The 72,089-nt window shown below is 38.1% G+C and overlaps 1 protein-coding gene across 4 annotated transcripts; it reads left to right on the top strand.

The window, feature by feature from the left end:
• Nucleotides 1-11,908: 11,908 nt before the first annotated feature.
• ENAH (ENAH, actin regulator) lies at nt 11,909-65,390 on the top strand. Of its 4 annotated transcripts, XM_026060458.1 has the most exons (15): nt 11,909-12,070; nt 13,579-13,756; nt 24,912-24,923; nt 25,290-25,374; nt 42,023-42,342; nt 43,529-44,329; nt 46,196-46,500; nt 46,769-46,902; nt 47,283-47,337; nt 47,471-47,519; nt 51,759-51,825; nt 53,769-53,831; nt 58,315-58,393; nt 60,984-61,041; nt 62,366-65,390. In XM_026060458.1, exons 1-15 carry the CDS (start codon nt 11,939-11,941, stop codon nt 62,401-62,403), a joined length of 2,376 nt encoding a protein of 791 aa, XP_025916243.1. In that variant the 5' UTR covers nt 11,909-11,938; the 3' UTR covers nt 62,404-65,390. The 4 variants fall into 4 exon arrangements, with proteins under 4 accessions (XP_025916243.1, XP_025916240.1, XP_025916241.1 ...); XM_026060455.1 differs by lacking the exon at nt 24,912-24,923; XM_026060456.1 differs by lacking the exon at nt 53,769-53,831.
• Nucleotides 65,391-72,089: the final 6,699 nt, after the last annotated feature.

The following is a 72,089-nucleotide window of genomic DNA, read 5'->3' as shown; positions in this document are numbered from 1 at the left end:
TGAACAGTAGCTTTACTGTCCAGCATATCAATCTATCCCAGTTTGGGGATAGTCATCTGCGGGCTTGCTGAGGTTGCATTCCATCCCGTTGGCCTGGTCTTTATTAAAGACATTAAACAGTTTCAGCTCCAATGTTTACCCCAAGAAATGCTTCACCTATTAGACATCAAGCTGCTTACCTGATAGTCTGGCCAATTTTTCGTCTACTTTGTAGTCTATGCATTCAATCCGTGGCTCTTCAATTTAACTTTGAGTACTGTGGGAGACTGTGCCAAAAGCATTGCTAAAGTCAAGTTAAATGATGCCTGTCTTCCTCCAGTCTGTAAAGCAGGTCATCGCACCATAGATATCAGTCCAGTTGGTCAGATATGGTTTGCCATTGGTAAATCCTTGTTAGCTGCCCCTAGCCACCTTCTTGACTTCCAGATGGTTGGGCGTGGTTTCTAGGAGTATTTGCCCTATAACCTAACAGAGGTTAAGCTGGCTGGCCTGTGGTTCCCTGGATCTTTGTTCTCACCCTGCTTGAAGATGGTCATGACATCTGCCTTTTTCCCATTGTCAGAAACTTCTCTTAATCACCATGACCTTTTAAAGATGTTAGAGTGGCCTCACAGTGTCACCTGCTCTTTACCTCCACCCTTGCAGGTGCATGCCATTCAATTTGGACTTCTGTATCCCCAATTTGCCCATATGGTCCCTAAGTAAATCCTCCTCTATTGTGGGTGATTCTCCGCTCCCCCAGACTCTGCCACTAGGCATGTGGACCGGGGAAGCCTAGGTGAAACTTCTTAGTGGAGACTGAGGTGAAGAAGGCTGAGGTAAATGTAGCCTCTGTGCCCTTTGTTGCTGAATACTCTACCTCGTTTTAGAGTGGACCCACTTTTTCCTTGATTAAATCTTGTTAATGTCCACTCCGTTTTTAAAAACAAGTGCTTGATTAAATTTTGCCTAAAAAATAAATAAAAACACATTTTGTAAATTTTAGAATGATCCTTTTTACAAGACTTTCTTGTAATAAGATGTGAATTACATACTCATATATTAACGCTGGGGCTATAATGTCTCAATCAAAGACTAGCCATGTTCCCTTTACGTAGATCTCTATACTAGAGGCATCCATTAGATTAACCAAGTAATGTAAAATTGCTACTGTTTCATCATTCCAGGAGGAGCTGGGCATTCATTATCTGTAAGTAAAATAAGTTACATGATCCACAGCAGTGGTAATGTAAAGACAGATTCTGTTGCAGTGTGTATGTTCAAGAACTCAGATTGCCCTGGGAATCTAGACTCTGAAAGCTGTGATTTACACCATGTGTTGAAAGCTTGAGAAATAACATATTAAGGTCACTTTTTGTTAAAATATCTATAGACAATAGGAAATGCATGTTAAGTGGGTTTTCATGGGAAATCATCAACTGTCAGTCTAGTTACTGAAGATGATGTTGATTTTCTTGCCCACCTGAAGGTTTCCCACTGTATGATGGACTCAGCTTCATGCAATTGAAGCAAGGAAAACACACACCATCAAAAATAATTATGTATAGGAAGGAAGTAATGCGTCTGGCTAGGTTTCGGCCCTGGTCTTTAAGATCCTTAAATTAAAAGATTTGAACTGTAAAATCTGTCATTATTGTTTCTATTCGGTAAAGGTATTGATTGGGTGCCTGTTAACTTCCTTCAATTACAGTGTCCTCTGGTGCTTACAAAGAGGTTCGTACACAGACTGCGCTCTGGAGAGGGTTTTTTTTTTCCCCCAATTAGCTTTGTCAAAAAGTATGCAGATGCTGATTGTTCAGGATGTTATGACTGTGTGTGTGTATCAAATATATATATTTGATGAAAATCTGTCTTGAGATGGACGAAAGGTCGTGCTAGCATTCTTCTGCTCCATCTCCATTTGTCCTGAGCAAACTTGCTGTGTTGGCAGTATTATTTGTCCTCTTGGGGCAGAACCTCTGGCTTGCCGTGCCACTGCCTCGAATCTGCTTTGAGGAAACTTAATTTAGTTAAATGACTGCACAGATCCTGCATAACCTTTTAGTATAATTAAAGTAGGAAATGCCCTTCAGAAATATGTTTGACGAATGAGTGAAAAAATTGATTTGATTGTAACAATACAATATTTCTCAGGAAAAATATCTGGATAATTTACCAAAAATGCCATGTCTAAGAGAACATCCTGTGTAAGAGGATAAAAGAAAATAAGAATACGGATGGATGCATTGAGGAAGTGTAAACCGAATTATCCTGTTTCATGGTTCTATCTGTCTAAACTTATGTTTTTTATTTTACCAGTATAAAAAAAAATGGCTAGAAAGATTCTTTCCCTCTCCCCACTGCAAATCCATTGTAATGAAATATCCAGCCAATGTTTAGGTCGGATGTTTTTCAAAGCATCTGTTCAAAACCTTTAGTAAAACATTTTCATGGTTCTTTGTAGGCTGAAATGTAGAAAATTCTAGAAAAAACTAGAAAAGTGTTGCACTTGTAACTTTGCCGGTTGCTTCATTGAAATCTTACACCAAAGGCAGATGATGAAGGCTTATTAACACAGTATTTCTGTGAAGTTATCACTTGGTTTACGTACAAGGCCAGAACCAAATCTATTGAATAAACTTCTAATACGCTCAAGCTCTTATTCCTCCATCTCATAATTTTGAATTTTAAGTAAGCATGGTAGTATTTTCAGATTGAAGTTTGGACAAACTTTATAATGTCTGATAGCTCAAAGTAAATTCTTCACTGCAATTTAAAACCTCACCTTCTGTTTTAAGAATCTTTAAGCATTTTAAATGTCGAGAATGAGCATGCTTTTGGAACATAAATAATATATTCCAGTGCTACATTTTTTTTCAATTCAAATGATTTATAAGGAAAATCTTGAACCTGAAGTAAAAACTGTAGCAAAACTGTTCTTCTGTTTTTTAAACAGACACGAAAAAACAGATAAATGTCTGCATACTGCAGTAATACAGACAAGCAAAGTTTTTTTTWWAAAAAAAAAAACAAAAACTAGTAGGTAACCTATGGAAAATGAAGCTCTGCAAGTCCTGAGTTGGATCACGTTTTCTAGAATATAGTTTTGAGCATCTCAGGTTTTATGCATTTATCAATGCATACTGTGTATGATAAAAGTTAAAGATTTGTTCTTCTGCTTTTAAAAACAAGACAGCAAATGGTCATTCCTTTTGGCTACTGAAATGCGTATATTTTTTAATCTCTGTTGTGTATTAAACAGTTGTAATTTCTGTTACAGTTTGAAAACTGATGCCTTTTTTGGGGAATTGAACAATCTTTTGAGTTTGAGAAGTGACTTGTTACRCTAGTTAAACAGTTCCTTACCTGAAACATTTCATTGACATGACCACCTTTTTCATAAGCTGATTATAGTGACTTTAAATGGCTTTTTACAGAGAGACCATATATTAACACTTACTTGAACATACTGAATGCCCCATGAAATCAAAATATGCGTCTAAAATTAATATGCATTTTTCATAGCCTTTTCTATTTTCATATACCGGAATGACAGTGCAAGAATACCCTTGTGAAATTCCATAGAGTAGCAGGGTAGTGCAGTGAAGTACGCGTGTGCTTAAAACGCGCTTGGTACGTGGCTCGCGTGACCAGCCCGTGTGGCGTGCYCCACACACTGGGGGCTGGGGCCCTGCCTCAAGATGGGCAGGGACCTGGAAGGTGTCCTCAGTCCTGAAGGCTACTGAAGGCAGCCCTCATCAGAGGGGTTCCAGGTAAAGTCGGTACGAAGCAGGCGTACAAGGGGTCATTCTAAACCACTGGAAGACTTTGCTTGCAATACGTTCCTTTTAGGAAAAAAAACTTGCTTTGAACTGAACAGTAGGTTTGTTCAGTCTCATGTGAAAGTCAAATTGCCTTCTGCTACTTCTGTATGTAAAATCCCAAACATACTACTGCTTATGTGAAGAAATTTGCTGTCTTCAAATTATTTGTTTTGTTGCCCTGCAAATAAGACAAGTCTTATAGCTAACTATCCTTTCAGTGTGCTTCCAATGTGCAGACTAGAGCTTTAAAAATAATATTTGTTTTACAGAAATAGATGAATCCCCTGGCTTTCTTTATGCTATTTCTACCACCACCTCCTTCTCCCCCCAGTATATGTGCTTTGGACGTGAAACCTTTGTTTTTAAACTTTGTTTAATCTGTCCTTAGTGGATAAATAGTCATTTTTGGAGTGTATATGTGCTAGTTCTCCTAAATTCATCTTTCATTTGAGATGAAAATTGGAAGATTGACTTCATGGTATTTATGAATATAAGTTTGGGGTGGAGATTATAATGTAATATAATCAATGTAAATAATAAAATTAATTTCATGCTAGTGAAAAACACAGGGCTTTCAGTCTGCTATTGTTAATTGCCACCAATTCTTTGTTCTTATTAAGGTTCATCTCCATAACCTAACAATTTCTCGGTTTGACTGTCATCATATTTTCTCTTGTATTTCCCTAATTCCAGTTTGAGTTGGAATAGATGAAGGATAAGCACTTACATGGACTTTTGAGTAATTTGATGTATTATTTTGTGTTAAAATGGACCATGAAAAAATACCAGTTAATATTTAAACTCAATGTTTTTTGAATTTCACAGTACTCTTCCTTTATTCAAACCTCTTTCATACCGCTTTGTGTTCTTTTTGTCCTTCTTTGTGGTTTCTGTAGCTAGAACACTTTCTCTGTTCCAATTTTTCAGGTGTCTGTTCCAGGTTATTTCATGCTTTCTCTAAGTGTTATTGTCCATTTGAAGAATAACTTGTAGTGAAATTTTAATTTAGTTTTTAAAACTTCCTTTAGAATATTATTCTAGATTTTGAGCATTTCAGTCTGACTCTAGCATGTGTTTTCAAACTTAAATAGCATTTGTTAAAAAGAGTAAGACATGAATTTTTATGTGAATCAGCATATGGCAGACCCAGAGACAATATTGAACTGCCAACTCAAAATGTGACTGTATGTCCATTTTATAAAATACTGAGTACGGTATGTGCAACAACATTTAAAATCCTGAGGTTGTAAGTTAGTAATTCCATGTGAAAAATACAGACCTTCATTTGAGATGAAGCTGTTATTCTGAGTAACAACTTTTTTCTGTCCTGCAATGATTTCCTTCATCGTTTTGATATCTCCCTGCTGCCATGGAATTGAGTGCTGCCAGGAGTGCAAAACCGTGAAAGAACAACAGTTTTCTAGCAAGAAGGGAAATTTATTCTGTAAATTACACTGTTGCTACAAGAGCAAACAGCTCTTAAGTTAATGTTAAACAGCTTTATACATGTAATGAAAAGCAATTTTCTTTCAATGGAAAGTGTTCATTGAACAAAGAAAGTTTAGCTTCAATAAACTGTATACTAACTAAAATTCCTGACTGAGCTGTTGCAGAACACTGTGCTGAAAGCCAGGTACCACTCCTTTTGCTCCCAGCATTGGATTCTGCTCCTCTTGCTCCTCAACAGTAGTAGTTTTATTTCTAGCAGGGACTTTCGCATCCAGATTTCCCTCTGGTTTCTGATGTTACAGCTAGTCTGTGTTCCATGTAATTAATGAGAAGAAGACATGGTGGGGAGATGAATGAATCTCTGTGATCAATGAGGAGTTTTCTAGGCAAAGGCGAGTACCAACTTCTTAGAAGAGGTATGTCGGAGAAATAATTTAGAGCTACTTCCTCCAAGTTCACCTTGCATTTGAATGCCAACTCTTGTTTCAGTGTGACCTGCTGTGAGAAATCAACAATCACACTTGTCCTCATGTCACAGTTTCAGAAGAATAGTTTGCATGATTTTCTTAGTCATCATATACATCAGATGGTCTCAAATTAGTCTTAGTGCACAAACTAAATAGAAAGTAGATGCTGTATTAGCTGAAGCATTGGATGTGGGCAGGCCACATCGTTTGAAGTTGGATGCAAGTAACAGCATGACACATGCTGCGCAAAGTGCCAAATGTTTCCATACAGTATCATCATTTAGCTAGACTCTGGTAACGCAGACAAAGTTGAAGTCCCTATCTTTCAACTGATAAATTAGAGAAAAGTATTTTGTTGTAAGAACTAGTATGTTAATCCTTGCTGAGCCCAAATGGATTATGTTGTTTCATGCTGTCCGGTTGGTGTTGTATATTCCAGTCTAGTTGGCAAGCAGAGACAAAGCTGTTATGCTCAACTCCCTCCGAGATCTGCTTTTGGCAGCGCTAAAGAGAAGCTCCAAAAAGGGGTAGAACTGGAGCAGTGGAGTGTGAGTTAAATTTTAAGTGACCTAAAGTTCTCCCCATCCCCCCCTCAAAACCCTCCAAACGCAGCAACAGCAAACCCAAACCCTTCCCCTACTTCCAAACAAAAGAATTAATCTACACAACTGATCAGGTTCAGTCCGATTCTCAGTAGACCATAGTGTGTGCAGCTTATTTGAGGATGCTGGAAACCTTTTACATTAAGATGTTAGCAAATAGCTTAACTATTGAGTTAAGCCAAATGAGCTGGAGGATATCAAGTGATGTGTTTATATAAACTTGCTAGCTTTGTCTCTGAAGTGTCTGTTTTGGTTAATAGAAAGTAGTGATATAGTAGCAAGTGTGTTTTTTATAGTGAAGTGGAGAACCCATGTTTTAATTGTGATATATCAATAGAGTTTCAGGGACAAGCAGAGAAAGTTGTGTCACAAAACGCCACCAAAATGACATAAAACTTGGTATCTGAACCAGGATTCTGCTGCTTTGTGGAAAATGTGTGTTTTAAGACGTTAGTATTAGAAATGTTTAGAGTTTCTTTCTAGCATTGTGCCACGCAGTTTGAAAATCCAAAGCAGGCATATGATGAATCTCAGTCTCTCTTCCCGCTCCTTCCTGCGCCTCAAAGACTACACATTTAAGAACATCTTGTTAGGTTTCTGTAAATTGAGAAAGTATCAGCCATTGGTACTTTCTGTTCCAAATAACCTGAATCACCAGAAGAAGCAGTAGCATCATGTATCTTCAAAAATCCTAATTGTTAGATCACAGGCAGCAATACAAAGGGTTGAGAATGTATGCGATCTTAGGTTTTCCTTGCTCTTGTTAGTCTATTTGAGTTATCTTCTCCATGGCTGCAGTCCTGCAGTTTTCCTCTTGGGTTTGATTGTCTAAGTCATTTTATCCTTTTTTAGTAGAGGGATCTATCCTTTAATAGAAAAAAAAGAAGCATCCACTTAATAAATAAATAAATAAATAAAGCTTAGGATGGCAGATTGTGTAGTGGTGTCGCTGTGCATTGAGCCTAAGCACTGGGGATGTGAAAGAATGAACACATTCCATTTGAGCTAAAGAATTATGTCTGTTAGGGTTGAGTTTGCCAGGGTGTTTGAGCTTTCAGTATGATCTCATCACTGGAGGAGGAAAGTACAGTCTCCCATATGAATAATCTTATGCTTATGATTCATTACTACTATGTTGTTTTTTTTCTGTGGGCCTTTTAAGTGCCAGACTCCTCTCTTCTCCCCCCCCCCCCAAAAAAAAAAAAAAAAAAAAATCTGTCTTTGGCCTTGTAAGGCTGGTGGTCTTATCCAGAATAGTGACTGACTTTAACACTTGGAGTCTTACATCTACATCTAAAGAACTCCTCCTAACATATATTTATTCAGCTATTTGTCAAGCTTTAAATTTGGGGCAGAGAACTTTTATTCTTTGCTTCGTGAAATTTGGAAAGTGCTGTTTTGCATAAGCCTTCCTTTTTCTGAATCTTCCCTTTTCTGGATTTAGCTTCATCTACTAGCTTTGGTTAGTTTACTTAGGAATAGATCATCTCTAATTTTTTCTTAGTATTTAGTTTGTTTCTGTAGTTCCCCAGCCTACCCCCCCTAAATAAGTTGGCAATCAGTTCTTTGGATGGCTGTGTGTTTTGGCAGTAGGGTTTGAGGTTGGAGATGGATCCCTTTACCCTCTATCCTCCCTGACCCCCACTGAGCTCTTGTATTGGGAAAGCGCGGACTAATCCAAGCATAATGGTTCCTGGAATTTTTATACCGGTACAGTACACCAGCAAAAGGAAAAACTGCAGATGGGCAAGTAAACTTTGTGGGATGTTTTTGAAGGCCTAATAGCATGGGAAAGAGATGAACAATCTTTTTCTTATCTGTTGCAACATGACTGTTAATACTATAGAGTATTTCTTTTTCTTCCTCAATAATGCTAAAGTAATCTGTCTGAAAAAGTGCATTTGGTGATCAGACCAAAGTGGATGTTAAGTAAGCAGCCTTCTAACATCCTCCTGGCTGCTGCTGCAGTCTGAGGGACATGAGCATAAGAAGCTGGGGACAGTGAAGAGTTCACTTCTGAACACTGAGGTCAGTGAAGACCCGTCTCCTGTGGAAGTACGGCAAGGAAATGTATTAAACCAGGAGAGCGAGGAACAGTGATGAAAGACTGTTCTGATTTGGCTGGCTTTGAACTGATGGTTAAGTTTATGTACAGCAGAGGAAGGCAGAGGGTGCTGGGCCAGCTACTAGTAACAGTCTGTGTGTTAAATTTGGCATTTTTCCTAGGAAAAAGTGGATCAAGAAAAGAAGACTGAACCTTGGTGTGTGATTTCTTTTTTGTTTGTTTGGGTTTTTTTTTTTGTTTTTTTGGGGTTTTTTGTTAAGCCTATCAATGAAATAGTCATGAGTTAACAACATTGTGTGGTAGTGTGGTATAGCCCTTCAAGTGTAGTGGAGTTGAGGTGTGCATCTTTTAATATTAAAATATTTTAATATTAAATATTTTAACTAATTATTTAATAATATTTTTCAATATTAAATATTTATCGAATAATTATTTAATAATAATTATTTTAATGTCGAATATTTTTATTATATTTTAATATTAAAAAAGAAAACACAAAACTTTGAGACTTGCAATTAGACATTATAAAATAACTATTCAAAATTATAATTAGTATATTAATATAAAAATAACATGCTCTATTTAAATATTTATCCAGTTAGCATTTGAGAGCAGTCCTAAAGATTCTTGTTTTTACTAAAATTCATGCCTTCACGCTTTTTTTCAAAATAAGTAATCATTTTAGAGTGCAGGAGTTTTGCCAAGAGAAAGAAATTGCGTTCATCTTCCCAGCATTAGTAACATGGGATTATTGAACCCTCGAAAAAGGCTAACAGACTGTGAGAGTTTAATTTATTTCTGATAATCATAGTTTAATTTTTCTAACACACTACTGTATTCTGGTAAACAGTGATATGTGGTGGGGACTTTTAGCAGGAGCGAAGTATGTCACCTTCAAATTGGTACCCTTATATGAAAATTACGTATTTGGAACATTAAAATTTTAGTTTTAGGATTTGTATGAGATAAGGGCAAAAGTGTAATGATTGAATAGGTCAACTGGAAATTGTATTTGTCATTTTCTGAAGTATTTAAATCATCTTGTATCTTTAGATGAGTAAGAATAATCCAATGCTGTTAAGAAAATGCTTTTATTTTAAATGGGGCATGAAATATTTGAGGTCTAGACTTTTGTCTAGTAGTTCCAGTTATAAGGCATAAAGAGTCTATGAAATGCAACCAAAAATAGTTTAACGCTGGTTAAAGAAAAGCTTGAAATGGTACACAAGGTCAGCTTGTTTGTGCTTACAAATCATGCCCCTTGAACACCAAATAGTTGTAAAATTTGTATTTTTTTTTCTTGTTGTTAAATAAGAACTTGCGAAAATGAGCTTTTATCAATGCTTTAGCCTGTCGAAGGACTGCGGCAAGACGGAGAATAAGAGTGCTCCGAATAAGGACCTCTGAATTTGATCATCTGTTCTACTGGTTAAGTCTTCTGATCACTGTGCCGTTAGCCGGTCATTCTCCAGTTTTACCGTCATTGTAATTGTAGCATATTAGCTTGCACTCATATTTTCAATTTTTAATAGAGCTCTAAATTACTTTTTTAATCACACTGCCATGTGATTGTGAATCTCAGATGAAGTCATTTTAGGCAAGAACTCTACAAACCTCATGGCTCTGCTTCCAAATCAGTATCTAGGTCCTCTCACCTATGATTTAGCGTGCCTGTGCTGAATCTGAATTCAGACACAGCAAAACCCTGTTTCGGGTTCAGACATTTTCCAAGTTTTGTGTAATCCTGTTACACTTTTTAGAAAGCCACTAGTGCTTGGGCATGTTCTGTCCTGTGTGAATGGTACAGACCGTTTCTAGGCTTGGGCTCATGCAAGGTGGTTGTGCTCCAAAATACTCTAAGCAGAGAAAGATGGTATGTTCCAGTGTGTGTTTGCAGGGCTCTCCTCTCTGATGGGGAACCTTTGTATCAACCTGTGGCATGTTTTTTAATGGGACTGTGAAACACCTAAAATTTGCAGCTTACTATTTTCAGAAGAGCTAGGGCCTTTGCATCTAACCTGTCTCCTTGGATTAGATATGGTCTTTGGGGTCTTAATTGTAGACAGGAAGATATGTATATTATAACTTTATGATACCTATATTGAACTAATTTCTGGTTAGGAATAAGAAGGGATAATTAGAGGTAGTAGTTCCATTCTGATATGGTTGCTAAATAGGTGATGAGACTAGAATATGTGTGACTTCTGAATAGAGAATCTGTTTCCTGATCTGATCTTCGATCTCTTGCTTCCATAGGAGGCATGATCTATCTTCTCTCTTCTCCCCTAGCCTTGAAAGTCATTCTAGTGCTGAGTGCTTCTCTGGCTATTACAGTGCCATGGAAAGTCTGATAGAAACTGATGCTATGTTCTGTCAAGAACCTCGGTACTGAAAGTTAATAAAAACAACTGGATACACTGCTGTATTTTCTTCTGCTGGGAGATGGAAATAGCTTGGGAAACTCATCCCAATCTTAAAAAAAAAAAAAAAAAAAGGCTGTGAAGAAAATCTTCTTCCTCCACCTTTGTATGTTATGAATAAATTTTTCATTACTTACACTTTTTTAATGAATTACAAAAGCAGTCTCTTCATCCCTCTTTCCAGTTCTCCAAATGTCAGGCCACATTCCTCGCAAGCCAGGCATCTCATGTGCCTTCTCTAATGTTGCATCTGTTGGAGTGGTTGGTATGTTCAGAGAACTTTACTCACTGATAAGAAACCATTCCTTTCTATTTTTATTTTCTGTCTGCATCTGGACATTTCCAGTAAAGACAACTTGTGTAGTCCCACCTTCTTCCCCTCCTAATAGTGTGTTTCTGGTATGTTCTGCTTTCTTGGATTTCTTATATGATGACATTCCTGATATGCTTCCTTTTAACTTGAGACTGTACTTTACCCTCCAGGTGACTGCCAYAGGTTAACTGATGATAGCAGCAAAGTCTCTTGATGAAACTGAGGCTTATAGTAATCAATAGAATCTTTTCTGAGGGAGATCATGTAACTCTAGATGCAAACCGATGTAAAATATGTCAGAAACGAAAAGCATTTCATTTATGAGCAGATAAACTTTTTCTGTGCTGAGCTTTATTGCTGAATATGTGGTGTGCATTCTCCTATAGATGTTGAAAGGAGCAAGGGCCTTGGTATCCTCATTTTTTGTTGAATAAATTGCCCCTGGAAAATGTAAATTGTATAAAGCCAGTGCAACTCTAGATTCTTTGTTCTATAGTCTTTGCAGAAAATTTTATATATAGTTTTAGAGTTTAACTAAAATTCACGGTTGGTGGTGAGGGGAATCACAATCTCTTCATTAAAAGTTACGTCTGTTTTGACAAAACTTTTCAGAACAAACATCTATAAGCGAAATGCCAAAGTGCTTGCAATTTTGTGTTTATGAAAGGTGAATTTCCCGGAAGGTGACTTTAACATTTCAAATAAATAAAAGAAAATTAACCAAAATACAATCATTTGTTATAAGTAATTTTATGTTCTAATCTAAAATACTTCAATTTTAACAGTGAGCAGAGTATCTGCCAAGCACGGGCTGCAGTAATGGTCTATGATGACGCCAATAAGAAATGGGTACCAGCTGGTGGATCAACTGGATTCAGCAGAGTTCATATATATCATCACACAGGCAACAACACATTTAGAGTAGTGGGCAGGAAGATTCAGGATCATCAGGTAAGTGAGTCTCTGAAAGTTTTTTAATAGGAAACTTAAGCTATCTTACTGATTGTTTTTAACATTAAATATGTTTTCAGTAAAGTAATAGGAACTGTAAGTAGTTAATTTACTTTTCTTTTTTAAATTGAACTAGCAAAACTGTATTATGGCTTTTTTTTCCCCATAAACTGCTAATCACTTCACAAACCTTCAGAGGACATTCCTTGTGCACTCTTTACCATTCTTTCCTACAGACAGATATATAGGCTAGAGGAGGAAAGACGATAGACAGTGTACGTACAATTCAGCTGACCCTCCTTAAGCCAAAGTCTCAACCTAAGAACTTTTATTCTACGCTACTCTGTGCTATTGGCTGCAATCTGCATAAGTACCAACTTCTCTCTCTCTTGAACATCTTCTCTACCATCTTTAAGATGCCAACAGTCTTCTCTAGTTCTTCCTATATTATGAAAGGTTGGATGCATGATTTTTATGAATGAACTTTCGGCATTTTGTAATACTGATGATCTACCACTTTGAGAGGCTGGAAAGGGAGCAACAATGATTGTGTCTTAATTTCCTTGATGAAAAATTTAATAGATCTTGATTAAATGGCAAACTCAGTACTTTATCTTGAAATATGCTCTGTCTTGTGATAGCTGGCGTGGTGTTAGAGATCTACACTTGTTTAAGTAAACTTATAACTCCATCTCCCTCTCCCAAATTTCTTTTGGTCTGTTCTTGTGTGTTGTGTTCGTGGGTGTTTTTTTTGTTTTTTATTTTTTTTTATCAGGCACCTGAAGCATAATTGATAATCTCCCATGTGATCTGTCACTAACTCCTTATTCAAAGTAATGTACAGTGTCCCCCCCCCCCCCGTTATTCCGTGGAAAAAGGTGAGAGGATATAGTTATCCAAGGTGCAGTGAGATCCTCTTAGTGGAGAGCTTTTAATAAATGATTGTCCGACTACCTAGAGTTCCTCACCTTTTGTCTGAGGTATAACAGTTTTGCAAGATGCCGATACCTTGTGATGCACAGTAGAGGTCCACGTAAACTGCTACTGAAAGCACTGTATCAGCCAAGGGGTGCAGCAGCTGCAGTGGCAAGGTAATAATTCGGTAAAACAAAATAATTCTAATGAGTATTCTCTGCTGTTAATGGAAAATTAAGACAGTTCCTGAAATCTAACTACGTATTCATCTTCGGTATATTCACCTCATAAGTACTTTGCTACTAGAAGTCAGAAATATTAATATTATTAAATTGCTGTTGTGAAACTTTACTGCATCATTTGAGATGAGACTGTTTAAACTACGAAGTTCAGAAGTATTTCATTTTTCCCCTTGTCTATTCTCATAACTGATTTTGTGCAGTATTGGAATTAAAACAGCTATTTGCTTGAACATTGTGATCTTGTAGGTTGTGAGAATGAAGTGAACCCACACAACTAAGGTGAAATGGGTGATGAAACAGTAGTTTTAAACATAATTAATATTCCCTTTTGTTCGTTTGTTTTTATCATAGGTGGTAATAAATTGTGCCATTCCAAAAGGGCTGAAGTACAATCAAGCTACACAGACCTTCCACCAGTGGCGCGATGCTAGACAGGTGTACGGTCTGAATTTTGGCAGCAAAGAAGATGCCAATGTGTTCGCAAGTGCCATGATGCATGCCTTAGAAGTATTAAATTCACAGGAAGCTGGTAAGGATATTTTAATTTTTTTGGAAGACTGTTTAAATGTAAAGATGAAAAATTGTAAATGTTTGTGCAAAAAAGTGAGGTAGTTCAGACTTGTTTCTAATGATGCTGTATCTTCAGCCTCTAGCCACTTAAATTATTAGGCCATTTTGTCTAACTAATTGCTGCTGCTCAGCTGTGACTTTCAACTGACTGCCATCCATGTAATTACAGTTCCTACAGGCAAATCTATTTTCATTTTTTCTTCCTTTCATCTGTTGTAGGTAGAAACTTCCTGACTTTTGCTTTTAAAATGCACATGCGCACCCATGACCAAGAAATGCCTAACACTTAATCAGGGTACTTTGCAGGATTTCTAGACAGATCTTTTGGGCAAAGTGTTCTTAATGTATGTTGGTATTTTTTCTTCTCAATGAGTAGTGTTTGTTATGAAAACAACAGATAAAATGAAAAGGTTTTTTTTTTTCCTCCCCAAATTTTAGAATTTAGAACCCTTTTTTTGGCAGTAGTTTTCTAACTTGGAGACCTTGGAGCCAGGAGTTGTATTCAAATGATCACATAGGATTTAGACAACAGATATTTCATTCTCCATTTCGTTTGTGCTCTTTTAGATAACAAGCAAGATAACATACAATACTCAAATCGTTGGTGGAGAACTTGGTGGCTTTCAGTCCTCAGGTGGTGTCCATAACGTACTGCAGATGGGCATTAGCCCAAATTGATCAGCATAATGCTGTGACACACAGACGGGGAGTTTTTAACTTGCACAACTTCCAATAAACTTTTGTCTTCCTGTAACCAAATAGAATTCTTTTGTCCTCATTAAACTTTAAAAATTGCCCCTGTAACAGGAGATGCCAATTTTATTTCCCTTATGTAGAAGGGAGCCTGTGGATGACCTTACTAGAGGTGACTCTACAACAGCAAAGGGTGATTTTTATCAAGTCTCTCTTCATTCTGATGCTTGCTTCAGGACTTAATTTTTGAAAATAAGCTATCTAGAAAATGAAGGGTGATACATTCTGCAATGCTTATGCTGTTACGCAGTGCAGAGGGCCAAAAAATAAAAGATAGTTAAAAGAATAAGGTGTCTTTGCCAGTTAAAATAATCCAGTTGAGTATCCCATTCTCCCATTTCCCAGTTGGGTGTTTTCTCCTCTAAACCCCTCAATTCTTCTTTCCCTAAGGGTTACTTGACTGTAAACATTTCACGTACTCCAGGTGTTTATTATCTCAGGAGCCAGCACTTGAGAACACACTAAGCATTGATTTCTAATCATTTCATGTAAAATCTGACTAAGTCTGATTTATGGTAATCACCCCAGTCTCGGAGCTTTATGTAGTTTCCCATTACCTCTGTGTGTGTATAGTGTGTGTAATATACACACAAAATATATACATATGTATATAGTATGTATTATGTGTGTATGTGTATAAATGTGTATAAATATTTTTTTCTCTTCATCTAATTTTATTCCCTCTTCTCCTATCATTAAAATTCAGCTACTACAAACACTGAAATGACATGTACGGACATGATGGTGCTCATGTTTTAATTAGTGTGCCTGTTTTTCATTTCACTGATGATTATCAATGATTATGCTTTACACAAAGTATACTTGAACTAACCAAGTACATTTTTTATGCTCTTTTGCAGTAGAAATTCTAGTGAACTAAGACTTCACTTCAACTTGCAAAGATTCGTTATTTAGACTTGGACAAAATTAAAACCATTTTATGGGGATTTTTTTGAATGTAATTTTAAGAATACCAAAAAGTCATAAAAACACAGTAGCCCAGTCAGTGTAATTCCACAAGAGCAAACAACTCAAGATGAAAATAACTCCATTTTTATTGCATCACTTAAGTAATTTCTTAAGTAGGTGGAGAGTTGGAGAGAGGGAAAGATGAGCTTTACAATGTGTCTAAAATCGTTAAATACAATGATTTTAGACACATTGCAAAGCTCATCTTTCCCTCTCTAGTCCTTTGTTTGCCCCAGACGATGAATTTGTCCAGGTCACTCTGCTAGAAGACTTTTCATTGGTGCCTGAAGTGGTATTTCAGTTTGCTTCTCTGCTTCCTTCAATTTAACACCAGTTAAACCCTGATGTTTGTTGTTTTGGTCTGACTTGACTTTTTTTTTTTTTTTCCCCTTTAAGTTCAAAGATGGATTTTTGTGTAGTTCATGAAATGGAAGCCGAGTGTGAGCATAATAACATGTCCCAGTTACTGGCTAGAGTGCCATAGAATCACAGAATTGCTGAGGTTGGAAGGGACCTCTGGAGATCATCTAGTCCAAACCCCCTGCTCAGGCAGGGTCACCTAGAGCACATTGCACAGGATTGCATCCAGGCGTGTTTCGACTATCTCCAGAGAAGGAGACTCCACAACCTCTCTGGGCAACCTGTTCCAGTGCTCTGTCACCCTCACAGTGAAAAAGTATTTCCTCATGTTCAGATGGAACTGTCTGTGTTTCAGTTTGTGCCCGTTGCCTCGCGTCCTGTCACTGGGCACCACTGAAAAGAGTCTGGCCCCATCCTCTCGACATCCTCCCTTCAGATACTTGTACACGTTGATAAGATCTCCTCTCAGCCTTCTCTTCTCCAAGCTAAACAGGCCCAGCTCTTTCAGCAGCCTTTCCTCATAAGAGAGATGCTCCAATCCCCTAATCATCTTTGTAGCCCTTCGCTGGACTTGCTCCAGTAGTGCCACATCCTTCTTGTACTGGGAAGCCCAGAACTGGACACAGGACTCCAGATGTGGCCTCACCAGRGCTGAGCAGAGGGGGAGGATCACCTCCCTCGACCTGCTGGCAACACTCTTCCTGATGCCTCATTCTGTTTAGTCGTCTCGTGTAGGGATTTCTGTACTCTCCAGCTACACAAAGTACATAGGAGCTTGATGTGCAGGGCCCTTCAAAAATGCTTTTTTCTAGCACCTCTGACATCACTGAATATTTAAGTCAACAGGTCACTGCCTCAGAAGGTCTAATATTAGCTGTTCATTTTAGGAAGTGTGCTGAAACTGCCCTGTGCTAAACCCGTCAGTTTCTAAAAACAAATTTGTCTTTTGAAAAAAGGTCTGTTAAAAGTCCTAGGGGAGTGTATGTTACCGTAGGAATTTGTGCTAATATGTGAAGATCAATACATTATATGTTGATCATTGTTTCTTCTGATTTATCTGCTAGATTTTTTTAAAAATTACAAATATATGCAGTCTCATGTGGTGTTCTGATGATACTGCTTCAGAAATCCACATTTAAAGAGGGTAACTTCTCTGTAATAATCTATGTAAACTGCTATGTTTCTTGGCCTGTCTAAAACAGCATTTAAAATCTCCACCTCTAGTCAAACAGAAATCCAATATAGCTAACTTCACTTGTGATTCAAAAATTGCTTACAACTGAAGTTGAAGATTCTTCCAGTATCCTTGTTTTCTGCTACATTTTCTCATTTTGGTAATTTTTTTTATTAGTTTGCTTATTTTAATAGTTGGTTTTTATTCATAAAAGGAAAAACAGTTTTAATCTTAGCTTAGCATACTGTTCCGAAATTTATAAAGCAGTAGATGAATTTAAAACTTTGTGTCAAGGTTCACAGAAATCTAAATGACTTCTGAGGAATATTAAAGATTATTTTGTTGACATTGTTTTGGTTTAAAGGTCAGGTGTTACAGCTCTTATGTATTCCGCACACACACACTAGTGAAGTCCCCATCTCTTGCATGTATTTGGAAAATGGCATTGATTTCCACTTGCAGTTGGGATCTTCATCTGTTCTGTACTGCCCTAATTTGACATTGTTTAATTAGGATCTCCCTCTAGTGGATCTACACAAGCAAAAGCAAAGATGTTTGACGTAGGTATCCACTGAGTATACAGTGCCAGGCTTTTTGTCATTCTAATACGTTTAGAATGCGGAGTAAAGTGTTTGAGTTGTAGCGGAACAAAGGCTTTAATGTGACTGGCAGCTTTCCTTTTAAAAAAAAAGTACATATTTGTCCCAAAGGCCTCTGAAGTGATGTCTGCCTTGTCAGTGAAATTGCTGGAAGTACGCTGTATGTTTAAAACCAGTTTTCTCCCTCCCTAGGTGATTTACAGTGCTGTGACATTACGCGATTATCATAATTTCTCTTCTTCTTGAACTCAGTTTATTTAAATCAATATAGAAGTCAAAGGGTTTTCACTTGGTTCTGGTTTGAATGATTGCACTAGCAGTTAGCTGTTCAGCTAGACCCTATTTTACTGCTAGCTGGTTGAGCAGATCATAGACTGCTGGCAAATCCAGAACAGAAGAGACTTCATTCAGGACTCTACTTTAGTCATGAATTTTAAGGTTAAGCAGACTACTAAAGCTACAGATTTCTGCTCCATACTGTTTAGATGTGTTGCCAAACTTGTTTTTGGCACTCACTTTGGAAAATTTTGACAGACTTTCTCATTTCATTAAATAATAGTCTGAGATGGTCAGAAGTTACTGCCCCTTAATCAGATGACAAGAATGTGTCCCCACTTTGAGAGCTCATTTGAAGATAATATCCGACTTTGTCTTGTTCAGTGTGGTCTGGATATTCAGTAATTGGTCTTAATGGTCTAGAGTAAAGATGACTGCTTTCTCTGAAGGTTTTTGCATCACATTACAGGGAAAACTTTCTTATCTGCATTAGGTCGAGTTCAGCATGACAATCACAGTGATGCTGGAATGAGAGAGAGAAACCTCCATGAAGGGAAATTAGATAGTTGAGAGAATTTTCTCTAATGCTGAAGAAAGTGGATTTTTCCCTTAAAGGAGAAAGGGCAAATAAGGGAAGCGTGTGCTGGGAGATGGGAGGAAGAAAGGGTTATTGTATTGCATGCGCAAAACAAACCTTGTGGTGCAGCTGGAATGATCGAATGTTTTGTCTGACGTCTGTCTGCAGTCCCAGGAAAGCCTTGCTAAGAGAATAAGAAAACAAGTCCGAGATTTTTAAATTTGTAATTTGCACTTAGGGAGGTTCTTTGAGTTGTTGATTGCAGAAGGTGAAAGCATCGAAAGAATAACTGAAAGATCTCATACAACTGTAACGAAGCCTGTTTTGATTCTTTCTAATATAATTACATGCATGGAGGGTTCATGTTGATATTTAACATGTCTTCAACAACTGTACGTTTGTTGTTAAAATGGTTTTGGGATGTTCTGGATAGAAAGATGAGGACAGGAACAGCTTAGAATGAAGCAAACAAAACGCTTTGCTAATACTCAGATGACACTTTAATTCTCAGGAAAATGGGGGGCAGGAAAAAGAAGCTTAGGTTTTTATTTCTAGGTCCTGTTTATTTTGTTAATCTAATCTTGGAAGCAAACTTGAGGTTTATTTTCTTTGATATTGTTAGGAATGCTTGAGGTTAGGCTGTTCAGTTGTTAAATAATCACGTCTTTGAGAAAAGGTGCCTGCTTTATCCAGAGATTTAGGAAGTATGTTGATGTGCAGTCCTTTCTCTTACAGTGAAGATAGCTCATTAAATCCTTGCTGTTAGGGGAATGCCCTTATTCATATCATAGACTGAATAATTTAGTATCTTTGCAAAATGCAAACTGCAGTGAAACCTGGAGTTGCCTGATCAGGTTATGTGTAGAGACTATATGAGACTGAAATGAGAACTCTACATAGAAAAGGGTGAGGGAGTCTCAACTGCTTCTCCTCGTCCTGTTGTACTTCACATCACGCTTACAGTTTGTTTTGAGGGGAAAACTGATCCTGCTGCAAGGAGGTAATGCTGGTGTACCTGTACTCTGACAGCCGTCTGGAGGAGACTGGCAGCGCTCCCTGCCAGAATGGTAATGATGGGGTGTAGTGTTACTTGTGCTGTTGGGATAATATCTCAATTTTCTCTTGTAAGGTTTCTTCTTGTTGTTGTTTGAAATGTGTGATTGAGTAAAGAAAAACTCTGTAGTTACTAGATTCTGCAATAGCTGTTTCTTTCCAACTAGTCCTGATCTATGTGCCAAAATACTAATCTAAAAGAAGCTTCAACTGTTTATAGGACAAAATATTTCTGCTTGATTTTAATTTCATGCAAGTTTTCTGAAAGCGTCATTAATTTTAATAGGCATATGGAGGATTGCTAAGCTTTCAGTTATACTCACTTCTAAGTATTGCCTGTGTGGTGTTTCTGATTTATGTCATTCTAAAGATTAGTGTTGTAGCAAGTGAAAGTTTTAAAGTTTGGGTGAGTGAGTCAAAGAATTTCATTAAAGTTTGACATTTGGCCTAACTGCAGAGCAGCCACAGAAGTGTAATATATTAATTTTGTGGGTAAAGTTTTGTTTAATAAACAATGGGGCATGTTAATACATTTTGCTCTTGAGGGTTCATACTGTTGTCTTAAAAATATTTCCAGTGGAAGTTGCAGCTATATTAAATCTTCTGGCTTTGTAAACAGGGTATCGTCATACAACCATGAGCATAACTACAGAAATATTAAGGCAGATATGCTATAAAGGCTCACTTTTTAATACTGAAAAGTGACAGTTCTCTATAATACTGCTATTCACAAACTTTGATAGAATTGGGGGGGGAGGGTAACAGAAGTCTTGTGGTAGATGATGTTGATTATATTTAACTTTTGATACTTGCTTTTTATCGAGAGACCTTAATACATACTCTTCTGTAGAAACTTTGTCTCGGTTTCCCCTTTAGGGAAAGGGTTGGTAGAGTGGGAAGCTGTGTGCTTGCTCAAGGTCACCCCACAAGCTAGTGCCTGAGCCAAGTGTGGAACCCCAGCACTGTTCCCTGGGCTGTGCTCTGTTGGCTGTGCTGGCATTGGTAGCAGGCTTGCTTCTACTCAAATTCAAATGCATTTTAATGAATGTTTTTGTTATTCTTGGGCCCTTATTTTTATTAAGTTGATCAGCTAAAAGTATTGCATGCTACTTGTGAAGTGAAATGAAAAGTCTTTACTTTCAGAACAAAATGCAACATTGTTACCATTCTACTAAAATAAATGGGTGATGAGTATACTGACTCAACTGGCAGTACTTAAAAAAAAAAAAAAAAAAANAAAAAAAAAAAAAAAAAAAAGGTACATATGAGGAAGTGAATGTTAAGAGGAATGAGAAGTATTAGCTGGAAGATGATCAGCTGGAAGAGAAGTACTAGAATAGTTTTGTCGCTCCTTAATGCCCTTCCTAGTTTTGCTAGGTCATGCTTATATACCCATAACCCAGGTCCAGGTCTGGATGAGCGGTACCAGTTTGCTTCTCCTGAAGGCTGGCTAGCAAGCCTCCCCAGGCTTTCTGTTCTGTAATGTAATGTTCTAGAGCAGGTCAGCTTCCGAGCAGGAGATTTTTGCCTATTATTTCTTAGTATAGCTCTCTGAAAAAGAGTCTGGTTTCCTTTTATTTAGAATTTTTAAAAGCTTATTAATATATATGTTTTTAAAAAAGTAAGTTATTCTTACATTCTACATCAGAAATGCTGTTTGCTGTTGTTTTGTTGACTGGAATGTATTCTTAGTAGATGTGCTTGAGCAGTCCTTTATAATCGTTAGAAAAGTTTTTCTTTATTACTCTTGAACAAAGTATCTCAGGCCTTGCTTTTTTTTTCACTACACAAAATCCTACCTATAACTTGCTGTGCAAAAAAATCAGCTAGATGGAAGATCTATTTCTGTGAAATTTTGATAATGTCTTTAGCCTGCAAATTCTGAGGTCCTCTATTTAAAGAACTTTTTTGCAAGTCTGAGCTCTTGATTCTGATTTAAAGACAAAGCATGGTGATGTTTTAATTTCTCAGAATACTATTCTGTGCTAGCTTTGTAACAGCTGGATACTCTTATCTGTATAGCTCATGTGCCTATATAAATCAATTTGCTGTTTGCTTTCAGTCATTCACACTTTGAATATAAGACTCTGCAATTGGAGTGCTGCTTAGCTTTGATACTAATTTAGTCAGAAATGAAACGGGATTATTAAATACTGAGTTGCTTATAAACTGTTTCTCTAGGGGGAGGGGAATTGAGAGCTTCACCTCTCAAGCTGGATTTCTCAAAAGTGATATAGTTGACAAAGTTTGTCTAAAGTTATTAAATGTTTTCTTTTTGAAAAAGTGTCTTCTGTGTTTTAATGCTGTACTTTGAACAGTGCAATAACTGTAGGAGTATTCTTGTTTGTTTGCTTTCTCAAACCATAGGAAATAGTGTTATGAGGAAAACTTTTGGCAGTCTGACTGCTAGTGGCTCCCAAAAGACACTTCACTGGTCATTACATTACCAGCTCCCAAGCAAGCCTGTCAAGCTAAATGAAAATATACATTGTAGGTGGTTGTATAACTCATAGTATATATATTGTTTCCGTCTTGAACAGTAGATACTCTGGGTTTTTTAGGGTCTTTATCTCATAGGAATGTGATGTCTTCAGTGTCAGGCAGGTGCCATGTCAACACTGCTAATATAAGCCAGGTGACATTGAAAGAAGAGAGGGGGAAGAGTTTGGTGTGAAACTCCAAAGCAGACAATGTATTGCAGAGAGTGAAGCAACTAATGAACTGAAGGGCATGGAGGGAGGAGAAGCCATGTGTTTTCTCTCTCCAGCTGCTAATTATACTTTCATAAGGTATGTAACTGGGATCAATGAATACAGCTCTCGAATGGAGAGAGCTGTAGAGTTATGCCAATTTGTGGTGAAAATGAACATCAGGAACTTGATAAACTACAGCTCTAGTTGTGGTTTAAAAATGTGATGTTGGGGATACTTAATTTGGCTCAGGCAGCCTCCAGCAGCCTGTTGCTGTTCTGTGCTACACCAGAATAGTTGTCTGTGTGGCTGCATGAAGAACCAGAACAAATGCTTGATCTAGCTGGTGAAGTCACTTCTTGCGAGGTTTTTCCCTGAGGTATTTTAAATAGATTGGTTTCCAGTCCAGCTCTTACTATATAATTGCTTGAACTATCATAGAAGAAGGTCATGCAAAGTAAGAATAAGCCGAAAAGCAGGAATGGCTGCTGAAGAAATTAATATCCCATTCTCCGTCTCTCAGGGTACAACATGGAGTACACAGTCTGTACTTTCCTTAGAAAAAGAAAGATGCTAGCTTTTTCTTAAACAAAACCTAGAATAATAGACCGTTCAGCCTCGTCTCTTACTTGGCTTGCAATGTTCTCTGAAGATAAAAATGATCTTTAGATAGATCAGACTTTTTTCCAGGTAGTATCTGTGAAAACTTATTTTGGAGCTTGATGTTTCTTTAGTATCTTGAGGTGTTCACAAGGCTCTAAGAATGCTTGGGACTGTGACGGGCTGACTTGAACAGCCAGGGCAAGTGAAGCTGCTTCATTAGTTTTTGGGAGGATCCATTCTACAAATTGGCTCGGTATATTTAAATGAGGACTGAGTTATATTTAAATGAGGACTGGGGTTAGCAGCAGGAAGAGAATGGGAACATTGGCTGAAGGGCTGTAGAGTGGCAGTTCAAACTGAGCTGCTGCCGAATGGTATCCTGAGATCTCCTGATAGTATCTTGTTCAAAAAGGCTGTTCATTACTCCTCCAGATTAAATGGGGGAAAGTTTAAAGTTTTCGTTTCTACTGTGATTTTTCAGTACAAAAGGGTTCTAGTTGGTAAATGGCCATAGTATGTCCACAAGATTATTTTTGGTTCTTCATGCTTAGATTAAATGTGCTTCATGGTGAGAAATGGGAGATCTGAGGGAATGGAGAGTGTTGGACAAGGCAAACAATACTGGTATGTAGCACCGTTAAGTAGGGACAGGTCTGCTCCTAGACTGTGGCTGATTCTGAATGCCCACGAAAGGCTGCCACGTGGTTCGGGCAGCGAAGAGGCAGCCTGCTTCCCTGGCTGCTTGGGAGCTGCAGTTGTTGCCTAATGGCTGTAAAAGCTTCACACCTGCCATGGAAAGAGAAGAGAAAGGAGTTGTTTATGACCTCCAAAGTTAGAACAATTTTCCAGATGAGCTACTGCTCATGACGGATTTTTCTATTTACTGATAACTTTAGTATTTACTATGATCACAGTTAAATCTTTACATTAAAAATATAAACTTATCAGTTGGTATCTCTTGGAGATATTACAAGCAAAAGTACGTCCAGAGCAGCATAACTTGTTTGGACGTGAGGACCTAATGCTTACAGAAGAGAACACACAAGAAAGGCATAACCCTTGTAATGCACTTTCTGCTTTTCTTCTATTAGAAGTAAGTTCTTATGTTACTTTCTAACTGCAGGGTAGGGTAGAAAGTCAGTATATGCTCTTATGATTTTCAGGAATCATTGTCTCTTTGACCATAGTGGAAACAAATACTATGCCATTTTGAGTAAATTAATATTTTTATATAAGCTTTAAACAGGGCACTAATGTTTGCTGAATCTGAGGCAGGTATCTGCCCTCGATGCCTCAATATCTCACATACAGTCTTTTCGTGGTTTTGGATGACTTTCACAAGTTCAGGCAACAAGCATCTACATTTTGATATTTGAGATGGGTGAGATCTCATTACAACTCTTCCACACTCGAACTAGTTTGATGGAATGTAGACAAGAAACTATTGTTTTGCTTTGGCTTTGGGACCTTTTCAGGCCTGGATACAGTTTTCTTGTGTTTTAACTTCTTTGTCTTTGCTCATAAATTCCAGAATCTTACATGTAGCTGTAGTCTAAATTTCCTTTTTTACTGCCCAGTTTTACATACAACAAACTATTCACAATGTACAGTATTCCATTCCAGATTTCTCTGTCCTTCACTTCTGTTAATTCTTTTTAAATAATTTCTCTTGTGTAAAAAGATTGGTGAGTAAAATAGAAATGTCTTTTTATTTTTAGAAGAAAGATCCAGCATATTCAATTATTTGGAAGATGTATAGTACAGAATTGCTCATCAGTAAAAAGTCAAAGATTAATTTGCATGTCCTTCTCTTTTACATCTCTGGTGTTGAGCAGAACGCACCCTTTCTGCATGTTTTGTTCCTTATTTGTTAGATGCCTCGTTCCTTTGTGGGATAAGCAAGTAATGTGTTCAAAGACATTCTTTAATACAAGTTGACAAGCTAAAATCTTGTAGTAAATTTTGGCCTGACTTGTGGAAACAGACTCTATCTTCCTACTCTTGGTATGGTGATAAGCTTCTGATATATATTTTTTTCTCCTGTTCTTTTCCATTTCCAGTGTTCTATTTAGGTGAGTGTTTTAATTTTTCGAGCCTTTTCTGTTCCTTGAAGAGTATTTGTTCATTGTTTTAAGAAAATCTCAAACGGGGAGTGCTTTTCAAAGCCTTTTTTTTTTTTTGTCCTGTCCTATGTAAAATTATTTTGCGTTTCTGTGAAACCTTTTCATTCATGTGAAGTAAATCCATTTTGCAAATATGTAAGGTAACATTTGCTGCAGTTTTTATTTGCTGTATTATGTTGTTGAGCTTTTTTGGCTTAAAAAGCAGAAATGGACAGTTTCTATAACATCATGTGACAGCTATTCTGTTTCCTTGGTTTTGTGCTTTTCTGCAAAGTAAATGTTCAAGTGGTTAATTTATGGTCTGTCTTCTTTCAGGTCCAACATTGCCTCGACAAAATTCACAGCTTCCCTCTCAAGTACAAAATGGTCCATCACAAGAAGAATTGGAAATCCAGAGAAGGTATGGTGCTGTAAGTGAACAGCTATTCACTTAAATGTAGTAACTCTTCATTAAATGATGACAAACTAAATTTCAAGGACTTGCATGTACTCTCTTGCACTAGGACAGTATTTGTATATTTGAAGTTTTCATTATTGCAGCTTTCCTGTGCAAAAACTTTGATTGTAAACTCTTGATCTGCACCCATTTGAACAATGCAGGGCTTCTTGCTATCAGCCAGTCATGAGAGCTGAAGATCAGATGAAAAGATTTGAAGATTTCAGTTCTGTTATTTTCAACCAGACTAACTGGTTTCCAGTTGCTCTGTTGCACCTTCAGTTTGACAGCTGCTTATAAAGAAGGAAGACAGAGCAGCAAGCRAGGAGGGAACTTTCTTCTCACCTTCAAAAGTAGAGAACTGAATTTTCAAGGGGAATGACAATTTTTATTACTGAATGTGGGTGCTCTAGATGAAAACAATGTACAGGGAAAATTTGTTCTCCTTTACATTATATTAGTCCTTTTAGCAAAAAAGTGCTCCATTTTCAGAATAAAAACTCATATAACCTTTAGTAGTTTAACTTTCAGTTGTAGCAATTTTGGTTATGTACATGTGGCCCTCAGGGAGCAATCCCACTTCCCCTGAGCAGTTGTCCCCCAATGGCTTTGACAGAGATCCAGCTTGATTTCTTTAGCGCACTGTGTGCTCTGCTGTTCTGGTACAAGGGTGCCACAGGAGCATGCTTGATCTCATCAAAAGGCCTTCATATAAGCCACTKAGAGCTATACGACTTTTTTGTGGCACTCCTCCAGGCTAAGCTCCATCTGTGGGTGTTTTTTGTGTGTGTTTTCATATATATACACGTACACACACGCACACACACGCACACACACGTGCGCACGTATGCACGCGCATGCATGCGCACGCACGTACACGCACGCACATACACACATGTACACACATGCACATATATGCACGCACATGTGTGCACGCACATGTGCACGCGCACGTACACCCATGCGCACGCACATGTACACACATACGTGTATGCACACGTACATGTATGCACATGTACACGTACATGTACACATACACATGTACACACACGTGTGTATACACACACGTGGGTACACGTAGGTAAACATAGGTACACGTACACACGTGCACACACACGTACACGTGCACGCGCACACGTACACGTGCGCACGTGCGCATGTACACACGTACACGTGTGCATGTACATATACACATGTACACACACAGGTACACATGTACATGTACACACGTACACACGTACACATGTACACACAGGTACACATGTACACATGTACACACAGGTACACATGTACACACGTACGCACACACGCACGCATGTACGCACACACGCACGCATGTACGCACACACGCACGCACGCACACACGTACGCACGCACACACGTACGCACGCACACACGTACGCACGCACACACACGTACACACGTACGCACGCACACACACGTACACACGTACGCGCACACACATACACATGTGTACACACGTACGCACACACACACACATGTGTACACACGTACGCACACACACATACACATGTACACACACGTACGTACACACACACGTACACATGTACACACACACGTACGTACACACACGTACGTGCACACACGTGCACACGTGCACACGTGCACACACGTGCACGTGCACGTGCACGTACACACGTACACACGTACACACGTACACACGTACACGTAMCTGTGTACACATACACATACACATATATGTACACACATGTACACACGTACACGTACACACACGTACGTACACGTACACACACGTACGTACACGTACACACACGTACGTACACGTACACACACGTACGTACACGTACACACACGTACGTACACGTACACACACGTACGTACACGTACGTGTACGTACACGTACACGTACGTACACGTACACGTACGTACACGTACACGTACGTACACGTACACGTACGTACACGTACACGTACACGTACACGTACACGTACACGTACACGTACGTACACGTACACGTACACGTACACGTACGTACACGTACACGTACACGTACACGTACGTACACGTACGTACACGTACACGTGTACACGTACGTACACGTACACACGTACACACGTACACACGTACACACGTACACACGTACACGTACACGTACACACACGTACACGTACACGTACACGTACACGTACACACACGTACACATACATATACACACACATACACACGTACACGTACACACACGTACACGAACACATGTGCGTACGCACGCGTACGCACACGTACACACGTACACATGTACAAACGTACACACACAGGTACACACGTGCACACATGCACACACACGTGCACACGTACACACGTACACACACACGTACATGTACACGTACACACACATGCACACGTGCACACACACGTGCACATGTACACACGTACACACACACGTACATGTACACGTACACACACGTACACACACGTACACATGCACGTACACGCACACGTACACGCACACGTACACACGCGCACATGTACATGCACACATGTACATGCACACGCGTATACATGTATACACACATACACGTGTACACATGTACACACATACACACATGTACACATGTACACGTGTACACACGTACACACGTGCACACACGTACACGTGTACACATGTACACGTGTACACACATACACATGTACACACACGTCCACATGTACACGTGTACACACCTACACACACGTACACATACACACACGTACACACACGTATGCGTGTGTGTACACGTACGTATGTGTGTACGTGTGTGTACGCGTGTACGTATGCGTGTGTGTACGCTTGTACATACACGTGTGCATGCGTGCGTACACCTGTGCCTGTGTGCGTACACGCGTGTGTACATGCGTGCGTACACGTGTATGCACACACGCACGTGTGCGTACATGTGTACACGCATGTGTGCGTACGTACACGCACGTCTGCACGCACGCACGTACACACGTGCGCACACACGTGCGCACACACGTTTACACACGTTTACACACACACGTGTACACATGCACGTATGTATATGCACACGCATGTGTACACACGCACGCATGTGTACGCACACGCACGTGTACACACATGTGTACACGTACGCATGTGTGTACGTGCGCAAGTGCGTACGTGTGCACATATGCACACACGTRCACACACATGCACACACACGTGCATGCACACACGCGCACACACATATACCCACGCACACACGCGCACACACATATACGCACACACACATACGCACTCACACGCACACACATATATACACGCACACACATATACGTGCACATGTGCTTGCGCACACACGCATAGACATGCGCACATGTGCGCGCACACGCATGCACACGCGCACGCACACACGCGCGCACGCGCGCATGCATGCACATGCACGCACACACATACACGCACACACATATGCACACGCACACATATATGCACATGCACACATATGCACACGCGCACGCACACRCGCACACATGCATACACGCACACATGCATATACATGCACGCACACACGCATAGACACGTGTGTACGCACACACACGCATATACGCGCACACAAGCATGTACGCGCACACATGCACACGCGCACACACACATATACGCACACGCACGCGTGCACACACACACGCACGCACACAAGCATATATGCACAACGCGCACACGCACACACTCACGCCCACACACATATACGCACACATGCGTGCGCATGTGCACACGCACACGCACATGCACACACGCACACACACATGCACACACGCACATACGCACACGCACATGCATACACGCACACATGCACACGCACACACACGCACACACGCATGCACACACACGCACACATACATGCACACGCACATGTACATGCACACGTACACACACGTACATGCACATGTACACGCACGTACATGCACACGTACACGCACGTGTATACGCACGCATACACACGCACGCATACATGCACGCATCCACACACGCACGCATACACGCACGCACGCATACACGCACGCATACACACACGCATACATGCACACATACACACACACATGCGCACGCACACGTATACACACACGCACACTAAAAAGTATAAGGGGGAATGGTGTAGGTGAAGTGTCTAGGGTATGGGTGTATGAAACTGCGCAGTTGTCTAGGATAGCGGTAGAGAACTGAGCTGAAGGAAAAGAGCAAGATCTTGGGTTGTCTCAACCATACTGCCTGTGCAAGCTTCCCATCAAAATGCTCCCAAGAGATTAGCTGTTCCCTTCCAGAAGGGATGCTGGGAGCAATTTAGGTCACACACAGCACAGATGCAGGGAACAAGATTCTTGAATGAATATGAAGTGGTCCAGATTTATAGTGCAAACGCACTTAATGGTTGTCAGTGGAAACTGGAAAAATATTTTAATATACTGGGTCTAATTGACAATGACATTAAATTTTTTTGCTATTTTACATTTAACCTATTTATGCAGTAGTGAGACAGGTTGATCATTTGAAAATAATTCATAAAACATATTTGATAAATCAGCAATACATGTTGAACAAAGTATTAACATCAGAATTAGTCATGTGAAATACTTTTCAAAGAAACACTGTAGATATCTCTTCAGAAAAAAGTGCTGCCCCATATTAAGAGCTGTGAAAGTCTCTTTTGGAATCCTTTACACATAGAGGACACATTATCTGATGGCATTCTTTTGGCTTCACTTCTCACTTGATCAGTGTGCTCTACTTGTTTGCATCTAATGTAATGTACTCTTTGAACTCTGGTCCTGTTCTTGATCTATTTTTCCTTTTTTCTTAAAAAAAAAAGGGGGGGGAGGGGACACACTGGAATTAGCATTTACTCATGTTGGTCGCTGGATTGTCTGGGGAAAGAATGTTGCACTTGTGCCATAGTGCCTAGGCAGAACCTGTAGTTTTGATAAAAATGTCAAATGCTTCTCCAGTCTTTTTATTATTATAACTCTATTGTTTACAATGCAGTTCAGTTAGCTGTATGCCAGAACTTTTGTGTTTTTAGCAACTGTCTTTCAACTTCTAGACTGCCATATCATGATGAAAATAATAATCTTACTACTATAATTTAGGGAGTAGTAAATAGTTGGGAAGAAAGAGGTTTATGTATGTTTATATTACTTTTAATATATCTACAAATAAATGACATTTCCAGTCTCAATAAAAGGTAAAGGCAGTTGGGGCAGAAACAACCTGTGGGGAGCATAATAAGACTAGGGAATGCAAGAGGAGGGAATAAAGGCTGTTGGTGGTGTGCAGGACCATGGAGGGATTTGTGATGCATCAATAAAAAGACAGGCTTTGCTAATGTCTACTGATGTGAAGTTTTCCTTCACTCTCACAACTGGTGTTCAAGGGTCTTGGAGAAATTGGAACTGAAGAATTGAGTTAGCTTGTTATCAACAAAAGTGTCTTATTTTGGTTCAAAGATTTTTCTCTCTCTTTTAGAAAAGATTTAGATGCTTTACAATCTGAATAGAAGTGTAAATGTAAAAATAGTTACTTTGTTCATTTTACTGCTGAGCCTATTAGCTGTCCGTTTACATTGTTTACAGTGCATTGAATGACAGTCTATAAAGCCACTAGGACCGGAAGTACAATTCAAAACACTGAGTTTCTTATAAGGCAATGTTTATGAATCAGGTGGTCAATGAAATCATTTAGTCTGGCCAGTTGACAACTTTGTTACCTTTTTTTCATGAAACCTTAATACATGGTATGTGCTTTCCTTATCAAACTAACTGTGGAGTACTTGAAGATTACTGTTATATTTAAATGAGTACAAATTAAGGAAAATTTCAGTTATCAGCCTTAAAACATAAGGAAAAAATGCACTACTTCAGCTTTTGATTTTGATCCTCAGAAACTAAGTGTTTTTATAGTACATAGATTATTTTTCATTTTGTCAGTGGTAGTCAGGCAGTGTTTTTAAATTCCACTTATTGTTCATGAGCAACTTCAGATGACATATGTATTTGCTAATAACTTTGGAGTTACTTAATGTTAAATACCATTTTAAAATATATGATTAGTTCATGGCATGCCTCTGTGTGCTACTCGTGCATGTAAATTTACCTTCTCTTCCAGCCACGTTAAATATGTTGTCAGGAATATGAGTCACTGAGTTGGTATCTAATATGACACTCAGGAATTTATTGAGTTAAAGTTTATAAATAACTTCAAAATCATCACCGCTTCATAAATAAAGAGACCAAGAACCCCACAAACAGAGAAAGTGTAGATTGTAAGGAATAATGAAAGTGTATAAGCCTCCTGCTGTCCTTCAGGGACGTAATGGACCAAAAGTTGACCGACTTCTGTCGTAAGTACTCAATGTTAGAAGACCTCAAAACTCAATAGTAGATTTTTTTTTCTTTTCTTTTTCCCTCCCCTCATTGTTAAATGCTTCAAGTTTGCTTACATGGATTGGGTTGAAACTTGTAGTAGAATGAATAAGACGTGGTGTGTGGCTAGGCTAGAAAACAGTACTGCAATATGGCGTAGTTCTCATAACATCTTTTGGGAGGCTTCTTAGTTTTAGTTAGTGCTAGTTCAGAGGCTGAGAAGGGTAGCAGTCTTTTAATCTTTAAAATAAAATGCATTCCTTTAAGCCTTTCAATAAATGATAAAAAGTATTTTTGCTGAGTTTCTGCTTATCTTAAATTATAACTACCTTCCAAGAATTTATTTTTTTTTCAATAGCTTAGTATATATTTCATATAATTCCTGAGCTGTTTTAAAACTATTTGTGGAAATAGTGAAAGAAAAATAAAAATCCTATCCTGCAATTCAATAGCAATTTTGTTACAGTGTACAGGAAAGTTTGCCCATTATTTTCTYTCTCTGGTAGCCTGCTTTCTTCTGATTTACCAGAGCCTGTGACCTTTCCCTAGTCAATAGCCAGCCATGCTGTTTCCGATTCTCCTTTGCTTTTGAAATTGTGCTGTTTATCTGAGGACTTATTTTGAGGAAGTAGTATTTCTTTAAAGGTGTATGAATTGATTAAATTGTAACTAAGCAAATAAGTATAATCTGAGGTGGGCATGTGAATATACAGTAGTTAGCTTTTTTGGTTAGGATGTAGCAGTGGTCAGTAGAATCCTGTAATATGATTGTATTATGTGCTGTGGATATTACAAACTCTACATGAAGTTTACATCCCAGAGATACGGTTTAGATGGAATCAAAGGGGTGTGTGTGTTTTTTGTTTTGTTTTTCATGCCCAATCTAGGGGTTTCCATCAGGCCAGAGTTAAACCAGCATAATTTAGGTTTCAGGTTGAGCTTGCCGAGGTAGTTTCGGCAGATAGCCCATAGCCATTTGAAACTCCAGTCTTCCTGGTTTCCACCTTGCGTAATAAAATGTGTGGCAAAACATCTCCTTTTGGGAAAAAGGAGGAAAGGGAAAAGGCCCATCGGTATTGCATATATTTTTTTTCTTCCGTTTAGAGTTTCTGGATAACAAAGAGTTATGGTATGATAATGTGTTTTTCTAAGTTTTGGGTTTGTGCCTCTTCTTTCATTTCCTTTTCATGCATGGCTACTTTATATTTGCAGTAAAGATTTCTTTAGTTCTGTCAAGTCTGGCTTTCAGGGACTTAATAACTGGCTTTATGTAGAGGTAATGGGTTCATTGTGTTTACAATACAGAATAACTGTAGATGTTGGGTAACAAATGCTTAGCAGATTGAGAAGAGGTGGGACTGCATTCTGTCTTCAGTTAAGCAATCTTTTCATTACATTTGCAAAACTGCTGCCTCGACTGCTGCAATCTAATGATGTGTGTGTTGCTTGAAGGATGGTTTTGACAAGCATCTTAGCTGCCATTTTTTGAAAATATCTCTTTGAAATCTTACCCTTTCTAGAGAATTTTCAGTTCTGTGTATTTTTCTGTTTAATACAAAATTGGGATCAGAAACAGTTCTACGTTTTTCAAGATTTTTGATTATTGTAGTTCCATTTCATGGAATTAGTTCTGTCCCTACTGTACTTACTAGAATAGCACTGAGAGGGGCTTGTCCACAAAGGCAGATTTTTTCTAATACTGGGATTCTTAATTTTGTTAAAATCTGAAGAGCACAGATGACTTTCTGCAGTCTTGTTTCTGCCAGATAAGTTCAGGTGTTGCCTTGTTGATTTGCATAAGAGGTTAAAAAGATCAAGGCCAAGAGACCCAAAAGAAAAAATGCCTAGATGTTTCCTCTGCACCCATCGGCTTTGTGTTAATATTCCAAGGCAAAAGCCGGGCAGCGTTGAATTTGGAATGGAGGCCTGGAAGTAGTGTCATGGTCAGCTCTAGGCCTCTGGTAGCTATACCGTTAAATATACAATTATGCACATACACTTATGATGCTCTTTCTTAAGTCCAGGTACATTTCTTAACAGTGCTGYAATCTTCTACAATTTTTCTTAGCCTAAAAGTAATTTCTAGGCAATTTATTCAGGTTGGTATTTGTACATTCATTGTCTAGTTTTAGTAGCTCCTCTTCATCTAGTCTTGTTCATAGACAACAATTGTTTCTACTCTGAATCTATATTAGTATGTTGAACAAGGCAAATTTTTTTCAAGTCAGAGGTTATGCATTTCTCTAATCATACTAATGGTTATTCTCTGCGCCTATTCCAGCTTAAAAATACAACTCAAAACATCCAAAACAAGAAAAATATGTAATATTTCTACCTGAGGTTTGATCAAAGAGCATTAATAGATCCCTTTCTTTATTGGAAATCCTGTATGTTAATAACCTTCAGGTTTATAGTTGCCTTTTCATGTCTTTATTGCAGTGGTTAGTTACCAGTTTTTGATTGACTGATAAAACCTAGTTTGTTCTCTTATTCTCCTATTTCCAACTAATGCGCTTTGAGCTTGTAACATAAAAGCTTGTTGTTAGTCCTTAAATCCCTTTTGATCAAGGAAATGAAAGCCTATTAGTTTGACCTTGGTAATGTGAAAAGCTTTAGAACTACTTTTGAAGAAAAGAATAATTAATCATGTGAGATAAAATGCAGCACAGTAGTCTGTGGCCAGATAATGTTTTCTTGTAAGAAAGAAGAGAGGTAGTTGATCCAGTGTTGCTGGACCTTTAGGGAGGAATTTGAGAGATACCAMGCGGGAAGTTACTGGTTAAGGGGGAAGAGAAGAGGATTAGTATGGAAGTGCAAGGATAATAAGGACAGGCAGCTCTTCCTGGATTGGATTGGAACCAGTCAGATCTTACTTGGTGTTTTGCTGAACAAAATAGATAGCAGAGGAGCCTGGCTGATGATGCACATTGAGATATGTCAATACAAAGGTGAATTTATGGAGGAAGAATTGGATGTCATTGCAGATTTGGACAATAAAAATGGAATGCGAAATAATGTACATCTGAGACCCTGTTTTAGACATTTTTAAGGGGGGGGGGAAACTGTAAACCAAATACTAGTGTTTCAGATGTCTTAATACTAGTGTATAGGAAAATCAGATTGACAGTGGCGGTGTTGCATACAGTGGTGATCAACTTCAGGGCAAAGCTTCTTAAACTTAGGAAATGACTATCGGATAATGACCTCTAGATTTATTTAGTGTTTTAAAATCAGGATACAAGCCTACAACTAAAATGCCTTCTTAATTTTGCTTTAAATTAAGTGTAAAGTGTTCTTTGATACAAACTCTTAAAATACATCATTGAAACAGCCTCATCTCTCACTACTGTTTAAAGAACTAGAGGTCCACCACTGCTGAAAATCAGAAATAATTGTCAGTTCCAGGAACATGAGTATAAACTCGCTACATGAACATCCTGGCTTTGAGCAGGCAAACTTTGCAGTATCCATGGCCGAGCAATAGATCTTCCGAGTGTCCGTTCGTTGCTTGCTTTAGCATTCTGCATGGCCCTGGCTGGGTTCCTCTGGAACAGTGTACAGCACACTTGAGTAAGAGTTGCCCAGACCGCCTGGCACTTGGAAAAACTATAAACCAACCACCCAATGCCTTAAAAGCCATAGCTAACTTGCTGGGAGTTTGTTTAGTGAGGGTGTATAACAGGAGTTCAGTCTAGATTGGGAACAGTGAGGTTTACCTGAGAGAGGTTAGGCAGATGGGCAGAGGTGGCTGGGGAAGAGGTCAGGATCGCGGCTGCTGTGCCAAGGTCCGCTGTTAGCGCACCGCGGTGCGGTTGGTTTGGCAGAGGCTCGCTGTGTTTACGGTGGAAACTTGCAGGCTGTGTTGATGTGATCTAGAGCATCTTTTTTCTTTGTAAATGAGTTGTGTGAAATTTGGGGGTGAGGTGTGTTCATTCCACAGTACATAAGCTTTAACGTGTAGACCTTGAGATACATAGTCAGTGGCTTCTCTTGACCATACTGGAGAGTGAGCTCTGGGGGCAAATGCTGAATTTTGGAATGCTGAATAAGTATTTAATATTAAATATGGAAAAGCAAATTTAATGTTCAGTTTTTATTATTCAGATAAGTGCTGCGGCCATTCTAATTTGCAAGAAGAAACACCTTTTGCTTTTGCAGATTTGTGTAAAAGAAGATTAGAGGCTTAAGCTATTAAAACTCAAAACTAGCAGCTTAGTTCAAAATAATCAACGTGTTAAAGCACTTGCTTCTTGATCCCTTTCTATGATTAGTTGTAATAAGGATGAAATTGGCTTATCTGTATCTAGTCAGCATTGATGTTCGTAGATTGTATGCAGTTATTTTTAGTTGCTAGGTAGGTGCTTTTCTGTAGACTGCAGAAGGCTTCGGTTAGCAACTGAGGTCACTTAGGCATGTGGTGGTAGCGGCGTCCAGCTCAGCGCAGCCTTGGGGAGCCTGTTTGCAGCCAGCTGCTTTATTTGCTGTGGTGACTCAGCGGTGGGAGGAAGAGAACAATCATGTGAGAGTGTTCTAGCAGACACTGCCTGGATTAGATAACGGCATCCCTGCCCGTGTGCTTGGGCTTTCGGCATTTCAGAATAAAACTCCAACGTTGCTGTCTCTTGTGCAGTGCTCCGTGTATTGAGGCAGGGCTAGAGGAGCCAGTGCGGGAGCTCAGAGTCCTGAAAGCGCAGGCAGGCTGAGGCGCCAGGGCTGAGCGCTGCTGACATCCTCAGAGTGCTAGGCATTGCAGTGCAACTTTTTACATCTATAAATGTATTTGATGTTTAACAGCCAGATCACCAACATGTTTTGAGCAACTGCATTGCTTTGATGAATCTAAGTTTTGGTCGTTATTTATGGTTGGTATTGCATACTGTTTTTGAAATCTGACGTAATAGCATTCTTCCTAGATTTCTTGTTTATGTTGGGTTATAAAATTTACACTTTTCAAAACTAGGCAGGCCCAGAGTGTAAGATGCATACGTGGTTGAATACTTCTGTATGATCACATTGGGATTCTTATGCAGATTGTCTTAACGCTGACTTTCAGAATAGTTAAATACAGCATACAGTACTGCAATGTTTTAAAGTTAGTGATATAGTCGACCTTGATTTTTGCCTTTTGGGTGTCATCCTTGTGCTGCTACTCTCCTTCCCCTTACCCCCTCCCTTTTTTTTTGGTTTTACAATAGGTAATTGCACAAGCAAGAAACTGTTCTTAAAAAATGAAAAACAGTCATCTGGGGCATAGACCTGGACACCCCCCCCCAACAGAACTTATTTCATGATTTTTAATTCACACAACATTTTTAAATGCATCAGGCTATGTTTTGGGGGGGTCCCTCTTTCAATACTTTCATTTTATTAGTAATTTTTATTTGTTTTCCTTTTTGTTGTTGTTGTAGCTTTAAGCAGCCCAAATGGAGACGGTATTGCTGTTCACCCTCCTGAGTGATTTAATGGCCAGTTTTGACACTAGGAGTTATTCAGACAAGGAAGATTGGAATATGAAATTATTGCTGTGTTCGTAAATTATCACTAACAGCTGTCAAATACTGTGTATTATCTGTATGCAGTTGACCTGTTCTCTCAGTGTTACGATTACTTTAATCAGGTCTGCTCCTCAAGGTATTTTGCTTTCTGCGGACTTTGTCTTGGATCCTTGTTTTCTACAGTGAGTTTTAAAATTTTAAATACTTCAAAACAGTTTCTGTTCATCTTTGAATGTCTGTCAACTCGGTGCCTGTTGAATTTGGGTGTAATACAAAGATACTTCTTTGTCTGTAGTGTTCTTGGAAATACCTCTGCTTTTAATGTCCCAGGCTTCACGATAAGAAGCCCTTCAGGTTCATGGCTGAATCCTGTTATTCAGATTGATATATGGTCTTCTCAGCACAGTTTATGATCTTTTTAGTAAAAATTTTAATAGCTCAATCTCATGTTCAAGAGCAGAACAAGCCAGTGGTAGAATCATGAAGATTTATGTGAATGTACAGAAAACCTGCTGTGTGAGGAAACCAGGTGAGCTGGCAGAGCGGACAGCTATTTGCCTTCACAAACAGTTTCAGCAGTGGATTTGTTAACCGCAGGTGCTTTTTTTTTCCTCTTGGTGCCCTTGTGACAACAGCTCTGAGTTTTGACAGGGTGCGAATCACTTAGTGCTCAGGCATGCTTCCTCTGGTGGAAAGTGTTTCCACAAAGTGAGATGCTTTCAGTAACGCTTCTGGCAGATGACCAAGACATTGACTCAAATGTGGAAAGTGCTCCCAGCAAAGTCTGCTCTCTGCTAGAGAGGGCTCAGATGACTCCTGTCAGTCGTTCACCTCTAGGAGTAGAAGCGAAAACAACCTATTTTTGTCAAAAATTCAGATCTCAAGATAGTGGATAATATTTCTTTGGAACAGCTGCCTAGTTGCCATGTGTGATGATACGTTAAATGTAGCAATGCTACTTACTAAAGGAATGACAGAAAGTGGTCGAAGTGTATGTACATGAGGTATTGGCTCATTTTATATAAAATAAAAGCTGAGATAGTAGCACTACTTACTTAATTTGTGTTCCCTGGTATTTTTTTTGTTTTATTTTTTATTATTTATAATATTATCAATATAATATATATAATATAATATTATAATATAATATTATTATTTTGTTTCCCAGTACAAACCAAGAAGGTTGTGGATGTACCTGGGTAAATTAACAGCAGTTCTGTTTTGCAGTTTTCATTTAGGAAATATTCTAAACACTCCCCCCCCCCAGTGATATTTCAAGAATGTAGTTCCACCCCTGATTCTTAGTTTCCCAAAGAACTGCAGGATTAATGCTGCTAGGGGATCAAAGTTGCAAATTAGTGTTATAAATATGCTTCTCTGATTCTCTGACCATGCCTCCTCATATCTCCTTAACTGGACAAAAGTATACTGGCGAGAAAAAAAGGGGAAGTACTTGCTTTAAATAAACTTAAAAAGCTGTTAGAATATTTTAAAAAAAAACCCAACAACCTAAAAACTAAAATACATCTAAAATTGAATTCCCCGAAGATACTTTTGTTATGAAGCTAATTAAGATCCAAAAAAAAAAAAAAATCCTGAGTAGGATGCATGATAAAGCTGGTAGCTATTTTGGCATTCACAAGCTAGTTCGTTGAATCTAAAACAAGGTGTAGTTACATACGTTGCATATGACTGACGTGCTGTTCAGTTTTATAGCACAGTCTCAACTATTCAATGTAAATTATCTCTTAATTTCTAATAATTCACGCTTTGAAAATAATTTGAATCACTTTGCCTCAGTATAATTAGCATTTCACTATGGGATAGTGTTCGGGGACATTTGTAGCACTTCAGCTTCGTCTAAAGATGTGTCCTGCTAGCTAATTTATGAGTAGGTAAAGTATTCTATTTAATAGTGAAATAGCCAGTCAGATTCGACCATTACTGCAGTAAAAATAACCTTGCCAAAGATTCTTCCTAGAAACAGAGAACAGAATACCTTTCTAGTCAAGAGGGTGGTTGGAATAACAGTATTTGATAATTTGTCAGGTAATAAGAACAAGTTCTATTTTGCAATTGGAAGCATGATCGGAGTTATGTACTTGACAATTTCAATTACAAAATCAAATGGTGATTTCTGTCATCTAGTCTACTCATTGCTAATAGTCCAGTTATCCAGTAACTATCAAATAGTTATTCATTGTAATGTTTTAGTAAATGATATTGTACTATGTTTACTGCTGAGAAGTATAGACCACTTTGTCTTGTATAGACCACTTTGTCTTGTCTTAAAGGCAGGAAAGAATTTTTCTTTAAACTGTGCCTTTGGCTGCATTTTGGGACCTATAAACTTAAACACAGTTTAGATGGTATGCAAACTATTATTTTTTTATAAAAATATAGCACAGAATACAAGAACTTTTCTTGAAACTCTAGGAGTTTTCCAGGCTTCTAGCTTCTTCCAGACTTGTTCTAAACTTGCCTTGTCCACACAAGTTTGTACTTCAACATATGCATGTCAAGTGCAATGTTTAGCTTGTAGCAGCTAATAATCTTTATGGAGACAAAATTAGACAAATATGCTTACCAAGGCTGAAGAATTTTCATGCATTGTTTTATGGTGCTCGTGCAGTGTTTTAGAAGTAACCAGTGTTTACATTTCAGAAAGTACTTGAATTGATGTGTAGACTGTCCTGACAAACTTTTTACTTTATGTTATCAAATGATAGCTAAACAATTATATGGAGTTTTAGTAAAAACATTTTTATCCTGTTTTTTACATAGTCAAAGTGAGTTCTTAATCTTTTTAACTACAACTGCTGCACTTTTGAACTGTAGTTCTTTTCTTAGTTTACTAAACTCATCCTTGCTCGTTGTGTTGTACCGAAGCAATGYGATTCCATTACGGACATGCTGCTCTTTTGTCCTGTGCCACTTCCATTTGTCTGTCTGAAAGGTTTATAAAAACTGTTAAAGCTACTGCAAAAATGTAGATTTCTTTTCTTAGTGCTTTGTTAAAAAGATGAGCACAAAGAATAAGCTTTTTACTTATTTTACTGAATAATGATATTGTTTTAATGAGGAGGGGAGGATTCAGAGATATATAATGAGAATAATTTTAAGTTGTTAAGTTACTGTCAAGGATGGTATATTTTGTCCCATATATATTACTGTATGGGAACTTCATATAAATAGACAGAAAATGTTTGCAAGGTATTTTGCTGCCCTCTCTTGGTAGAGCATTTGTATCATCAGCCAAGTGTTCAATTTGTTCAAAGGTTTTTTGTACATTTAAAAAAAAAAATCTATTCATTCCTTTATGTGCTGAAGAAATGGCAAATGAGAAATATGTTAGAAAAATAAAATAAAATGTTAAATGCTCCTGTTAAATACAGGATCACTCAGTATTTATTTAATGATGAGAACTCTTTTTTATTCAGGTCCTGTCTAGATGAAATTAGAAATACCAGATATCCATCTCATTGACTTTTATCTGTATCTTAGTAGACAGCCAATACAGTTAGGTATTATTTGTTGACCCAAGTGCTTTGTCCCTTCAGATTAAGGCTAAAGCATATGAACATTTGGGTACTTTTTTAAAGTGGGCTGCTTCTGTGTAATAAGCGTGATCATTCTGTGTCTTTATAGCTCTCTGAAAAGGAGAAAAGCAGGCCTCAGGAACATGCTCATAAATACTTGAGGGACTTGTCATCCCCAAATAGCAGTTAGATTTAGAAAATACTTCTTACGTTTTAGCTTAAAAAAAAAAAAAATTCTCTACTGGTTCCAAATAAGTTAGAAGACTTTTTGATGGAATTTAGAGGCTAAAAATAAAGTATGTAACAAGTTACATTGCAGCCCTGATGTCTGAGAGACTTCCACTATAACTTTGCTAAATGTTGTGTGTGAGAGCGGGAGCTGAGGGAAGACCTGATACAGTAGCAGAATTATTCTGCAGCTTCTGAGGGCCTTGGGTAACAATTTCAGCAGGGAAAAGTCCTTTTGCTGTACATAACTGGGAGGTAATTGCTTGCAGCAATTATCGAATCTTATTCAGCATTTTGCAGTGTTTTCTAAGGAAAAACATTGGTCTGAAAGAGAATGGACTTGAATAGTAACAGTGCATTAAAACTGGGCTGGTGTTCCCATTTCTGCCAGTATTTGTTGAGCATGAATAGAAGTGAACTAGCTGAAGTTCCATTCACTTCCAGGCTGGTTTTACATAGCTGTAAGTATGCATTTGGATGTTTCTGTAAAATTTGGATAAAGAATAGCTAACTAGTTTATCTGGAATACATAATGTGGTTTTTCTTGGATGACCATTTGTGATAATGCTAATTCACTGTTCTTGTATTCAAGAATACAAGTATAAAATACCATGCAGAGAACAAATGTAACTCCATATCCCAAACACGGAAGATTACATCAGTTAGTGAATTATCAGCAGCTTTCTATTTTTACCTCTTGAAAGCTGTCTCTCAGAATGTTAAATTAGTTAAGAGGAAACTGGATATATGATTCTTTTTACTGTAAACATAATAAGTCTATTATCCAACTCAGAAGAGTAACATGTAGAAATAAGAATTTTATGTAGGTGCAAATGCTGTGCTTTTGTTCTCACTGGTACAAAGATTTTTGATCATTTTCTTTCTTTCTTTCTTTTTTTTCCTTCCCCTAACAGTTATTTGATATATTTTTGGTTCTCACTTTGCAGCTTAATCTTTCCCTTGTTTTCATGATTGCAGACAGTTGCAAGAGCAACAAAGGCAGAAGGAGCTGGAACGGGAGAGGCTGGATCGTGAACGAATGGAACGGGAGAGGCTGGAGAGAGAGAGACTGGAAAGGGAAAGACTTGAAAGAGAACGCCTAGAACAGGAGCAACTGGAGAGAGAACGGCAAGAAAGGGAACGGCAAGAACGCCTGGAAAGGGAGAGACAAGAAAAGGAGAGGCAGGATCGAGAAAGACTTGAACGACTTGAAAGGGAAAGGCAAGAAAGAGAGCGGCAAGAACAGTTGGAAAGGGAACAATTGGAATGGGAAAGAGAGAGAAGGATTTCAAATGCTGGTAAGAATTTCAAAACTGAGTGTATTCGAGTACCAGATTCTGTGTTATGTGTTTGGGCGATGGAGTGGGATAGAAAAAGCATGGGCAGTGAGTATACTTGTGCAACAACAATCAGCATTTCAATCTTCAGTTTGCTGGAATTACTTCCTTTTTTATGGCAAGAAGTCTGAGATCTTTGACTTTTCTGTCATAATTTTCTATTAACTGTGAAAGAAAATATTTAAAATTATTTGCTTACTGCACTGCTGTATCTTCTGCTTGCATGAAGAACTTGGAGCTTATTGGGCATCTCCAATATTGGTTGAAATGTGATGATTTAAAATTTCTTAATACCTTATCATTGTTTTCTCTATTACACAAGATGCATTCTGTTTATGTAAGTTGGAAAAGAAAAAGAATTAAGTTTGAGAGCCTTTAAATGTAAAGGGTATGTAGCTACATAAGGCAAATTCATAGCAAGAGGAATGCCTTTTGTATCAAGTCTTGCTTAATTTGTTGGTAGTAACGTTTCAGTCAAATGTATTTGTATATAAGGTGCATCCAGAGATAAGCAAGAGCTTTCTCACTTTCATAATATAATGAAACGTTAGTCAAGCACTTCCTGTTTGTTCTTTAGTAACAAACTCAATGCACAAAAGAAGTCAGCATGTGGTAGAAGTTGGGGTATGCTATGTAAGATCAGGCACTTTAGAGAGAAGGATTTTGCTGAGGGTTTTATTCCACGTACTTTCCAGTTTGTGATGGAGCTTTTTCTGGGGAAGAGAAAGTTGATATTTACTTGCTGCCTATGTTACGAGTTTTATTAGTAGAACTGAAACAAATGTTAAGATCACTACACTTGCTTGCAATTTGCAACCAAACAAGAAGATAAAAGCTGATAAAGGACTGATTAATCAACCCTCTGTCTAATCAATCTCATAGATGGGATTGGAAAAAAACTTATTCCAGAACATACTTGTAAATTCAATTGTTGGCACAAAAATAGTTGGTGAAATTAAAAGCAGCTGTTGATAATATGTAAAACTTTCCTAACAGTATTTTCACTTGTGCCTAATCCTCTGGTACTAACTGTAGTCTACATTTATACATTTTGTTTGAATGCTGGTTTTGTTGCTTCATTAGCTCCCTTTTTCTCTTTCTCCTTTTTTTATCCTGCCTTTGCTGCTGCTTTCCATCTTCTGTCCAGCTCCATCTTTCGACAGCTCCCCGTATAGCACTCCACTTCCTGAATACTCCAGTTGCCAGCCTCCTTCAGCACCTCCTCCATCATATGCAAAAGCAGTCTCAGCACCAATGGCAGAGGCCACACCGGAGTATGCTGTAGTGACTTCTGCACCACCGACTTCCACTCCCCCTACACCGCCTCTAAGGCACTCTGCATCACGTTTTGCTACATCTTTAGGCTCAGCTTTCCACCCTGTTCTTCCCCATTATGCTACAGTTCCTCGTCAGCTGAACAAAAGTTCTCGGCCCCCTTCTCCTGTGAATGCCCCAGCAACTTTGCCCCCCAATACGAAGCCTGTTGCCTGGTCTGCACCCAGTTTTGCGCCCCTTCCCCCATCTCCTCCAGTAATGATAAGCAGTCCACCAGGCAAAGCTACTGGTCCAAGACCTGTCCTCCCAGTGTCGGCTTCGAATCCAGTGCCCCAAATGCCTGCGTCTCCTACTGCTCCAAATGGGCTTCCTGAAAGCGTGACTCATCCAGTTCCTTCGCCTTCTACCTCAGGTCCAACTCCGCCTCCACCCCCCCCTCCTCCCCCACTGCCTTCCTTTCCACCTCTCTCACTCTCTGGACCTCAAGCTTCTCCTTCTCCAAACTCCCCTAATGCCTCGACTCCCTCATCCAAGCCTAGTGTTCTCCCTTCTCCCTCTGCAGCTACCCCTGCCTCTGTTGAGAACTCTCTAAACTCTGTGCTGGGAGACTCCTCTGCTTCTGAGCCAGTCTTGCAGGCAGCCTCTCAGCCGATTGAACCTACGACCCAGCAGGGTAAGGCTTTCTGTTATTGCTACTAATTCACTAATCAGGAATGCAGTCAAAACCAATTTGTATCAAACCCCTTAACTGCCCCTGAAGAATTAATAAAATGCTTCAAAAGTTGCAGTGATCTTAATACCACAACGAAATACAGTTTGGAAACTATGGTAAGGGAAACTTAAAGCTCCCTGGAGAGGAGTTGGTTTTCATGGCAATCCGTCATAAATAAAATTCTCGTTTATTAAGTTCTCATTTATCAAGACCAGAGCTTGTCAGATACATGCTTGATAAATCTTGCCCTGTTAATTTGTTTGGAACGTTGTATTAATAGGCAGCATCAATGGTTTCCTAATGGCAGCAGAAGTGGAAGAACATATATGCAGCTTTGGACGTGTGAATGACCTTAGTGAGGAATAACCTGAATGACTTTGGTACTCATGTAGTTTAAAAATTTAGAAAGCAGTATGAAACTACTACAGCATTTCTTTCTGGATAATGCTTATATTTCAGTGTATGGATATATGCACACATATTTAAGACCGGGTCTTCCTGTGGTATTCTACCAGTTAAGTTAAAAACGTTTTGGAAAAAAGTTTGGTTAAACAGATGGCAGTCCTGATGGACACTCTACCAGTGTTATATAGATGTATTTTACAGGGATGTTCATGTCTGCTAATCTGAATCATCTGTTTTATATTGATTTTAGTAGTTTTAGCTCCTTGTATGTAAGCATGAACTAGCTCTGCTGAGGGTATGGGCTTGCAGAGGGTTAGTAGGGGATAAGGTAGAATATGAATTCATAGTGCACAAGCCATGCAGAGCAGATCCTGTGTATACGCTCTTCTGGTGCTTTGAGGTGTGAGCTGCTCTGGGTGGAAACAGGGTGAGTGACCTCATTTTTATTATGGAACAGGAGTATGCACGTGGATGCCGAATGACCACTAGAGAGTTTAAAATGCTTTTACCTTTACACAGTGGCATTAGCATTGTAGCAAACCAGGAAGACGTGTGTGTGAAGTCCAGACCTTTAGAGAGAGCTTCAGGTGGTTTCTCACCACTCTTAGTAGCTTAAAGCTGATCTGTAATCACAGGTGGGTGGGGGAAGGATATGTGGGGATGTTTTTTAGTCACGATTTCTTAAACTGTTGCTATCATATAAACACTTCTAAGCTGCAGTAATCAGAATACTCTTTCTTCAAAAAATGCTTTATATTGCATGTTAATGTGAATTTAAAGAATTAAAGGAATCATAAATCAAAGGCTGGAAGAGCTTGTCCCTGTTAGCTTAAATATGTCAGTCTTCTAACTCACTAATTAATGTTTGTGTTTGATTATTGAAATCGATTCCTGAAATGTTTCCAGATGACTCTCTCTTTTTTTTTTTTTTTTTTTTTTTAATATACACAAGCTTAGAAATTGACGTTGGAACTCAAACATTTCAAGGGTTCAAATGTTTGGCTGTTGTTTTAAATGCTCGTTTTACAATGAGAAGTCTCTTCTGTTCCGCGAAGTTTTGACTAATAGTTTTTTCCTATGCGCTATGATACTCAAACTTTACGTGACACTTCCTAAAAGCTTTGCCTGTTCCTCTGTGTAACCACCTTCTTGGTTGCAGCACAGAACCTGACGGGAGGGTTATTGTATTCAAATATCTCTGCAATTGCCTGTTCTCTCCTAGTGTGTGGTGGAACACTTTTAGTAAGAATGTTCTCCCATGCTGAAAACTGCAGTGTTTTCTTGCATATAAAAAGGCAAACATTAATACTAGTAAACTTCTCATACACTGAAAAAAAAGAGCCAGTATTTAAATGGAAATAATGAGATCTTTTTATTCTAAATAATTAATGTAGTCTGTTTTTTTTTTCTCTTTGACATTAGGTGTTGTCCAAGGACCACCTGCACCTCCTCCCCCACCCCCACTGCCCCCTGGCCCAGCTCAGTCTTCAGTAGCAGTCCCACCTCCTCCTGGCCCACCACCACCACCTCCACTTCCACCCTCAGGGCCGCCGCCACCACCACCACCTCCTCCACTTCCTAGCCAAGTTCCTCCTGTTCCTCTTCCACCTCCTGCCCCACCCCTCCCTGCCTCCGGATTTTCAGTGGGATTTATGTCTGAAGAAAATCGCCCTTTAACTGGACTAGCTGCTGCACTTGCTGGAGCCAAACTTAGGAAAGTGTCACGGGTAAATGCAGCTGTTTTTTTCCTTTCTGATTCATATTTGTAAATTCTGTGCCCCTGAACTGGTTGTAATTTTTTATTTAAGATAAACAGCAGTATAAAAGACATTTTGCATAGACATAATTCATTATTAAAGCATTATAGGATGTACTGTACTACTAGCCCACCACATTCTTTACATAATTTTTTTTCCTTCCTAATATGTGAACTAGTTTCTTTAAGCCAGTTATAAATTTATTTGCATATATACTGTTGTTTTGTGTATTACAAAGGGTGAAGACTCCTCCAGTTCAAGTGGAGGTGGAAGCTCTGCTTCATCTAAAACAGACAGTGGCCGTGGAAATGGGCCGCTTCCCTTGGGAGGCAGTGGATTAATGGAAGAAATGAGTGCCCTGCTGGCCAGGAGGTAAGTAGCTATTTCTGTGTTATAGCCAGCATGGTTGTCATAGAGGTATGGTTTTTGGCATCTGTTTGCAGCTGGCTAAAGATCAGCTAAACATCTGCTTTCTCATGTGGTTGCTTTGGGAAGTTGATAATGTTTTATCAGTAGCCATTTTCACTAAAGTATAATTGAGTACTTCTGTGCAAGCCTTGGTGCAGCAGTAGAGGATACAATAGGGGCTTTGTCCTTGGAAGTGTATTTTAACACTAATTTTTTTTTTACACTTTTTAATACTAATTTTCTATTATCCAGATATTGAGCTGAGTATATCTTTAATTACACTGAACAGCAGCTTTCCATCTTAAGGCCATGATCTTGGTAACTTTTTTTTCCTCTGCTTATAGGAGAAGAATTGCTGAAAAGGGATCAACAGAACCAGAGCAGAAAGAAGATAAAACTGTGAGTTGACAAATTATCTGTTTCAAATTATTCAATAGTAGCTCATGCAAATGATTCTAATGGTGCAAATGATACATTATTTTTTTTTGTTTTTTCCTCTCTCCCCTTTTCTCCCTTCCTCCCTTTTAATCAGGAAGAATCAGAGTCTTCAACTTCTAAGGTTTCTTCAACAAGCACACCTGGTAAGTAGCATATGTTTCTGAACTGTGTGACTCTTTAAATCCCTTTATATTAATGCTGAAATCTGATGATGAATCTCAGTCAGCTGTGCTGAATTTTTGGGGTTTGGCTCTTATCACGTAATTACAACCTGGCATTTTGCTTTCCAATGGTTCCTGGCTCAGAAGTGTCTCAGAAGAAAGCAGATAAAAGAACTCCCACTAGAATACTAGCGTAGTATTGGTATAGTAATAGTATGGGGACCTCCTGTGTTGAACCTGTGGGGCTAATGCACAGAAAGTGATTGGCAGGGAATGTGCAAACAAGTTGTCTTTCAGTCATTACAGGACATGAGTTGGGACAGTAGTTTGTTTTCCTTCAGGGCTGACATACAAGGCTATCGTTTGCAGGTACTTCAGTAAAGTTTACTCAAATACAAGCGTCTGTTTCAGTTTATAAGTATATGGAGTAGAAATTCTTCAAGCATAGTTCTTCTGCTGATATATGACTGTAACAGACGTTTCTTTGCAGTTGGTAAGGAAAGCTTACATATCACCAGCTCTGTAGTTGGTGAAGATGCAATTATCAGTATGTATATTCATGCAGTAAATGCTTGTATTACAAGGACTTGAGTAAGAGACTTTTTTCCTCATCTTTAGTAGTGCCTTCCTTACAGCCTTAGCTTCCCTGGCTACCTCACCCTGTGTGCATACTTTTGTATGAGGTTGAGGATGTGCCATGAAATTTCCAGTCCACAGGCTACTGTATGAAAAAGAGAGATAGGAGCTCAATGTGTCTTGTTGGAAATAATGGAAAAACTGCTACCATTGAGATACAGTAGGTATTCTAAAGAAACTAGACTGCAAGGCAATAAATGGCTTAAAAAAGATGGAAAACTTGGTTTACATTATCTTCTGAGTTTGCTTGGTTTCATAACCACAGAGATGTTCACCTCGAGGAAATGACTGCTTTTGGAACACCTGTCCTAATAACGTAGGCCAAAAATGGGAAAGCAGGAACAATCAAAGTGAAATGGTTCCTTTAATCAGTCGTCATGATAAGAAGCCTCTTTGAACTTTTTCTAATGTCAAGTTCACCCAGAGATTGGCCGTCTCCTAACAGAGGAGAGCTTATAGTTTGTTTCTTGTTGATGTAAAATGCTCTAGTAATGCTGTGCAGCATCATTGGAACATGTTTTAAGATGTTTTAGAGGAATATTTGACATATTTTCACCTGGCCTGTGCTGAAATGTTAAAAATCCTTGCAGCAATGTAATGCAGCATGTATGATAAGCAGGTGGTCTTTTTCTGAAGCACCATGCTATTATATAAGGGACCTAGAAGAAACTGATACTGTGAAGAGACTAATGATACCAGACGCATGAAATGCAGAAACTTTCCATGAGATACTCGGATGTAAGAATCCTGAGTTTTTAGAGAGAAATTAATCTGCCTATTAGAATGATAGATACATTGTTGCTGTCATAAACCTGAATGTGAGGACTTTGTCATCTGTCTGTCCCCATTCGCTTGTCATGCTACCAACGTAGATTACTCTTGGGAGAGGCCCCTTTGGAAAAGGGGTTGAGCAGCAGAGCTGGGAGTGGATGAAGGGATGAAAATGTTGTAGTGGCAAACTTGATGGTGTTACAAGTTACCTTTTGGAGGAACCAGTTGTCTGAGGTGATGACAGACCAGGAATGGAAAGGCCTAGCCAGGTTGCTGTCAAAGTAGGAATTTAATAAGAGGTAATACATATAAGGAAGAAAAGTGTTTTTTCCGTTTGACTTTCTAGAGACTTGAGAAGGACTGGTCAAAATGTAGTGGTCAGAACTTAACAAGTGAGGAATAATGGAATTGTTAGGATTCAGATAGTGAATCTGATATATAAAAACACTGAAATGAAGATGAATCCTTTCTCAGCACTGTTTGATATTTTGGTGGAGTGGCATTCTCTTTTGAATTCTGTATATTTGAATGAGAAGTGATTAGCTGCAAACTATGCTGTTTTTCAGAGGCTGTTGCATAGGGTTACTTCTGTGGTTAGGCTTCTGGTGGTTGGTTGTGTCCAAAGTATGCTGAGCAATCTGGATGGTGGATCTGTCATGACAGCACTTCTAGTGTTATGGGCACAATTTTGGCAACAAAAAGAACACACCTTATAAACAGTAAATTCCCTTATTTGCCTAATCGTTTTATTTTGATCAAGCTGCTAAAATATTAAACAGTTACTTTTTGCTCAGTTACAGTCTATTACACTTAGTCCACTTTGTGTAATTAAGGCTAATTCTCATTAGTAATATAATTTAAATTGTTTTATGCAAACTTGCTAGTGTGTACCTCTACTTTGGTGTTGCTCTTACCCTTCCTATGTACTATTATGGTGAGTCATCAGTGTTCCAAGTTCTTTGCTAGGAGGAGTATGATGTCGATGGGGGGCATTTCTTCCTTCTTGGGCTTGGGGTCTGCTTAGGCTTATTTTTACGTATTTCAACTCTGTTAAGGGGCTGCACTCTTTTCCTGCCCTGTTGGCTTACAGAGAGAGTTACACCATGATTACTTATGACTTATTAGTCCTTCTCTGTATAATGTATATTCCTTTTAGGGAAAGAAATACATAGTTGTATAAAGCTAAGTAAAATCTAAGTTAAAACATGTTAGGTAATACTCAAAACCATAGGATAGGCAACAGACACCTAACTCTTGTGTGATTTTGCTGTTTCAGCTAGATGATAGTCATGGGATCCCTGAGTAAGTTGCAGCGATAGCAATAATTTCTTAAATAATTTTGCAGGTACAGCTAAAATCATGCTAAAAAAACCCTCCAAGGCTGGAAAAGTTCTGAAGCCTGGTGTAGCTAATTACTGTAATAAAGCTGAGACCTGTTACTAGCACTGGCAACATGAAATTGGCTGGGTCATAGGCCATACTAGTAAACTCCTGGAATTCACAGGTTCATCTCGGTATCTTGCTGCATGTCATAGAACTTCCTGGTTACTGTGAGGGTCTGGAAGAACATTTCTGCCTCTCAGCTTACCCAGCTCAGAGTTGGGCAATAAAAAGGGAACAAAACCAAAACACAGAAATAAAAGCAAATAAGATCACTCATAAATAAAGTAAGTCCTGAGGGGAAAAGTGAGTAACAATAACAATTTGCAGTATAAAAAGAATATTTTAACTTGTGCAGGTTGTAAGGAATGAAAATTTGACCCGTAAGGAATGAAAACTTTGTGGCGATAGGTATGTCATGAGGAAGGGCTAGGAGAGACCACAAGAGGAAAAAATTCATTCACCATGCAAGAACACAAAACCTACAGTCCTTAACTGAATTGTTTGCCCTGTTTTGGCAATGATTTATGTCTACCTTTAGCAGACAGACAGAGGTGCACAATAAAGCTAGCTTTCACTACTTTAGATTGCTGTAATAAACTCAGGATTCTGAGTCAGAGCTTGGAGGAGATTCTAAGCAGAACTGAAAACATGCTCCACAATGGAAAGTGAGGCATGAACATTGTATAAAGGTAGGTTTGGATTTATTTTTAAATTTGAATACAAATTAAACTTATCTGTGTAAGCTAGGCCCCAAAGTTGCCTTCTACAGTGCTTGCCCTTCAGATTATAAGCTAACTAAGCAGAAGAGACGAGACACATGGTAAAATTTTGTCTAGTATCATGCTGTAGCAGGTAAACTAGAATCTCTTGGATCCAAATGCTATTTACCGTTAGTCTTTAGTCTGTATTGTTTTGAAAGGGGAAGAGATATTTGGCAGCTTTAGAAGCATCTTTTAGGGGAAAGAACTTTGGAAGACAAATGTTTTGTTGCTGAAAAATATTTTAGTTGTGTGAAGTCATGTCGTCCCTACTGTTGCTTCATGAAAATTGACATCAAATTATTTTTACGTAATTCTTTAACAGCTTAAAAACATATCCCCCGCTATTTGAAGTTGACTCTCTGGTTTCAGAATTCTGTAGTTCACAACTGAAGGAATAAAATACCTAAGGTATAGGCAGACCTTTTCCCGGCTGGTTTAAGAATAGAATGGCATTTATGAAAACCTGAGACTTTTAGATGCTATCACAACATAAATGATTGCATGACTAAAAATAAGATGAACACTACAAGAGGTGGTTTACTATGAAAGAGCCTAATGCAAGGTAGTGAAAAAATAGCTGACTTAAGTTCCCAGCTACTTGAAGTTTCCTCACGTAATTATACAATGAATAGAAAAGGAAAGGTTTTAATCTTTTTGTTATGTTTGACAGAACTAACGAGAAAGCCTTGGGAAAGAACAAATACAGTGAATGGAAGCAAATCACCTGTTATCTCCAGGTACTCCCTTTAGTACTATTAACTTTCTTTGCCAAATGTTTGCTGCTGTTCCTCATGCTGCTAAAGATATTGGCCTAAAATAGCAAAATTATCTAAACAGTTGTAAAAGCAAAATTTTAACTTTGTTCTTTTAAGTGCTGTTGTGAAACTGTTTTTGGCAGATTTTATTAAGAATGAATTTTTGTTTTTTGAAGGGGACTAATAAATGAAATTTTGATACTAAAAGTACAAAGCAAAAAGATTCCTTAACAATTGTTTGTGTATAACTTAAATAATTGTTGTGTATTTTTGGCTACAGCAGGATTTAATTCTCTCAATACGTATTTCTCTAAATTTAGAAGTCTCTTCTCCATTGTATTACTATGCTAATTACAGAATGTATTTGTAGATATTTAAGCCATCTTGGTGAAACTTGATTCTGTGACAGTTTTCCAACCAATCCAAAGAAGTCCATCCTAAAGAAGTATAGAAACATTACACCAAAGATTGGTTAGTGCAGTGCAAGAGGTGTAACTTGCCAGCCAGAATTTCAGTAGATAATACAAAGGAGCAAAATGGCTGCTTTATCAGTTTTTTTCATTTTGAGGTATATTTAATTACCGTTTATATTAAGGAGAAGGCTTGTGGCTCATTTTAGAGTTCCTGTATATTCTGCGTACAGAGTTTAAGGGATTCTGACCTGTGATAATCTGAAAAAGTTATCTAATTTCTTGAAAGACAAAAAAAAAAGAGAATATTTTGTTTGAAGTAACTGATTTTTCATTAAAATTCTGGCATTTTCGAAACAGCTATGTGAGGTTTGATTAGAGAAGAAGAAAACCATTCTGCAAGTGGCATTACTTGTGGTTGTGGTGGTTGTTGAGGTCTTTCAGTCTTAAAATGTAGCACTGAACACCATCAGCCTATTGATATCCTTGTCTTACTTTCAAAAATAACCAGGTCAATAGCTTAAAATTTCTCTAGCTTGGATTCTGACTGCTTCCCACTCCCCCCCACCCCATCAAAAACCTAGTGACATCGGTGGTCATGTCCTCTCTGCAATATTGTCAGTGTCACAAAGTTTTTAGGAAAATACTGCTTTGCCAGTCTTGACTTGAATTTTTTTTTCTTTTTTGTTTTTCCTTCCCCTCCTTCTCTACCTCCTCCCCCAAGTAGATCTTACATGCTTTAACAGCAGTCTCTTGTTTTCAGGCAGATCAAGGTATTAATACATGGCATTGAGGGAAAACTTCTCACAGAAATAATTTATACGGGGAATCCTAAAGTGAGCTTCAGATTTCATATTCACTGAATTGGCCCTTTGGATATAGAAGGAAAAATGAAGGGATAAATAATGGGCAGCTTTGCTTATCAGACTCCTTTGTGGCATCTAGGTTGTCCTTAAGTCTTGGTTCTGTCTGTCTCTGCACCCATGATTCCTCTTAAACATACTTCTTCACTGATACTGTTTCAACTAGGTAAATTCAGAGGTTACTGAGGTGTGTTTAAAAAAGATTTTCTAAAAGGTGCAGACATTGAGACTTGCTCATTATTCATCAGTCAGAGGAGATCTTTCATCTGCTAAGCCTGGAGAACCTGCCTCTGACCTGTGCAGAGAGGATGTGAGTCACTTACAGGAATTAAACAAAGCATGCTGTAGAAAAGCATGTAAGCAAGTAAGCAGAACTCTTTAGAGCTTCCAGACAAGGACACAATAAAGGATGTGTTGTTCAGAATGAAGTTCAAAAAATATTTTAAGATAACTACTGTCCTATTTAAAAGATCTTTCTTGTACAGCATAGACTTTAAAAGACTTGAGCTCCTTGCTTTTAGTATTTCCTGATAGGCTCACTAATAAAACTCTTGGAACAGAATTAGTGAAACTAATGTATTTAAGGTTCTAAAACTGAATATAATTAAGCTCTATTGTAGCTTGTTAAGGTAGTGTTTCCTCCCCTTCATAGACGGGAATCTCCATGGAAAAATCTGATTGTTTCTGAAAACAGGTTCTATGATTCATTAAACAGGTATCATCCTGTTGGAATTTGAGACTTTGTAATAACCATTTTGACCAGTTCAGGGTTGGACTTTTTCTACATGGATTAGTAATCACCACACACAGATGATCAGGTTCCTCATAACATTTTATTTGTCCAGTTGAGCCCGTTTTTGGAACGGTTAAGAGCATATGGTTCCACTGGCAAACTGAGATGGTTAAAGAACCAGCTTTGAATTGATATTAAATACTGGATTTTTGATAATCACCACCTGCAAAGGTACAAATTCCCCTTGGATCTGCCAGGATTTACTGAACTATCTGCAGTGTCTTGAGAAGCAGTCCTTCGAAGGTGTAAGTTTAGACACATAGGAATAGCAATTATCTGTCCAGCTGAGTTTTCACTTTTGCCACAAGATAACAAGTAGATTTTGCCTGACTTAAACATGCAAAAGAAAAAAAAAAGGACTTGTTAAACACAAAAATTAATGTTTTTGTTGGACAAATTTGCAAATTCAGGATTAACACTGTATTTTAAGCTGCAGGTTTCAGTTTCACTCTGTAGCAGTAGTCATAAAATACTGACATTCAAAGCCTTCAGGTTTTAAAAGGGCTTTCAAATTCCAGCTTTATTTTTCATCAAAGCACTCACTGTGGTGACTACTTATTCTTTTGTATAAAAAGTTCCCCTATTAGCTACTTATCTTGGGTGGTGTATTTTGCATGTTGGCACGAATAAAATCTTTATATTGCATGTTTGATTTAAGCTCTTTATGGGAGTATCAACGTTGCCTTACTGTCCTAGTAGGCAATGCTATGAAAAACCACATGGGAGAGCTCTGTAGCCATCTCAGGACCCCTAACGGCTGGGTTGTTTTACTGGCTGTTTTTTCAATAGCTAATCTCTTTAATGGCAACTGCAGTCACCTTTAATCTTTTTTCTGAGCAAACTGAAAAAGGAAAAAAGGACAATTTAGGAGGGGAGAAAGCTAGATTTGACTGAGATAAGACATTGCCCCCTCTGCAAATTATGGTGTTTTGGATTTGGCTGAAAGAAGCATTTCTTGCAAGACATTTCTGAAAGAAAAAGTTGAATACGTTCTTAAGACCAAGTGGGAGAGTTCATAAAGAGGCTTTCCTATTGAACTTTGACAGATAATTATACTGGTGGAGAGTATAGCATATGATTGGCAGTGCTGTCTTCTTATTTTAAAGATCTGAAACAAAAGAAGCAAGAAGTAGGTTGTTTGTAGGGATCAGTTCTTTAAAATGTAAGTTCTTTTATTAAGACATGTAAGTATATACTTGTTTGAGTTCTTCCATTACAGCATATAGTTGGTTCCTCTTATAACTTGTTAGCAATCACATTTGGGAGATCGATCCCTTTTTTTCAGTCACGTTGGGTAAATGCCATAATGCTGTGGTATATGGGACCAAAGTGATAGTTAATGGAAGAGATCAGAATGAAACTGTGTATGGAGACTCTGGAAAACCTCTTGCTGCTTTGCTTGGAAAGAAGTCAGTGTTTATACTTTAAGGTGAGAACTGCAAACAGCATTTTTTAATATCAGATATTTGATGAAGCAGTAATTGTTGAAGATCACAGCTTGATACGTTTTTGAGCAAAGAATTCTTTCATAAGAAACTTAGTACTAGAACTTAGTAGATCAGTATCTAAAGGTTTTTACAGAGGATCCCAAATTGTGGTTTGTCTTCATAGCATGAGCGCATACTATAGTTCTTCTGTGGGTTACAAGGTGAACTCTATTTTCCAGCTGCTTCCACTATGAAGCTATTCAATATTTCATGTTCTGTCTTAAAATCAATGGATCATATATTTCATTTCAGTGTGTTTCAGGTCAAATAATGTTAGAAATGTCACTTTCAGAACTTGTATTTAGCTTGTCTAACCAGCTGTAGCAGCACTGTCCTTCTGATCCCATGCGAGTAACAGAGCTGCTAGAATACAGGATGCTCCYGCACCTGCCTGCTCTGATGCAAAGTCCAGCAGCAAAGGCTCAATTATACGTTCCTGTCGGCTGACTCTGTTTTGCATACTTAACTGCTGGCAGTTTTTCCGAAATTGCTGCAGCTAGACTTGCAGAATTAACTTGTCTGTGCCCAGAAATAATTGTGAGATATTAAAAAGAATGGCTTCTACCACCTACACTGGAGTTCTTGCCTTTTAAAAAAGAGGACTGGATTCAGGCGTATCAATTAAAATGTTTTGTCACCAGAATTACTTGGTAGCTGTAAATGTGTATTAGAATGCTGCAGGCTTTCAAGTGAGACAAACGTGGCCTGTGCAGGTTGGGTGGAAAAATATGCAAATTTTGTGTCCCATGCTGTTTCTTAATAACATTTTTCACACTGAGAAATAGGTAGAAGTAGCTGCCTGAGAGTACAAACCTAAGAAATTTTTTTTGTAGTATCAAAAAGACAGTTTAATGTGACTCTCAACAGGAAAGGGGATGCACATTTCAGGTGTTTTTTCCCCTCAGTTAGAAAATAAGAAAATAGTTCCGTCAATTTATAAACTCCTTCAGGACAATCAAGTATGAGGCTCATTACACTATTTGTTCAGTACTAGCTGAATCAGACAAATCTTAGTTTCTTCATGGATGAACTGCTATCTCGTAAGGAAAGATGGATTAAATCTGAAGATAGTGGTTCTTGTTTTTTTTAAAAAGGGGGGGGTCATTATTCTTGTGAGTGAAAACACAGCTCGGGTTAGCTAAATTGAAAATATCTAAATAAACGGAAAAATTCAAGTGATAGACTTAACCATGTCCCTCACATATTCTGCTTTATTCTGAACAAAAACAGTTTTATGAGATATATATATGACAGAACATAAACTGCAGAGCTGTGCCTTTCCAGCTGATTTACCCTTTTCCCGTTCCTGGTCACCTCCCATCTTAATAAGTAAGATTGCACACCTAAGGTAAAAAAAATCTAGAAAAAATGCAGTGTTTCCCCTATGTTAGAATTATTGCGGTACGTTAACTTTAAGGAAGGGTAGGGTAGCAGTAGAATAAACTGGGTCCTACTTCTTTGTTCCTGCGTGTGGCATCACTAAACAAAAAGCCTGGCCAAAATTTAGTTTCTCAGTTAGAAATTCTTATGTAAGAGGAATTCATCTTGAAATTAACTGTCAGCAATTTTATAAACAATTTTTTTGTTGTTTTAACATTTTGTTGAAACATCGAGAGAGAATGTTAGGCAAGATATGCAAAGTAATTAAGAACACAGTGTGGATATTTGAACTATGGTGGATAAGCGTAAAGACTTAGAACCAGGTGATCAGACAAATCCTTATGAGTGTCAGCCTCCTCTTAGAGCCCTTTGAAATGATATGATGTATTTGAAGGCCTCTGTGAACCAACTTTATTTCAGGGCCTGCAGAGCTTGCAGTATGAGGTATGTTGTTACCTCGCAGTTATCTTCAAGGCTCCAATGTGCATGGAGTTTTGTAAGTTAGATGCATAACTAACGTAGGTGCCACGTAACTGGCATGGATGCTCTCAAGAGTTTCATTCTCCAAAATATTTTTCATATAACTTACTATCCCCTTTTACTCGTTGTTCCACACCGCCCATCCTTCCCTGCGTTTTTGCCTTCCTGTTGTTAGTGTTTAGCTTCTCTCTGTGCTTATAGCGGTGCATATGTAAGGCTCTGTGGAAGTGCAGTAAATATATGAGACAGAGTTATGCATTAAATAAATAGCAAAGGTCAGAAAAGAGAAACGAGAAGGTTGAAAACCTGCTTATTCTGGGAAGTTTTTAAGAAATACAAGACAACCTATTCGTAAGCACATCTTAGGTGTCTTAGAGTATTCCGTAACCAGAACATTGGACACTACGTGGTCCAAAACAGTAGAACTTCCACTCAAGTGTTACCTATAAATCTTTCTATTGTTACAGTATTTATGCTTTCAGTAGGTTTAGGAAACAATTCATGGAATAATTTGCATTGGAAGGGACCTCTGGGGGCAGTCTATTCCAACCTCCGTCTCAAAGCAGGAGTTAGGGAGGGTTACTTAGTCTTGTCCTGTCAAATTTTGAAAATCTCCCAGGATGATTCTTCAGCATTCTTTTTAGTTGCAGGATGAGTGTAGTCATTAGTCAGAGGGAGTGATTCTTTGAGAGAACCTCTTTTAAAATGAGCAAGTAGTTTAAGAGGGAAAATATTTGACATTTGAAGGAGTTTAGTTTTCTGTGAACTTTATGAAAAATAGTAGAAACCACTGACTGAAATATGTCTGCTAGCTGAATAGTTCTTGTTTTGAACTAATAACTCATGGTAATTAATATTTTACATGTGTGGAAAATGTTCTTGGTTGTTGGTTTCCATTCTGTGTGGTATTTGGGATCTGACTGATTTTTTTTTCAGTTTTTTTATTATCATTCTGATTCTTTAATATAGTTTTGATGAATAGTAGCAAGTTTGGAGAAGTCTGTGTGTGCTGTAATAACAAGTGACCAGTAATTCATTGATTTGTTTTTGTACTGCAGACCAAAATCTACACCAACGGGGCAACCCAGTGCCAACGGAGTACAGTCAGAAGGTCTAGATTATGACAGATTGAAGCAGGTACATATATACTTTGAATAGAAAACCTGGGCATTAGGACTTGTAGCTGTTAAATACGAGTTTTGAACTGTTTTATTAACTAGTTCTAAATTTAGATCATTATTTAGTAGTTATTAGTAATTTTTCCTCAAAGTTATTTCAATATTCTTAGGAGCTGTAACTGTATTCTGCCTACACTGCCCTATTACTTTCTCCCAGATGCTTGTTCCTGCTTTTGTATTACACAACATGCAAAAGATGGTACCATGAAATGATTTGGGAAATTATTTCGTTTGGAAAGCCTTTCCTTCTCTCCCAAAACAAATAAATATCCAACAGAACAGTTTGAGCAGAATAAGAATCACTATTTTTTTATATCAGACTTGGACACTTGCGGTCATGAGTTTGGTGGCAAAACAGCATCTGGTGATGCCACCTTTTCTGGAGATGACCCTGGCTATCGGTAGAGATTTTTGTGAATTAGGAAGCCTTCTCCTGTTAGAGTAGAAAAAAATGTTACAGGATGCTTTGGAACTTTTTTTTTTTTGGTAACAATTACCTATACATGACTGGCAGTTGGCAAGTGTGCCATAATCTGTGTGCCAACAGGCTCAGGAACAGATCTCCTGTCACTTGTATCGAGGCAGGAGATTTCAGTTAACAGCATCACTGATATTTAGGAACCTGACCTTCTTTGTGAGAAGGGAAGGAGCCTCTCATTAGCAAATGGATATAATTCATTGTTCTCTCCCAGGCTACTAAAAAGTCTGCCTTTGGTGAGGCTCTGATAGGATCTTGATGCTGAATCTAGGTGATTTTAGTCTCTCAAGGTGTGCTTTTGAGAGTAGTTGATACCTGGGACATTGAGATGGTGTTGATCCCAGAACGTTTGTGTAAGGTGTTCTTATGTTCTCCATCTCAGATAATACTGTGGGATATTTTTGCTTCCTATCATGCTTCATACCGCCTCTACTAATATTTAGGGTGCTCAGGAAATGAGAGGGAAACTTGCACCAAGAAAGTATTACAGCCAAAAGCAATACTGATATCACTGATACTTGTGTTTTGTCTCATTACAATAACTGTTTCTGATGGTTTACTACATATATTCTTTCTGGGTCAGAAAAACTATTCCTGATTATTGCCCTGACAATTTTTGAATGCTCTGCAAAGTAATCCAGTTCTCTATTTTCCTGTCTCTATTCCTTTCAGAGGGGAAAAAGGCCTGCACACACTCAGTGCATTCTTTGATTTGTGCTGTTACGCAGAAAGATATATTTGGCTTCTACATACTGTTTTGGGCATACATTTGGCCATTTCAATGTCCCAGTTACTTTATTGCAGAGAATATCAACATAGATAATGCAGTGTATTCTTGCTCATTGGATGAACTGTATCTTTTCCACTGACTTCCAAAGTCTCTACAATACCCTTTGCCTATTTAAAAACTGGGCAAGTACTTGAATTCTGCAAGAAAGCATAGTGCTTGCTGGGGTTGAGCAGCTAACCTGCAGACCTGGGCTTTGCCTGCCAGCTCAGACCCTGAGTGTGCGATTCTAGTATCTATTGAGGAGATACAGCAGGTACTCCTCACTTTTTGTGATCTTGGAAGGTTTTTTGGTAGTGATGCTACAGCTCGCAGATGCCTGTTTGGATGATTTTACTATGTTGTTTGTGGTCCTTTTGAATTGAAGTCTGCGTAGCTCCTATAAGCACACAAAACTTGGCAGTTCCAAGTTTCCAGCAAGCTGAGTCTAGCCCTCTGTGTGGATGGTCTTGTCTTAGGACAAAACGGGCAGCTGCTGTGAAGTATGTGACATGCCGCAAGTTCATGGTTGGTGTGTTTCACAGGGACTTCTTGCATGTCTGTGCTCTGAGGGGAGCATCGCATCTGTTCCTGCTCTGTCAAGCAGGAATATAATTTGGGAGAGGACGCTTAAGCTTTCACAGATGCTCTTACCAAAAAAAAAAAGGGTGTGTGTGGAAATCTAATAGTAGAGTAGATAACCTGCACATTAATGTTCTAATAGCAATTGAACTGAAAAGCTAAAAAAGCTAAATGTCTTTATCAAGAGTGCAATCTTCTGGCTGAGTTTATTGCTTTCACTGATTGCAATTGTGCTAGGATGTGACAGTGTACTTTTCAGGAACAGACAGTACTTTTCCCCACTCTGATTTTAAATACATTTTTAGAAAATAATTATCTAAAATACCAAATCAGTGATAGGAAAGGCTGTAGAAAACAGTATGTGTGTGATAGCATTTAACTTGGTCATTTTCATTAGGTCAAATTCCACTTACTTGTCTGTGTGGCTCTGTCCTCTGTATTTAACAATTGCATTAGTGCGATATTCTAACTTAAGTATGTCTCTTCGCCTGTAATAAATACTGCAGGAATCAATTTATAGGACTTCTACAGGATATTTATCTTTTTTAAATTGTGCCTGCAGTAAGGATGTTTTAGATCTTGAGGATTAATTTTGAAGATAGAGTGGGTTATAAATTTCAGAAGGGTTAAAAGTTATTTAAAAGTTGGAGTAATTTTGGATTTCTCTTAGATGAAAACTAGATGTTGCAAAACTAATTTATTACTTGCACTCTGACACCATAGGATATTTTAGATGAAATGAGAAAGGAGTTAACGAAATTAAAGGAAGAACTCATTGATGGTAAGTATAAATTTGTTTGCTGTTGTTGAGTCTTAGAATAAGTAGTTTTTAAAGTAGCTAAAGTTGCACAAAAAATGTAAACTTAATATTTCTAGTCTGAGAATGATAGACTGGTAAAAGTAGTTTTGCTTGTCAGCATATTTTCATTTGTGCCAAATCCATTCTAATTGGTGTGCTTGTGTAAGTATGTTTTACTTCCTCTCTTGTGTTGTGTGTGGTGGTGGTGGGGGGGTGTGTTTGGGGTGTTTTTGTTTGGTTTTTTTTTGGTTTGGGGTTTTTTTTAGTAGCACACTGACACTGAGTAGTGTCTTCTACAAGTGGTTGGCTGTATGCTGGTTGAGTGATTTACAGTTATCCTTAATATCATGGGGTTGTAGGTGGGTTGTTTTTGTAATTAATCCAGAGTTGTTAGGATGCATATTTCTAAACTATTAATGTTCAGACTATGCTTGTTGCTTCCAGCTTTCGGTCTTCTCATATTTGGTCTCAAGCATAAGATTCACAGAAAAAGATTTTCCACAATTCTTAACACAATATAATTTTCTTCATTTTAACATAAAAGGAAGTAAATAAAACACGCTATACATACATACATACATACATACATACATCTATATATAATGTGTGTGTAGAGCTGTTTGTTTTGTTTACCGCTACCTTGGTGTGGTGATGTTTTTTGTTTGGGGTTTTTTTGGTCCCTGTGGAAGAAGCCAAGATGACGTGTGTGGGTTTTTTTGTCTTTATGGAAGAGGCCAAAATGAAGTATGAAAAAAGGCCATGTTGAAACTTACTGCTACTGGTAAAATAGCTGATGTGATCAACTGATACGGTAGAAAGAGCCGACTGGTCTTGCATTACAGAGAATACAGTGCTTTTTTCCCATACTTTGATCAATAACTGTATGTTTAATATAAGCGGTTTCTTTTTTATTAATATTTGGACTGTGCTGTGTACCACAGCCCTTTAGAACATCATGATGCAAACAACATAGGGCCCTGAGGCTCTCTTTAAAAAAGAAAAAGACCCACACCAACAAAAAACAAAAATGACGATATCTCAATGAGTAATGATTGTCATCAAGTAAGATACTGGCTTTGTTGGAGATGCAGAACTAAAAACAAAAACTTTACTGTAGGAAAAGAGGTTCTGCCTGGTTGAGAATGACACTGTGTTAAATCACATCAAGCTATTTTACATATAGCTTATTCCTTTTATGAGATAGTTTTTAGCAAGATGAGTTTTCTTTAAAAGGTTACTGTGTATTCTGGCTTTCTTCCTTGACTTAGGATGTTTGATTTATTATTTTATCTCTCTTTCTCTCCAGCTATCAGGCAGGAACTGAGCAAGTCGAATACCGCATAGAAAGACTAGTACTAAGCTGATGTGACTCTTTAACTTGGTATAAAACCGACTACATTTTGTGAGCTGTTAAAAGAAAATGGAGACAGACACTTGGAAGGAGGGAGAAACAACATATTCTGAAAAGCTTCAGACGCATCACTCTGATGACATGCTATTTCCCTCCTAGTTTGCAGCTTTTTTCTGACCTTTACAGCAGGGTGGAAAAGAGTCTTAAAGTTACTGTAACGAATATGCAGAAATTCCTACACCTATCAGACAAGATCACAGTGCTTTGAAATATTCTCATGTCAAGATAAAATTGCACATGTTTCAGAATTTGTTGTTTAAAAAAAAAAACAGGGAAAAGCTTGGGAAGGCTTTTCAGAGAGGTTTTCTTTATTAATGAAGGATTTAGCAAGTTATACTGTTGTACTTCAAGTGTATCTCAGGTTTGTCTTCCTATCATATCTGGTATTTCTGTGAACAATTTGAAAGATCAGACATGTATAAGTTCAGATCAAAAAATATGGAACAATTAGAAATGTGTGCTTTTAAAGGGCAATATTTGTAAGTGAATGACCTAGACAGTGATGACATATCAAGATTTTGGAATTTATGATAGGAAGCCTCTCTAGTTAGCCTTCATGCAATTTTATAGGAAAAAAAAAAAGCAAATACAGTTCAGAGATTAAAGATGTAGATGCCTTCCTACATTGTTACAATGCTTTACCAAATCTAAGACTTCTACATAATGCGAATCAGCAGTCAAATGTAAATCATTAGTATGTTGTAGATTTACAGTAGATTTTTGGGCTTTTTTTAGATTTATGCATGTGGACATTTTTGTAATGTAACACAACAGAGTCAGCTTTTTAATTAAAAGAAAAATTGCATGTCACAAATATTAAGTAGCCTTTTCATTTTTAAGGCTTAATTTATGCCCAGAAAAATGCGGGGTAAGGGAGGGGGAAGGTGACACATTTTTATTACTTTCTACACTTTTTCTTCATATTACATGCATGTGTAGTAATGAGGAAAACGTGACTTTTATCAGTAACCATGTTAATGGAACCAGGTACTTAATCCTTTTTGTATCATTTTTTTCAGTTTTATATTTGAAATTCACTAATACTTCCATAAAGGTTCTGGAACTCCCATGTGAATCTAACTCATTTCTAGGTGAGAAAACAAACATTTGGACCTTTAAATTACTAAGGATGCACCTGTGTAAGTGCACTGTCCACTACCTTTTTGCCATGCCCCCTTGCTTCACTGTTTTCTGAGAGTCCTTTTTTGATTGCCTGATGAAACAGGACAGCAGTTACATTAGAACAATGGAGCATCAGGTCACAGTAATTGTCCCCTTTTCCCTCCAACCAATCTGCCACCCTCCTTTCAAAATAAATAAATAAACAAAAAAGCCCCAACCCCACGCATAACCCAAACCCTGAAAAATAACAGTGGTCTGCCATTGGCTTCAGTCAATAATTTGAGAATCATTTTCAGGGGAGATGAAACCCTTCTTCTTCCCAGGGTTTTCATATTTAACACTTGTAGAAATTTTTTTGATGTGGTACAGTTCAGTAGATAGAAATCCGGTAAACTGGATCTGTAGTGCTTTGGAAAAAAAAAATGCGGAGGTAAATCTTCCCTTTTCCTTTGCACTGTCAATTTTTCTGAGCTGTAACAGTGCCATGTTTGCTTTGTGATCTGTGCTGATCCAAAAGAAAAGTTTACTTACGACTTTTGGAGATTAATGTTTCAGCTTAAAAGTATATGCAGCTCCACTAGAACAAATGCTTTCAATAACATACCCTCTTAAGTGCTGAACACCAAAGCAAAACAGCACTTACTGCTTCGAAAAGGCTTGAATCAGAATTTTTTCTCCAGTTCAAATATTTCCTGTTTCTATAGATTCAAATTCTAAGACAAGACTACAGTGGAAATATTGCCTAACTCAATTTATTAATCCTTTTTTAAAAACAAAAAACAAAAAACAAAAAAACCACTTTTCTGCATGCATTTGTTGAAGGCATTAAAAAAAATCTGTAGTAAGCTTGTAAAGTACTGTTTTTCTCAAAATAAGAGGAGGCATTTTCATCTTTGTTGATATAACGTTTTGTTTTACAAGGACATTTTCAACATTAAGGAAGTTTACCCTTGTCAGAAATCATGTTTCATTTGTTTGTTAGGAAAGTTCAGGAGTAGTATAGTGGAATAGTGTGATGGGTATCAGTGGTCCAAAATTAAATGATGAACTACTAGATTGTGCAAGGAACTGGCTTATGCACTAAACGTTTCGTGCCTTGGTCTAAAATTAACATGATTTCTGTTTAAAAGAAAACGGATCGGATGTCTTCTTTTGTGCTGCTTCTACATACATACTTTCTGTAATCCCAAATTGCTGAATTGGTTCTTTCCAGAATATCTGATTGAATTAAAGATTACGGTAAACATTTCCTGTCATACTGACAGTTGCACCATTTCCAGAGATTTCAGTATTTAAAATGAACTACAGAAGCTAAGATTATTTTGCTTACTGGTAACTAAGTTCTTTAAAAACCATATCGTGGTGGTTCTGTGCTTTTGTACAACGGATGTCTTAAGCTGAGTACAGTCTAGGGGATCCTTTCTAATTCCAGGAAGGCACTGCTTTCCTCAACACTGTGATCTGATCTGTGATAAACCTGTACTATACACAAGTGGCTAACAAGTCAACTGCAAACAAACTGAATGTAAAAATCTTAGTGCTGGTGCTGAAATCTCTTCAGATAGTCATAATGATTTCCAGTTCATTGTTTTGAAAAGTTATCAAGCATCAAGTGTCAATCAAAACTGAAGATGATCACTAATGAATGTTGAATTTTCATGCATTTAGGTTTACCTTCTTTTTAGTTTCTCAGTTCATTCTCTGCTATTTTTACCATATTGTCCTTTTAAATTTCTTACATGCTAACGTTTTGTTTGAGCGAATGAAATAAAATTGCAATATATACATGTTGCCACCATTTATTTATGGAACTTCATAGAAGAATCTCCTAGGTTTACTACTAAAACTCTCAAAGTTTTAATGAATGTGATAACTTCTTAATCCTTGATTCCACCACTCATTTTTTGGTTTTTCTTTGGAAGATTTGGTAGAAAAAATTAAATGCTCACCTTACAAAGAACATAATTGCAGGGAGTATGAAACAGTCATGAACGCTAACTACTGTACATAAATTCAAATACATTTTAAATGTATGATTTTGTTTACTTTCTAATGTGTCATACACTTTGGTCTGTGTGTCCATGGAGAATTTAGAAGTGAGGGAAAGAGTGGGGTGGGGGTGGGGAATAATTACAGTTAGTCCAGCTTTTCTTCTTGCTGCCTCTATGTTAATAACCTATTTTCAATGCTAGTAATAAAACCTACCATGAGAGATGAATGTAGCTTTCTGTACACCAAGAACAGTTTTGCTCAGTTTATTTTCAAGCAGAATATGGAAAGTAGCAATTTAAATATTCTTGACATTAGAATCCAGAAAGCTGTACTTCCCTACTATTGCTTTTTTATTTAGAAGACACTGATTTTTTTTAATCCTCTTCTAATTTGCCCAGTACGTCTCAATCTGTGTTGCTTTGTACTCCCATTTCTTGCTCTCTTGCCTTGCTTTATAGGCTTGATATTTCTGCCCTGTCCCTGAAGATGAGTCAGCTTGTGTTCCCTAGGACAGGTTCTTGCGCTTCAGCGTACAACTATTGCATGATCACATATAAACTGTGGCAGCTCTTAACCAGTGGCTATCAAAAACTGTTACTGCAGTCAGCAATGTCAGTGTAACCAACCAGACTAGTATGAGTAACGCATGCCCGTTTCTGTAGCCTGCAAAGTAATGATGTGGACCAGCACCATACTGAATCATTTCTGACTCCAGCCAAAGTGACCAAGTATCAGTTCAGAGCATTTGGCCCACGTCCAGAGCAGTGCTTGAAGCTGTGCTTCAAACCGCCCAGGAAGATGCCTAGCCTCTCTGCTGCTGCTGAACTTTGCTGCCTGTTCCCTGGCTCTGGGGGAGCCAGGGTCTGTCTCTTGGTGTTTCGAAGCCGGTCTTGCAGGAGAAATGAGACTTAATTTTACAGTGATGCTAATGTGCAATACTAAAGCATGTATTTAGTTTCTATAGCTCTAGAGAAGTCTTTTAAGTCATTAACAAGGAAAGGAACTTCTCTCCTGTCTACAAAAAGGGCACTACTTTTTTTTTTTAACAGTTTCTTCCAGGTGAGCTTTGGCCATTTCAATTTTTTCTTCAGTGAAAAGTCTAGAATACCTTTCCTGAAGGTAAGGTTATACAGTGTTAGGTCTTGGTTGTTCTGCCTCTAATAATTCAAGGGCTAGTTACTCTATAGGAGGGATTTAATTTTTTTGGAGTTCAGGTTACAAAGCTATTTCAGTTGCTCAATTTTTTTTTTTTATTCTTTATGTTAGTTTTTATGTCATCTTTTTTCACCATGAATTGAAATCAAAATGCAGTTCCAAGACAGTATTGGTAAAGCATATGTTCTGAAGGTTTCAGATATACATGGAGAATGTTAAGCATTTTTTTGGCTGTTGGGAAAATCAAGATTTGAAAAAAACCCCAAAAAACTGAGTATATAATACAACCTTCTATATCATTTATCTGTTTTATGCAATCTTGTCTGAAGACCCCTCAAACTGACTTTTTTCAGAATTAATTGAATAATTCAGTTTTGGCAAACCATTCACACCAGTGCCAAGTTTGGCACCAACCATAATGAGTTATAAAGTTTTCTTTTTTTTCTTCTTCTTCTTCTTAAATAAAATTGTCGCTAGATTCCAAATGGGTTCCTATCACTGGGATAGTATTTCGGTGGCAAGTATAACGATTGTTGATTTAAATTTCTGAGCAGTGTTACGAAATCTGTGCATCAGTGTCAAGAGGTAGGATATCTATTTTTTCAAATTGTGTATTATAAAAGTAGGAAAGTGGCATCTATGGCTGATCAAACTTGTGAATATCAAAACATTAAATACTCTCTTCTGAAAATGTTTAAATAGTCTCAACTGCTGTGCTAAATATTGCCTGCCAGGGTGTCTTTTACAACTAAGCACATAAAAAGCTTGCAAAATCAAGAGATGATGTTCTCTGTTTTCAGAAGGTGAACAAAACCAGGCTGTGGGGAGCAAGTAGAAAGTTTAAAACACTGGCTGTGCACCTGAGACTGACAGTTCTTTGGGGGACTTCATCTTCCTGGCCATTATTTTAAATGTAGTCTGTCATTGTTGTGGTGTTTTGGGGTCTGTTTTGGTTTTGGTTTGGTGTTGGGGTTTTTTTGCTTGTTCTTGTTTGTGGTTTGGGTTTGGTTGGGTTTTTTGTTGTTGTTGTTGGTTGGTTTGGGTGTTTTTTTGTTTTGACAGAGTAGGTGAAAAGGAAAAGAGCAAATAAATTCAGTGAAACTGGGGCCAGTGCACAGTACTTAAAGAACAAACTAAATTTCATGCAAATCATTTGTCTTGAGGGGAATCACTGAGGATTAAGTAATCTTAATTTACATACAATCCAGGAGAGCCTTAATGAAGAGAGAAGTGAGTGTTAAAACAACAGCCACAATATGCATTGCTCTTACATATTAAAGAGTATTTCTTTAAATCAGTCCATATGAATGCCTGACAGGAATTAAGTAATCACTTTAATTCTTTGGCAAAGGTCATCTAAGACTGTTGAAACTGATATGTAGTATCAGGAAATATATTAGTCTTGATTTGGGTTTAAAATCATAATAAAAACATATTAATATAACTTGGTGTAACTGTCTCAGGTATGGAAATGGTTGTGTAGTCCCACATCTTAGGAAAGCTCAGCAAAACCTTAAAGTCGCAGAAACAGTATCTGCATGTTATCTGGTAATCAGCACCTTCGTTCATTTTTCTGCAGATGGTTGGTCATCACAGTGATGCTGAAAAGTCAAGGAGCTTTGTAAATAACCTCCATTTTGTTTATGGATACTGGCAGTACTCCTGGTCCTTACAGAAATGTCTTTTCCAAGGTTTGTTTTGATGACCGATGTCCTGAATCTTACTCACTGAATATTCTGCAGCTGGTGCCCCATCTTGATAAACTGTTATGGGACAAAAATACTGAGCAACTGCTGGGGATGAATTGTGTTGCTGCTCTGGCTCTTTATTGCTAGTAAACTAGTGAAATTTGGAGATAGGCCAATGTTATTGAAGACTCTGAGAATAAGCTTTGCCTCTCAGTTAAGGACTGATGATCTTCCTAAAATGCAACAAGCTGGTAGTTTCTTCTGTTGATATGCTTATTTTTACCATCATTTTTGTTATGTAGAGCTTCTCCTCCTCCTCCCTTCCTAATCTATATTAGAGCTGTTGTCAGTGTGATACTTTCTCTTGCCTTTACTACCGCAGGTCTCTTCTGCAAATACTCGAGCATGTGGAACTGGAAGTGATATCCCATGATCATCCTATGTTTACCATCTTAAATCCTAAGAGTAATTTTTTTATCAGTATCATCAGTCAACTGGACCCACCTAAGCCCCTACTCCTTGAGTAACTGCCAATTTAGCAATAAAAGTAATCCATGCTAACTATACTATCAATGTGCTGAATTATATCCTGGTTTTCTTTACAGAGGCTCTAGGAATTAGTCTGCAAGCTACTGACACAGCCAGAGAAAACACTAGTGAGGAAGAGGGTACAAGACTCAAATTAGAAGAGAGTTTTGTTATGTTTGAAATTCAGAGTCTCCCTGTAGGAGATGCCCACAGGGGAAGGATGCAGCTAGAGCTGAGCAGTCCCATAAGAGTCCTGGAAACTCGCAGTCAGCAGAGCTTTCAGACTGAGGCAGGACACTTGTAATTTGCAAATTTAAATGGTCAGCAGAGGTGGCCCTCTGGGAGATCTTTAGGCTGCTTGTCCAATACTGTAGGCCTAGTGCAGACAAGCATGACCTGATTGTTGAGGGTTGTCCTCCCTGACACTTTTTTTCCCCAGTTGGTAGCACACTGGACTGCTGTGTGAAACCAGTGAGACTCTACATGTTTCAGGAGTAAGTTCTGTGATGCTGCAGGACCAGCAGACAAAACTTCATGAAAGGCCTTTCTTCGTGTCTCTCCCCAGTCCCAGGTACTGAAATGAATCCCTGAGGAAAGGAGGAATGCAGGCACTCCTCCTCCTGATGTAAATCATGGATAAATATTCCAAACATCTGTCCCAAAAAAATGAAGACTTAAGTCACCTTTGAAAGGTAATGATATATTTTGTTAATTTGAGGGATGGAATACCTTTTTTGCCTTCTCTTCTCTGCAAAAAGAATATTTACAGAGGTTCTCTAGTGTCTTGGGGTTTGTGCGATGCTCTTATTTTCCTTCTCTCCTTTTGCTGGGACCTTGGATCTAGAGAAGTCTCTCGCTACCATGAAGCTCTGAGGCTGCAGCAGATGAGAAACACAATTGTATTTGGCTCTTAGGCTGGGAAGTTTATCTCTGCCGGTGAATGATGCTTGTATTTGAGACAAAGGTGGCCAAGAACGTGCCTTAATCTCTGCCCAGTAACCTTTGCTTTACTAATGAAAAAAGCTTTCCACCCCTCTCAGTCCCACAGGCTGACAACATGCTAAAGTGTAAGAAGCACAGAGGGGCTCAGGAGGACTCCAGTCCCTATGAAGTTCTTCCGTCATGGGATTTCATGGGGTAAGTGAAAATCCTTTCCGTTCTTCAGAATGATTTCTGATTACAGAATTATAGTCCTAAGGACTAGCTGGTAGTGCAGGACGCCAGTGATGCTAGAAAGACATTGGCAATCCTAAAGGGCTGTTAGCACATACGCTGGTTTTGTTAACAGATTATCTTTAAGTTACTAGAACAATCTGCTTTAGTGCAACTCTCCTATTGGCCTGACCTGAAGGGCAAAGCTTAGTCTTTCAGCATTATTCATCAAAACTACCTATCTTTGTGGGAAATCTTTAGTTTTTTGCCAGTGAAAGTAGAAAACTTTTAAATTTAGAAAGAAATGTGAGTGAGTGAGGAATGTCTTTGGTTCCTTGTGGTGATAGAGAATCTGGTCGGTAAGGCTTTGGGACTATGTGCTAGCCATCATCTGGATTCAGTTCTTCAACTCTTAACCTGCTATCTAAGTCTTCAGCTGTATGTGTAAATCCAAGCTTTTGTCGGTTGGTGTCTGTGAGCTGGTGTTGTGAACTGTTCAGAAGAGGGGGGAAAAAAAAGTGTGTTAAGTCTTCAAGAGGATTTGGCTTAAACTGTATTTCTTTAACTCAAATATTTGCCAGAGTTTTTGGTTTGTCAAAGGTAACACTAGGATATAAAAAGGTAAGAACCTTTGCTATTTGTTGTTAGTTGTTGTAGAATTATATTTCTTAGCTGTGGAAGATGAGCAGAAGCCAGTTTGTTTGTTCCTCCTGCCAAACGTGTTACCTTTTAAGTAGGAATCAGTCACTTAGAAATTTGAAATTAACACTGTTAATGTGATTTGAGTGTGCACAGGGATGAGATGACCACAGCGCTCAGTAGCAGTGGGGATTATGCTTGCTGATGAATGCAATCCTGTCGGACACTCGAAATTCAGATGCAACAGAGCTGCTGTACCTAAATACTGTGCACCCAAAGGGAGGCTATAATTAGCTACGGATGCATAGGTTCAGCTTTTGTCTGATTACTGGGAGGCCTTATTCCAACAGTAAAAGGAGATAAAATGCTTTCTTTTTTTTTTCTTTGTTTTAATTCTTTATATTAAAAAGAGTCAAAACACTATGGCAAAGTAGGAGAACAGCGTATCTCTCTAACATGGCCAGTTAATGTGTGATTGAGTTGTTCTGAGAGGCAGTGTGACTGTGCCCCCAGGTCTGCTTTAGTCTTTGTTCCTGGATAAAAATTCCTTAAAAAATTGGAGTCCTGTTCTCAAATATTCTGCAGTCAAGCAAGTAGTTGTGATCCAATGACAAATTGGCATACCTAGTCTTCACAAGGTCACATTCCTGCAAATGTGATGCAGAGTTCAAACGACGTGAAAGATGAACATAAGGGTTGTACACTAGCGACAGCTTTCAAGTTCTCTTTAAATAAAAAGAAAAAGGAGAAAAGTAAAGCATTCTTAAAAGAGGATTTTTTTTAAATGTTAATTTGCAAGCTGAAAATATTCAGTTTCTGTATTTGGAGTTTTGTTGTATTTTGAGTCATAGTGTTTTATTATTTGCTGATAGAACCAACTGCTAAAATGATAGTTTTCAGTCCTTTACTCAATCTAATTGTTTGTATTGCTTTTCAAATGTGTTTTCATCTTTGTTTCACTTGCATAATAGTTGATGACCTTCTAATTGCTATAATAATTTACAGTAGAAAAGACAAGGTGCCCTGTGTTTTCATTCGAGAAAGAATGGCTCATAGCGTGATACTCAAAGTGTAAGGACAAAAATGTCCCCTCAGTATCTTTAAGTTCTGTTAAATGGTTGGGTTCAGTAACACTTGCTGTTAGCTGCACAGGGTAGTTGTAAAGAAAAAATGCATGTGTAAACTATTTGACTTAGTGTAATGGAAGTGTGTCCAAAAGCAGTTTAAAGGTATACCGTGGAGATCTTATAAATGAGCTCAGGAATGGGAATTGGGTAGTGTACCTTCAGGGAAAACAGGTAAAGAAGATAGGAGTCTATTGCAGTGGTAGGCACATGTAAGGA

The sequence above is a fragment of the Apteryx rowi genome, unplaced genomic scaffold (genome assembly GCF_003343035.1).
Source record: "Apteryx rowi isolate R43461 unplaced genomic scaffold, aptRow1 scaffold_169, whole genome shotgun sequence".
NCBI classification, from domain to species: Eukaryota; Metazoa; Chordata; class Aves; order Apterygiformes; family Apterygidae; genus Apteryx; species Apteryx rowi.
This window is presented reverse-complemented; position numbering and strand designations above follow the sequence as displayed.

Excerpts from the sequence above, each read along its gene's own strand:
- ENAH (XM_026060458.1), top strand. The coding sequence starts at position 11,939 with ATGGTCTATGATGACGCCAATAAGAAATGGGTACCAGCTGGTGGATCA. Across the intron at positions 46,903-47,282 it reads AGTGCCCTGCTGGCCAGGAG|GAGAAGAATTGCTGAAAAGG; the intron begins GTAAGTAGCTAT and ends CTCTGCTTATAG. Across the intron at positions 61,042-62,365 it reads AAAGGAAGAACTCATTGATG|CTATCAGGCAGGAACTGAGC; the intron begins GTAAGTATAAAT and ends CTTTCTCTCCAG.